This window comes from Cyrtonyx montezumae, unplaced genomic scaffold (assembly GCF_038088225.1).
Source record: "Cyrtonyx montezumae isolate F1298 unplaced genomic scaffold, pur_monq_1.0 scaffold_10, whole genome shotgun sequence".
Taxonomy (NCBI): Eukaryota; Metazoa; Chordata; class Aves; order Galliformes; family Odontophoridae; genus Cyrtonyx; species Cyrtonyx montezumae.
In genome coordinates, this window is record NW_027071826.1 from 49,356,240 (window position 1) to 49,427,973 (window position 71,734).

At 38.2% G+C, this 71,734-nt stretch overlaps 2 protein-coding genes and 1 non-coding gene across 4 annotated transcripts; 1 reads left to right on the top strand and 2 right to left on the bottom strand.

The window, feature by feature from the left end:
* Positions 1-14,376: 14,376 nt before the first annotated feature.
* CTR9 (CTR9 homolog, Paf1/RNA polymerase II complex component) lies at positions 14,377-32,558 on the top strand. Of its 2 annotated transcripts, XM_065755313.1 has the most exons (25): positions 14,377-14,457; positions 15,592-15,690; positions 16,219-16,458; positions 16,933-17,050; positions 17,491-17,580; positions 18,241-18,389; positions 20,875-20,982; positions 21,440-21,547; positions 21,667-21,903; positions 22,545-22,634; positions 22,733-22,861; positions 22,966-23,149; positions 24,156-24,244; positions 24,511-24,696; positions 24,874-24,961; positions 25,211-25,359; positions 27,545-27,661; positions 27,852-27,997; positions 28,610-28,681; positions 29,387-29,522; positions 29,982-30,128; positions 30,556-30,713; positions 31,012-31,108; positions 31,439-31,551; positions 31,798-32,558. In XM_065755313.1, exons 1-25 carry the CDS (start codon positions 14,413-14,415, stop codon positions 32,204-32,206), a joined length of 3,504 nt encoding a protein of 1,167 aa, XP_065611385.1. In that variant the 5' UTR covers positions 14,377-14,412; the 3' UTR covers positions 32,207-32,558. The 2 variants fall into 2 exon arrangements, with proteins under 2 accessions (XP_065611385.1, XP_065611386.1); XM_065755314.1 differs by lacking the exons at positions 14,377-14,457; positions 15,592-15,690; positions 18,241-18,389 and having other exon boundaries at positions 16,370-16,458.
* A 7,605-nt stretch (positions 32,559-40,163) lies between these two features.
* Positions 40,164-51,503, bottom strand: EIF4G2 (eukaryotic translation initiation factor 4 gamma 2). Its single transcript, XM_065747245.1, has 24 exons — positions 51,416-51,503; positions 50,745-51,058; positions 50,592-50,630; positions 49,290-49,354; positions 49,061-49,126; positions 48,540-48,665; positions 48,041-48,143; positions 47,257-47,388; positions 47,099-47,165; positions 46,863-47,014; positions 46,339-46,449; positions 45,955-46,038; positions 45,773-45,871; positions 45,379-45,520; positions 45,127-45,287; positions 44,581-44,694; positions 43,643-43,768; positions 43,286-43,390; positions 42,992-43,207; positions 42,465-42,723; positions 42,074-42,278; positions 41,468-41,679; positions 41,217-41,338; positions 40,164-40,988 (listed from the first exon to the last, which is right to left on the bottom strand). The coding sequence occupies exons 1-24, from the start codon at positions 51,501-51,503 to the stop codon at positions 40,923-40,925; spliced, it is 3,174 nt and encodes a 1,057-aa protein (XP_065603317.1). The 3' UTR covers positions 40,164-40,922.
* LOC136044036 (small nucleolar RNA SNORD97) lies at positions 44,379-44,539 on the bottom strand. The gene has a single exon (XR_010621785.1). It is a non-coding gene; the product is annotated as a small nucleolar RNA SNORD97 (small nucleolar RNA).
* Positions 51,504-71,734: the final 20,231 nt, after the last annotated feature.

Genomic DNA, 71,734 nt, shown 5'->3' on the forward strand with positions numbered 1-71,734 from the left:
TAGCAATACCAAAGTCATCTGCAACCTTCTCCTCCTAAATACGGGTTATTTTTAAACTTCCCAGATTAAGAACTATGCATTTACAGTGTCTTAATAATAAGCAAGTATCTGGCCAAATAGAAGCTTAATGAAATTCTGTGCTTGTATGGAGCCCTTGTTATCTGCCTGACTGCAGGACTTAGAGACAAGCACCCACAGATAAACTAGCAGTTAAAAAAAAAAAAGCAGAGGAAGCAATCTACATTCATAGGCAAATAAAATTGCACACACACCCTCAAGTGAGATATGTAAATTTTCACTTATACTGTAATATTTGGTGAAGAATTAAGTGTTAATAATATTTGCTCTTTAAAATTTACTGGTCAGACGATATTCTTAGTATATATACATATCAACAGTTTTTTTTTTTTTCCTGGAAGAAACAGGAGAGGTAAAGGCCATGCCATCCCACTCATGTTTTCACCAATATGTGATATACGGAACAAAAGTTAAGCGTAAGATTCAGTTCAGGAGAAGAAAAAAAATCAACAGAACTAAGTGCTCAACAAATAGCTCCCCACACTATACATCTTAAAAAAAAAAAAAAGATTAGAAGTGACATGAAACAAGGTGTATTCTATGAAAAGAAGAAACGCAACAAGAAAACTGACTGCAAATGCAAGTTACTCCACATTGAACACTTACTAAAACAAAATGTGTATCACAGATCCCATGCTAAACCTGACCTAAATTTCTAGGCCTGAAATTCTAAACTTCAGGCCCTTAGCTTCTCCAAAATATGAAAAGCTACTATAAAGCAACACCAGAGAATCAGTTTTCCAAAAACGAAACAAAAAAATCAGATTTACCAAGCCACTGTGCTATACAATGCAAACCTCCAGAGGACTTTTCTCATCACTCTCATGATGTAGGATTTCCCCTTTTTCTGCCCATAGGAAATCAGACTAACCCCCCTTAACCATTTTTGGAAAAGAAATATTGTGCCACTCGTCCTTTGCCCATTTCTTTCTAACTTTCTGCATTTGGAAAACAAAGCCATTTTAATGAGTACTATTTCTTAAATAACTGTGTCTCATTCTTCAGAGCTGATCTGATCTAATATGAGGGAATAAACATGGCCCAGACAAATACAACAGATGCCTCTGATCTGTATACTCCTCAGCACAGGCAGCAGCTGCCCACCCATAGAAGCAGCTGCCAGTCTCTTTCCACCTTACAAACATTGTCTTAATGTCACATTCATGCTAGAGGTTTTGCACTTAAAAAACAGGTTTATTAAGCTTGTTACGATTTAGTAAGCATTTCATAGAGTTACAGTTTTAAAAATATATATATATTCAGAGTTTTCAAAAAAATATATATATTCAGAAAGGAATCTCAGGAATAAGAATACAAACCTCAAAAAATCTATTAGTTAAATAAGAGCATCTTGTTAATTATTCCTCAGTACTCTACCATCTGCTCAGTACCAAGCTACAATTTGTACTGGCAGTACTGCAAAAAAGAAATACCACACAGTGTCTGTGAAATGAGTAAATGGTTAAAAACTTTATCCATACAAATTTTTTACTACTAGCAAAGCCATTCCAAAATAAATGGAAAATTCCTGTTGATTTTGTCCCGATAGATCTGAGATAAAGCACCCACATAAAACTTTTCTTTTTGAATACACTAATGTACTATGCTTGCTTACAGAAAAATTTTTTGGATCAGTCACAGAACTATGGGGTTGGAAGGGACCTCAAGATATCAAGTACAACTCCCTGCTAAAGCAGGTACCCTACAGTAGGTCGTGCAGGTAGGTATCCAGTTGGACCCTGAATTTGTCTGTAGAAGGAGACTCCACAGCCTCTCTGAGAAACCTGTTGCAGTGCTTCATTTATCTTTACAGTACAGAAAACCTTTCACATGTTAGTGTGGAACTTTGTGTTCAAGTTTCAGGCCATTACTCCTCATCCTATTGTTACACACCACCAAGAAAAGCCTGGCCTCATCCATTAGCCTCTCATCTCCCTTAAGATGCTTATAAACATTTATCAAATAGCTCTCAAACTTCTTTTCCCTGGGTTGAACAAACCCAGGTAACTCAGGCTTTCCTCATTCAGGAGATGCCTCAGGTCCTTTATCAGCTTTGTGGCCCTTGACTGGGCTCCCTCTAGGAGTTCCCCATCTTTTTAGGGCTGAGGAGCCCAGAACTTGGCACAGTATTCAAAACATAGCCTTACCAGGACAGAGTAGAGGGGTAGGACCATCTCACTTGTCTTTTTAATATAGACGTAGATAATTAGCTACAGAGATCGGGGAAGACATACGACATAACAGTTGCACGCAGTCCCAGAAACTTGAGACATGTTTGAGTGCCTGTGCAAGCATTTGTAAGAGAACTCCTCTCATAACTTAAGATTCAGAATAAATTTGGGAAAAGAAAGGATTATAAATTCTCTACACCTTGCTCCACAATATAAAAACATGTTTCAACATCCTTGTCAGTTAATCTAATTGATTATATTCAAAGGTTCTTGGAATAAAATATAAGTTGCCAGAACAAGACCAGCACCTTGGAAATCAGCTTTTTCTGTATAACAAAGAGCTTAACTCTTCCTTGAAAAATGCTAAATGAAACACATGGATAACTTTACAGAGAAGTGACACAAGCTAGAGCCCAACAGAGGGAAGAAAAAATAAACAATAACCTTTTCCCTTCACTCACTTCATTAGAATAGTAACAGAACATAAACAGAGTGCAAGTATAATTGGTCATCCTCAGGGAACATAGGTACACTAGAAGAGTCACAACTGTGCTTTACAGTAAGATAGCAGAAAAAAATCACAAAGCAGTTCATATTACTTGGTACTAAGGTAATTATAAGCAACAAGATGTACTTTAACACTCAATTCTTTTTTGAAAGAACACACAATATATTCTTAATACGCAGGTATAAAACTGCTTAGCAGCCCTGATAGGGCTTGGACAGAAGAGGGGGTACATCAAAACACAGGATCTTATGCAGAGAAACTTTGTTGCTACACATTTGAATATAGTGAGCAGAAATGGCTTGCATCTCAGAAGGTCATTACTACAATCACTATTTTTCTCATAGATTTAACATCTACAAGCACTCGAGGTATGCCTTCTTCTGCAGTCTAACAAGTATACGTGGGAAAACAGGCAGGAGTGCTTAATATGCTAACACTCACTGTGGTGTTCACCACAGTAACATAGGGCTTAAGGACAGCAACATAAACCTGGCTGTTCTTACCTTTTATGTTAAGGTTAGTTCAGTCCATCTGTCTGATCTTCCATTTGAGCTACACTTCTACAAGAGAGAAAGACCCTGACAGTAGGGACCTTTCGAACACTAACACTGCTGACACTGCGAAGCTCTAAGTTTTGCGATGCTTAAAGCCCAGATAGTATAGACTCAGTCAGTACTTGGAATAGACATCTTCAGTAATTAACAGCTGTCCTAAAGTAACTTTTCCTTTTCTGTGCTTTGGATGGCCCCACATCTTTGTACACCACTCAAACTCACTACATAATAACTTTGTTTCTTGATTTCACATCATCTTCCAATAAAGCTCAAATGTCATGCTATCATCACATACATTGATGGCTACCTGTGTTCTACAGCTAGCGTTCCCCATCTGCATGTTTAAGATAGAACCTTTATTATTAGAACAGGAAAAGATCTTAAGATGTTGTCTAGATAAAAAAAAAGACTCGCAACATTTAATATCAAGGATATTTACAGGTTCTTTTTCTTCATATCAATGTTAATTTTATTATGGTGAACTAAGTTCAGTACCTTCTCTAATTTTATGTTAAACTTACATAAACTTCCGCATCCACTAAATGAAAATACTCTATCAGCAACAGATATGTTGACTACCCATTTGGACATAAAAACCTTTACACTAATTAGTAATTTTAACAGCGATACAAGGAGCAGACCATGCTGCTCCAGGAACCAGAGATACTGAGAAACAATTTTTAATTGGGCCCACCCAAGCTGTGCAGGCCTGACAATTGTATAGCTACACATCTAAACTAACACAGAATCCCTGCCAACATTCTAATCACAACCAAAAGACATAACATACCCAAGCCCTGCTGGGCAGCGATAATGGAGCAACACTGTTCTAGCCTGCATTCAAGATCCCAGCAGCACTCTCTAGCCTGCAACAAATTCCATATCCCCAAATACTTTCTGTTGCAAGATATATACACACAACACTCAAAATGCTTGCAGCTTGATTGAGTGCATTTGCTTGAGCTAGTTTAAACTAATTTATTGGGACAGTGGCCAGGAGTGTAAAGCATAGATTTAGCTGAACCCTACTGCTTATTTTAAAAGGCCAGTTAACTATCTGAGAATAGCTGTTTCCCACCCCCCAAAGTTCCATAACACAAATAGCAATCATGACTAACACAAACCACATGTTTATTTCTCAGCACCCTATAAATGAATGATATTTAGCTGTGCAACTTCACCAAATGTAGCAAGGAAATTGGAAACAGCTAGATGAAACTGTGCTGAGTAACTAAGCTACATGCAATTATATATTGCTGGCTTTCTTAACTTTACAAGGAAAAACTTAAAAAAGGACACTAACACAGTTTGACTGCTACTGCACAAGAATATTGACTTCTTGACTGCTGCTTAAGTTATTTCCTCATAATAAAGATACTAATTCATACAGTTTGGGAACTTTGATTCCACCTAAACTGAACTCACAATTACAGTCCAGCAGTCTTCCCTTACTTATATAAGAGCACTGAGAAGGTTCCTTCTTATTTATTAAAAGTAATTTAAGTCAATCTTCTGAAACACTCAGAAAATTATAACACTGCAAACAGCATTACAGAGTTAAAACTGGGCATCTCATACCCTTAAATAACTATCACCTGTTTCTCCCAAATGAGAACAAACTGCAGTACAGCAGATAATAGTGGAGAAAAATCTTTCTAAGTCACAGGAACAGAAAGAAGATCTTTCATAACTAAAGGAAACACCACACAAAGATACTGCTAAAACAAAACAAAACCTGCTTTTTGGGTAGTTTACAGGACTTCTGCTGCAGTTGGGAACTCAAAAATAGGAAAACTGTCTTGACATGGGCAATCTTAACTCCAGATTTTCTTAAACATCCCCAACACAATACTTCCAATTAACGAAGAAAATTAAACACCATTATTTGCCTGTGATTCATCCATTCACTCCAAGATCCAGCATTCCATGAAGAACATTCATTAGTAGTTCTAATCTAATAATAACTTCACTTTTGTAGGTAGAAATTGTGAAATAATGTTTTCAGAAAGTTTATTTAGCATTTTTTATTGATATTGAGAACTTGTTTTGTTAGTATCCTGCTTCCCCAAACAGTACACATTTCGTTGATTTCGACCCACACCTCACGATTTTACAATTTTAGCAGAACAGCTTTAAATTTTTGTTGATATAATGAAAAGGACAAAGTGCCTTAACAATGACAATCACCTCCTTATGAGTTGCTCCAGTACACCATCAGTAGATGTAGGCAAGGAAACATTGGTATTAATTACAACTTAAAAATTAGTAATTGCTCTTCTAAAAGAAAAAAAACAAAAACGAAGCATTGTCCCCTTTTAGCAATTCATTTAAAATGTAGAATGAAAACTATTTCGTCTACATAAACACTAATAGTTCATCAAGGCTGAAAGCTAGACACTGAAATAGGATGCTACAACAATTCTCAGACTGAAGACAGTAGCAGACTTAAAGCCAGTTATACAGATTATTAGCCTATCAAAATTGTTTAAAAAATGTCAGAAGGGCTTTTATGCGAGTTGAATGTCAGTAAACTGCAATGTTGCTGTGTGCTTGGTATTTTGTAATAGGCATTTGTTCCACAGCTTGGAAGCTTCCAATTTTATCTCAGTACACTCTTGAAAAGCACCACAGAACTGAGTAAGGGAAAAAGCTGCATCCTACAAAATCCAACACTTCACCATTGTAGCCAGTAAAATTTTAGTTAATATAATAAAGCAGAAGAAGGAATTGAAATTAATATAAGTAATTGTGACATGATAGCATTAATGTTTGCTATGTTTTATATTTTAAAAATAAAAAGAAAGGATTTCCCTTAAAACTTACTCATTTGGAGAAGACATTTCTATGAAAGTGTCCACAGATTCACCAGAGCATATCTTGATTTTTTTCTTTTAAACACAAATGCTAATTCTGCTAATTCTTACTGACACAATCTATTAGTGCTCTCTAATTAAAAGAGATAGACAATCATGCTATGAGTAGCAAATACTCTAGGAAAGATATTAAAAAGCTAAAACCAATAAACAGAAGGACAAAATGTTACTTCAACAAAATCACAGACGTAACTATGCTGGCCCATCTTGCCTTGTAGAAAAAAAGCATGACAGCCAACATAAGCACACAAAGAGTATCTAAATTTGAGTATAGATCCCTGAAATAGAGATCAACCAGATGACCTCCAGATATACTTTTCGTCATCAATCGTTCTGTAACTCTATGGAAGAAAACAAAAGGCAGGGCACCTTTTTCAAACTGAGTACTGCCATTCATGCCTCAATACTGCCCTCTGCCGGTCAACTGTAAGATATTGAAAAAGGGGATGGAGAAATTTCCCAAACCTGGAAGATCAGAGTGATGATAAAAATTAGCAGAATTTTAGCTGCATGAGCTGTGGTTCTACATGAAAAAAAGTGATATACGCGATAGGGAAGAGAAATTGGAAAACTGAAAGACCTTACATTACTGGGGAAAAAAAAGTATTAAAAATCAACTGCAAAGGGAGTTCCTCCAGACACACAACATTTTTACTAGCTATTTTTACAGATTTATCTCTATGATAATTTAATTACTATATTTGATATAAAGCTGTGAAAAGAAACTAAAGTGTCTCTTCACACTTTTTTCTGGTCTACTTAAATTTCTGGATGGATCACATCAGTGTCCTAACTTTGCCATGCCCTGTTTTACTTTAGACACACCACTGCCAAAATTGTGTTAAGTTCCTTTTTTCTTCTGTACTCCTATACTATCTCAGTGGTCAATAAAAGATCCAGCTGAAGTGTCTGTACTCCCTAGTAAATGAGTAAGAACAGCTAATACTGACCTTTTCCAATAGAAAGCAACACAGGTATTTCCAAATCAGGGCTAAAATCTATTAGGAGAAATATTTTTAAAGAGGCATTTACTTATCCTTCAAAGGAATACAAAGGACTCAGGTTTCCTGTGATGGCATATAAAAACTGTGTGTTAAGGAGCAACTTCTTATAAAGGACCAGATGGATCACTCCATCTACTTGCCCATGGGAAAAGTAGATATTAACTGAAAGGAATGTAAAAAAGTATTTATTACAAAATACTTCTGAACAGGACACTACAGCATTAAATGCTAAGATGTGAAACTCAGGCTAAAATTCCAGGACAGTTTCAGCAGCAAAGCTAGGTGATAAAAGTGATTATCATTAGAGACAAGAAAAAATTTAGACCCTATTAATATCAAAATGATAGTCCCTGTGTATAGCTAAATGTCTACTACTAATATTTAAGAAATATGTTATTTAACTTAGTTAACAGTAACCCTTGCCACAGACCTAAAAGACTTTCGAATAACAAAAATACCAGACTAAAAGTCAATCTAGGAGGTACACAATTGATTTTTTTTCAGTCACACTACCAATTGCACCTACACCAATTACTCAGCTGACTGAGTACTGTGTCACAATGGATTGCTATTTAGGATTGACACCTGAAAAATATTTAATTAAGCAGTCAAAAGTGTTTCCCTTGCAATTCATGCATTTCCTGTACTTTGTGAGATACCATCTAGAAACTGAAATCACAAAACAATCGGTCTACTGAATTGTCCCAACCCCCTTTACCAGGAAGAAAATGAATAGAAATAATAACTCGTCAAACTGGAATCTTCATTTCAAATGATCTGATCTGTATACATACACAGCCACTTGACTGATGTAAATAAATGTTTACTCATCCCTGTAGAGGCAACATAGATCTGTGAGTTTCATTACTGGCTCCTGAATCAACAGAATTCTTGACAGGTTCCACCACACAGCTTTATTAGTGGCAATGATGTGCAAGCTGGAAAGAACACAACTTTGCACCTCAGGCTGAGCTCACAGATGGAAACAGTTATTTATAAACATGCTGCATCACAGCAATTTCAGCAGAGGGCTATGATACACTAGCAGTTACCACCCCTGCCCTTTGGCAAATAAAATCAGCTGTCAACTCCAGGCAGACATCCATACACAGCTTTCTGAGAGGCCCATTTCACATCTCACACTAGTCAGCCTCATTCACTTTGAGGATGATAGATACTGTACTATTAACATGCAAAAAAACAGTTTCCAGGCAGGTTGCTGTACAGTACTTCTAGACTGGTAGCTTGCTACTCCTGTGAACTGTAGCCTAGACTCCATTAACATAGACTAAAAATATTAAGACAAATATTTTCCTGATGTATCAGTAAACACCAGCATAAATAGATACCTTGAAAAGGGGGAAAGGAATTCCTGAAAAACAAACAGCACACAGATTTTTGTTCCAGATGCTGTGACCTGATTCTGGGAAGTCACAGATCACAGGCACTTTAAAAAAAATAATTAAAATACTTTCTATATGGCTATTCATTGCTGCCCACACATTATCCACTTCCTATACATCTTTAGAATCTGCCAAAGTAAAGCAAAACTTGCTTCTGGCAGGTAACAGTTAATGGCTCCCTTCTGAAGTGAGGCCTCAAAGCAAGAATGTAGTTAAACATATGCTAAGTTAAAAGTCTATGGCTCTACTTGCTTGCACCACGTTAATTGTGATCTCCAATTACATGTTGATGCAAGGTATGAAAACAGTCTTCCACAAGGGTGGCAACTGTCCGCATTACTTCTCAAATAACTGAACAAAACATCCCCGGCCTCCCAAGAAAAATGTGGAAATAAACACAACCAGTGCAAGACAAACAAAACAGATTTCATACGCAAATTAACAGCTAGTAACATGCATGGTATACTACAATGGAGGTTTGAAGTTATATGATTAATCTTCTTTCATCCACAACATAAGATAACTAAAAAAGAGGATTTTTTTTTCTCATTATTAATACGAAGATGGACATTTAGTTACTAAATAATTATTGGCATAGAAGTCTTTCAATACTTCTCATCTTAGGATAGACAAAGAGTACGCCCACTTCATAGCTAGAAATTAGTTACAGCAGAAGAACAGTTTCTATTTTTGAGGTAAGAGGAAGGGAATAAAGATGTATATTTCGCTTTTAAGATGTTTTTTGCCTGTGGCCTAAAGTAGTTATTGTGCCCAACAAGAATTATCAGATTTATTTAAGAAGTGAGAAAAACATTGAGGGGATAGTACAGAAATGCATGCATGGGTCAAGGCAAGCATATCTATATGAAAATACATTGGTAAGAACAGAAAGTAAAACTCACATGCCAACATGTTCGACAAAACTGTTTTAATTAAGATTAATTGCTGCTCAGCCTCTAGCTATATCATTCTGCAGTGCTTCGGTCACAGAGGATAATCCATGAAATTTGACATTTAATATTTTAAATATGTCTGCTATGTACTGTGGACAAAAACACTGTATTAGGTACCTAATTTATGTCAAGGAAGGGAAGAATCTATACTTCTTGAATGTACATATACTTCAAAATCCAAAGATTTCTATTTTAGTTTTCTTCATTAATAACCTTAAAATGTTATGGGATAAGCTTTCAGTGACTTTAAATGTTTACTCAACAATACTAAAAAGACAGGTTTTAAAAAACAATACAGTACCAAAACTGCCAACATTGGCTCTCTTAATTTCATCTACAACTTCAGATATTCAGAACGTATGTACAACAGTACCTTAAGTGCAGCACCTCCAAAATACAGGACAGACCGACAATGATCACAATAATTTATTTTTTCTTGCAAATAAGCAAGTTAAAAATATAAATCATACCAAATTTCTGCAATAGCTCTCTCCTCATGCAGACTAGGGATTTTGCTCTTGTTGTTTTCAGTATTATTAGAAACATGCTTTCAATCATCCCAAGAATTCAGTGGGCTGCAACAGATTGATATCAAACTTAATTTCTAAGTTTCTATGTTTTTCTTTTTAGATGGGGTATATACAGATTCACAGGACACTGAACAGATTTTCAGATATCAAATGGGAGAATGAAGCTCTCTCTACAAAAACTAAGGGAAATAATCAGTTTAAGGATTGTCACTGAATGCTTAAAAATCAAAGCTCAAAAAGGTTCCCCAGAAAAGAAAGCAGGAGACAAAAGTAAATGATCAGAAAAGACACTACGGAGACAAAACAAGCTACTTCTCCCATTTAATTTCTTGGTTTAGAAGTCAATAGGCAACTTACATGATAAATCTGATTAATGAAAAGTACATTAAAAACAACCAGCCAGCTCCAGGAAATACAGTACGATTTGTTGACATATTCCCTGAAGCTTTCTTGAACTTCAGGCTGATTCTCAGGATTCATCCTTCCTGAACATTTCAGCACAAGTGTTCATTGTTATTTTTAGAACTGACTTCTACATTCAAGTACTTGCTTGTGTAATGTGTTTCCCTTCCTTTAAACTATGTGTTTAAAATATTGGGTTGTATTGAGAGAGCATGCACAGACTGCAGAAAGAAAATTGTGACAAAAAACAAAGAAAATATTTTAAATAATATGCATTACCTTCACTGCTACCACAGCATTAAGCGAGAGTAATAGAACACATCACTTTCTGTATCTACAGCACTGCTTTTTTCTTTTCAACCTTTGACTTTTGGTACACAAATGGAATTTCCTCAAAAAGGAGAGGTTTATTTAGAGAAAAAAGTTATGAAAGTATACTTGCAATTCCAGTGGTTTATTTTTCTCCATGAGCTTCCTCCGTCACTCAAGAAGTATCTTATAAAATTAATGTGTATGTTAAAAAAGTAAGAGCTGTCAGAGTCACTAGATTTCAGCATCACATATTGGGTTAGCAATTAACTGCTCTGTTCAACTGTTAGGTAATTTTGATCTGTGTGTTTAGCAACTTCATTTCTAAGAACTTTACAACATTACATCAGACCCCAGGAGTCCCCCAAGGAGGAAGATTAGCAAATTATAAAGTCTGTCTTTTAAAAAAAAATGCTCAAATTTGCTGGTTCACATGGAATTTTCTGTAAAACTAAGTACTCTAAAAGATATATAACATCTGCAGAACCAAAACTCCTAAAGATCATCATAAGTGAAGTCAGGAAAAAACCCAATTCTTTCTAAATACTGACCTGACTAAGTTGTTACAAGCTACTAACTCAAGCAAGCAAACTGTAGTAGAAAAAGGTGGCACCTAGTTTAAATTTCAGTTCAGCAAATTCATCTCGTGCTCTACAGTCTTTCAAATAATCCACAAGCATCCAATTAATTGATAATGTACTTTAAAAAAGTGTAATGCTACTTAATTCTTGAAAGCCTCAGTCAAAGTTGAAAGTCTTATGTAGATCCCTCTTTTTTAGTCAAGTGTTTATCATTCGATTTAAATTTATCATTAAACGTTTGGGCATTGTTCAATCGCAGCTTCCTGAAAGAAGCTGAGAACTCTCAGGGAAAGGCCTGAAAACAGGTGATTATTCCTCTTGCCTGAAGGTGGCAGTGATGATACCACACTTAAAAGACAATCAGTAGCAGTTCTATATTTAGAAGATTTTATGTGCCTTACAGTAAGAAAAACAGCTTTGTAAAACTATTTTTCCTTTTTTTTTTTCAGACACTGTGCACTTCCTATAAAGAAAATGTCATCCCATACAACCTACAGCTGCCTTTCTAGAGTTTATGAAAAAGATTACACGTAGCAAAACACAGAACAACACTTTACTACTCCTATTAACCATTTCTTCAACATAGTTATACAACAGCAGGATCTAGAGTGCATTAACGAGGCTTGGCAGCACTACTAAAGCTTATATCCTGTCACACTCCTCAGCTACAGGCCCTATTTAAGCACAGACCACACACCTTATCTGAGTTATTCTGCTGCAGTGCTGATCCACAGCCCCTCAGAGCTAGATCCCTGGCCAGCTGATCTGGATCTTAATTTAAGAACTGATTTCTGCCTCAGCCAAAATTTTGCTTCATCAATAAGAGTCTACTAACAGGAAATGGTGCACCTTAGTTGCTGTTTATGACCACCTCACTGGTGGTGGTAATCTCAGACCTGCCTCATCAAGAACCCTAACATATGCCATGCTCAGATGCTCTAGGGTTGGCATCAGCTAGCAAAACCCGAACCCTTACTAAGCACTACTCCTGGCTTCGCTCCTTTAGGGAGAATCTGGCCTCTGTTGCTCCCTGAAACAACATTAGACTTCACAAAAATACAACGCAGTACCACTTGTATTGTTTCTCCCATGGTTTAGAATAGAAAGGTCACTAAGTAACTATTGCATCTACTGTTTACATGACTGCAATTAATGTGCACTCTGAAAATTTCTGAAAACCATTCCATCTTTAATTAAACAAACCTAAAAAAAACCCAGCAGATTTAACATTACAGACAAAAGTAAAGAGACTTCTCTAATAAAATGAACTGCCCTAACCACCCAACTGTTCAGAACAGAAACTCACTCATTTGTGCACATACCTCAAACACAAACACTAACTTGGCTTCAAAGAGCAGTGCTTACATAGGCAGAGGCTTTTTTATTTTATTATTGAGATAGCTTAGTTAACACTGCAACAGAATGAATAACATAGCAAGAACAACAAAGTAGCAAAACTCTAGACTGCAACAAGGGAGGACGTGCTCAAACGCAATAACTACAAACATAGGAAAAATGGAAAGAAGCTGCTTTACCTTCAGAAGACCTCAGACACACAAGGATCTCCAGCAAAAGGGGCTTGCCCCCACTGCCAACTCTTAAATGAGGACTGGAAGGTTTGCATCCTGGCTCCATCACTTCCAGACACTCAGTGCATTGCATACACCTGAGTTCCCCTGGGCTGGCCTTGTCCTCCCACCAGGTGCTCCACCACTGGTCCAAGCCATGACTCAACATTTCCACTACACTTAGTTAAGTTCCTTTTCTATTCCTGAAGAACGTTTAAAATTACACGTGGTAACAAAGTTCTTAAATATTTTCTACTGTCTACTTAAGGTATCACAAGCAGAAGTTTGATTTGCTGTAGGTTACTTAGCATTATTTTTGATATAACAAAGCATGTTTCAAAATACTAACTGAAGTCTTCTCAACAACTAGCTTTAGTGCAGTAAAAGCCGAAGACAGCAAGAGAAGCAGTCACTTTAAGCACTCCTAAGAACTCAGAGGGAAAAAAAAAAAAGCAACAAGAATTTTCAGCAGCTTTTTTTCACTGATGCACGGTTTTATACATTAAAGAGGTTTCCATACGCTTAGCAGTGATTTACTGTGATTTACTTCAGTGTTTCTGTAGAGAGGGAGCGTGCCTGTGTCAGACTGCAAATGGGAATGTCAGCAGTGGTCAGTATATACACAGTGCATCATTAACAAGGTTTCAAGCAAAACTTTTCTATCAGCTTGGTACTCAGGGAGCAAGAATGATCTTCTCCCTGTAATTCTGGTTTAATATTTGTAAAGCATTATCCTCTACAAGTTTCCAGTTAAACTATTTTTTTTTCCTTGTGAATGGAACCATGGAATGTACTATTTTTTCAGTATAATTTGCTTCAGTACTCAGTATGTCTAGTGAGCAGGATTTTTTTGTGCATGTGGAAGATGCAGCCTATAAAGCAGAAAAGCTCTGTTAATCACCACTGTGCTTACATAACATTATTTCAGGCACGTTTTTAATGAGAAAAAATCACCTTGTTTTAAGAGCACGCTTTCACTGATTCTGTTAGTTTCCACGCTCTTCCACTTTGTTGCCACATGCAAAAGCTTCCCTATTTGAAATGAACAAAGTGCTGGTGTTAAGTAGGAGAAAAAAAGCTGCTTTTCACTGAAGCGGGCAACTCAATTCAAAACGAGTACATGAAGAAACGTTCTGATGCAAGGTGTCGATTAAAATACTGCTGTTGCTGCCAAGAGCGACCAGTTCTGGTAATAACGAGTGCCCCAGGGCTGGCGGCCCGCTGAGGAGCGCCCGCGAGACCGCCGCTGCACCTACACCAGCCCCGCGCGCGCAGCAGGCCTCAGCCCTTTCCCGCCTTCTCACGCGCAGGCGCGAGGCGGCCGCTAGGGCTCGCGCTTCCGGGCCGGGCCACCCGAGCACTTCCGGGTCGCTCGCTGCGTGAGAGGAAGTGCGTGCGTTGTTGCCGTAGCGCGGCGGAGCTCGGCGGTTCGGTAGAGCGCGGCGAGTGGCGGCGTCTGCGGCTCTGTCATCGCTATCATGTCGCGGGGGTCTATCGAGATCCCCCTGCGGGACACCGATGAGGCGAGTCGGGGCTGGGAGGCGGGGGCGCGGCCTGCGTTTGGGGCGGGAGTGCTCGCGGTGCCGGGGCCCCTCAGTGGGGTAGCTGCTGGCGGAGAGCGGCTGGGCACGGCCGGGTGCTCTATCTGGCGTCCTTCGCACGGCTGAGAGGGAGAGCTGTAGGAGCCGTTCGCTCTTCCACATTGTGCGTTTTCATATGCGTAAACTGCCTGTACCGACTTTAACTAAAGTTTCCCTACATCTGCTGTAGCGCGTGTAACGTCTTACAAAGCACTGCTGCGTTCTCCGTACATTACACGTGAGGGGAGTTATTGTTCTTTGACAGAAACTTTAGCTGTGGGTGTCAGCAAGAGTACGTGACCTTAGTGTTCTTACGTTGTGGTTAGAATGATTTTGATTCCCGAGGTTTTGGATTAATCAGTGAGCACTGCAGTGACATACAGTTTTATAATGGAAACCTTGTAAAGATGGAGTCCTTAAGAACTGAGTGGCTCTACCTCAGTGGGAGTGCCTGCGTAGGTAATAGCAGGACAAACCTGGTTATAACTGCTGCGCTGCATTCTCACTGTGAAGTTGGGTAGTACGTGGATGATGAGCATCACGCAGATATGAGAATCACACATTCTATGATTCTATCATTTGCTCATTTTGACTGTAGTGATAACTAATCTCTAAATTACATAGTGGAAAATCACCTTGTTCTTAGTTATGCCTTAGAAATGGATTCTATAATACCCTATTCTTCGGAATATTCTAACTGTGTCATACACTGCGTTTTGCCTGTAGGAAATGGTTTAAAAATGGAGCAATTCTTGAAAGTATGGATGTGAAGGCAAGTTGGTTAGCTGATCATTAGCTGAGCTGTGAACTTCCGGACCCTGTCATATATAGTGAAAAAAAGTTAAATTAATAATATATCCCTGCTTGGTATCCCAAACACTGCTCTTTTCTCAGATATTTGTGAGAGGCCAGCACTTATACACTTTCTAGAGTAAAAAAACATCATTGCTTTTTTCTCCACAACTTTGAACAGAATTGTTTGTTTTGCATGCTGATGTATACAGTTGCTTTGAGCTCAGCAATGAATAACACTGTTCATACTTCAGTGGTAAGATGATCTGCATTGTTTGGTTGTAGGTTATTGAGCTTGACTTCGATCAGTTACCTGAGGGTGATGAAGTTATAAGTATACTGAAACAGGAACACACACAGCTGCACATATGGATTGCTTTAGCGGTGAGTATATGCTCAGTTTTGCATTCAAATAATCAGAGTTCCTCTTTCTTTTATGACCAGATAGCTGAATTCAGAACTGAAACTTAATTTGTCTATTCAATAACAGGTTCCGAGCAGATATTTCTGAATTGACATATGCATATTAACACTCTTATTTTTGTCTTTTCTCGTGAAACAAGGTTGCTTGATCCCTGCTCTCCTAAGATTTTTTTCTTCCTTAGTCTGTTATTTTTTTTTTGCCATATTGAATTTGATTATTGAGTCTTCAATTGCCGTATTGAGTCTTTGATTATGTACTTCATAAAAAATGGAGAACGTTATTTATACTGATGAAAGTATGGGGAGGTATGCAAAAATACAAAAGTTCAGAAGAAAAACAATCGATTGTTCATAATAAATAGTTGTAGGACTTCTGAAAAACAAAGTTGGGATGACGATAGAAAGAAATATTGCTATTATCAGAATGTCTTTGACTTTATTGCTTTATTTATGTGGCTTATGTCCATTAAAGTCATATGTGTTCTACAGCTGGAATACTACAAACAAGGAAAAACAGAAGACTTTGTGAAGCTGTTGGAAGCTGCACGCATAGATGGGAACTTGGACTACAGAGACCATGAAAAAGATCAGATGACATGTCTGGATACTCTGGCAGCATATTATGTACAGCAGGCTCGAAAGGAGAAGAACAAAGATAACAAGAAGGAGCTCATAACGCAAGCTACTTTATTATATACTATGGCTGATAAAATCATCATGTACGATCAGGTAAAAAGAATCTGTATAAAAATGATGTTTATAAATTTTTTTTTTTTTTTAGCTTAATTTCAACATATTTTGTGTGTGAATTCAAATAGTTCTAAAGAAAGCAAATACTGATTCACTATAGAAGAAGTTAGAAATGCTTAGGATTTCAACTCTGGAATAAAACTTGAAAATATCTGAAATGAGTGTGTGGTGCTACCAGGGATAATTAATTATCTCTAACTGGAGACACCTGATAAAACTGTATACGTCAACTTTTGTGAGTTTGGGAAGGAAAGGCTGGTTGTTATTGGCATGTGAACTTCTAGATGTTAATTATCTCTTTTAACACCCTCTTAGATTTTTCTTATCCCAGTACAAGAGAAATAAGTTAATCATTGAAAAAATCCTATTGCATGGCCAAATAACACTTCATATGGTCTAATTTTCAAAGTTTATGAAGGTAAGTATAGCAGATGTTTTGTTTTCTTTATCTAGAATCACTTGTTGGGAAGAGCCTGTTTTTGTCTGCTTGAAGGTGATAAGATGGACCAAGCTGATGCACAGTTCCATTTTGTGCTTAACCAGTCTCCAAATAATATTCCAGCCCTTCTCGGTATGAGTTTATGGATATGTGTATAAGGAAAACAAAACAACAACAATCTCTCTACTTGAGTTTTGGAATGAGTGACTTGCTTAAGAAAGGGATGTGTATGTAAGTAGAGGGAGAAAGAAGGGGATGAAGAAGTGCATTCTTTTGACCAGAAACGAGATGGTTTGGTATGGAGATTTTTATTTATTCACTAATGAATCTGGTCTTAGTAAATGTGTTTATTTTTCAAGGAAGTGTAGATTGAATGTATTCCTTTGTTATTTTGTTTCGTATATTTGATGTCATCAAAGATACCAAAACAGCTGCAGTTGTCTGAATTTTCTGTTAGTTTTTTAATTATAGCTTTTGAAAACTGGTACAATGCAAATTCAGTAAATGATACTTGTGTAATGATTTACAATGGCTTTGTTGATCTTTCTAATTAGTATGGTATGTTTTTACAGGTAAAGCATGCATTTCTTTCAACAAGAAAGATTATAGAGGAGCCCTTGCGTACTACAAGAAAGCATTGCGTACCAATCCAGGTTGTCCAGGTAAGACAGGAACAGTTTGCTAGTGGAAGCATCTAATTCAGGTCTCCCAAATTCAAATGTCTACAGGCTTATTTATGTTCTATAGATGTCAAAAAAATCCACCAAAAGCATCCCCGAAGCTACCACCAAAAAAACCTTCATTCTAGTTAGAGTTGTTTGTTGACTTGGAGTGCTACTGAATTGTTAGAGAGAGAAGTCGCTTCAAGGAAGAAAATGCTTTTGGTTTTTTTTTCCCCACTTACTTTCTAACAGTTGTAGAAGGTAATAAGAGGATGTGTATTAAAATTGTACGGAGTGGGAAAGGAAAGTATTGTTCAAGACTATGGATTGTTGGAATTAGGGTGAAGGAAATTATGTCAGTGCATTAGCACTAATAATGAAACAACATCAAATGTAAAATTCTATCTGTACATTATGATAGGAGTTTTTATTGTGTTGTATGATTTTCTTAATGCAGAAGTCTGGAAAAGTTGTAAGTAACAGCTGTAAAAACGATGCACTTGGTTTAGCGATAGTAGTAGTTGTACAAGGTGTTGACAGTAGGATCATAATTACTCTTGAATTCTTCTGCAGGGTGTGATGTGCTTTTTCAATATTTATCTGAAAAAAAAAAAGTTGTTGAAATGTTGGGATTCTGAATGGTGTCATCTTGTTCTCTAGCTGAGGTTCGATTAGGAATGGGCCATTGCTTTGTGAAACTGAACAAGCTGGAAAAAGCTCGCTTGGCATTCAGCAGAGCTCTGGAGCTAAATTCAAAATGCGTAGGAGCTTTGGTTGGACTGGCTGTCCTGGAACTCAATAATAAAGAGGTGGGTCTGACTTAACTGTAAGCCATACTCACTTGAAACAGCAAACTTTGTCGTTTGAGGGGCACTCCAGTTTTTATGAGGGGTACTGAAATGTATGGTTAAGTCATGTCAGCGGTGTTACTGTTGAATGATGTTATAGGTTTATACTTAAGGCACATGCTGAGTGACTTCTGTTAAAAATGTTCAGCTCTGTTTCTTATAGAGATGCTTTTCTAGGTACAGAAAGTCCCTGATGAGATGTGTGAAAACATGTCCAGTAAGGAAGTGATGATTTTAAAATCTTTAATGAGCAGCCCTTACAGATCTAATAGCCAGCCTTACTTAACCTTCATGTACATAGATATTTGAAACTTGAGGAATTTTTTACTCAAGATGATATGAAAGTTCCCAGATGCGTGAAGACCTCATTTGTGATGACAGCTGTATTCCAGAGCATCAGCATTTTTTTCTGAGAGCATCATGGTAAAAGGTGTGTTCCTAGGAGATTCGTCCCAAGCTTCCAGGGCTTCATGGAATGTAACCTTTCATACAACTGTGCAAGTTATGCTCCAGCTAATTTGGCACATACGCTGCATAGTAAACCAAGGAATCAAGGACTGACTGTAACTAGGGCAGTGGAATCAAAGCAGCAGCCATACCTCTCTAGATGTATCCCTAGAAAACTGTACTGTCATAAAACTTAACTTGAGATCATAAGATGTGAGGTGGTCAATCTATGCCAAGCAAGTTATTGGTGGAGGATGGTTTTAAAGAAATAAACAAGCAAATAAATTACCAACCTTTCTTGCATAACTGCATGTTGCTAAAATGCAGTATTGTTCTGATATTGCTTTCTGTCGAACACATAGCTCTCTAGGAAAGACCTTCTTTTAGTACAGACTATCTGAAAATGACTTAGATTACCAATTCATGGGAAGAAATTACTTTAGACTTCCATAAATAATTTGAGTAAATGTGACTGAGAGTTTATTTTTTTTTTTTTTCCCATAAAGCTCTGGGGACAACCAAAAATATTCTAAGATCAGATCATAACAAATAATTCTCTAGGCAAGGAACTAATGAAACCTGCTGTTTTATATGTTTTATTCCCTGAAAATTTGTTAAATCTTTTTTACTTAAGTCCCCTTAAACTTTGAAAAGCTGTGATTAAAAACTGACCCACTCAGGTACTTTTGTGTCTAAGGAATGTATTGTCTGTGCTTTACCTCTGTTTCCACAACTTGCACTGCAATGTTAGCATAACATTACAGTTGACAGTTGTTTCTCTGAGGTACAAAGTTTTAATTGATTTCTCCCATGATTAGATATTGGCAATTTTTCTCCATCCTTAAAGATTTTCTGAGGGCAAATGTGGGTTGAGATTACACTATATTCTCACTGAAGTTTGTCTTCTCTCTGGTTTTATTTCAGTGCCTAGGAGCTTTGAGACCTCTGACCATCTGCTGGCTTTATTTGAAACTAGACATGAGATCCAGATTACTGGAAAAATCACATTTAATATGTTTATAAAACCATTTTTGCTGTTGAAAGTTAAGCAAGAACAATGCATTCTCTCCTAGCCAGTCTGTATTTTTATGATAATACCATACAGATACTGCCTTTATTACAATTAAATTTGTTTGTCTGCCTGCTGTACTTCAGATTTTTTGAGACTGAGACATAAGTTTTTCTGTTCAATACAATTATTTTTTTTGCTGATAATAGAAGCAAAATTTTTATAAGATCTTGTGCTTGTATTATATATCTCAGCAACATCCCCCTAGAAAAGGCAATTTAGTATATCAGTTTTGGAACTGTTTAAACAAAGCACAAGATCTTAAATCTGTAGGTATTTAAGAGTAGGATAAAAAAAAGTCATCTAGTAGTCACATAACATCCAAATTTTGCACTCATGGAAAGCTTTGTTTAAACAGTTAGGTCTCTGTATAAAAGAGTACGTTGTTAGGGTACTATCACTACGTAAATGGATCAAACTTCTGCCAGTTTTTAATTAGAACTTAATTTCAGTAGTTTCATTGTCTGAAGTTCTTTTTTAGAATTTGAACATAAGAAGTTTTTCACTTCTCTGCTTAATGAATCATTCAGAAGTTTGAGACCAAAACCAAACAAGGTCTAGGGGTGTCGAGCTGTAGAAGGAAGGCTATCAGAGGTGTGCAACTGAAATGTCAAAGGACGCTAAGGCTACCCTCTGTTTGTTTGTTGGTTTCTCCTCGGAAAGCAATACTTTGTTTTTTATTTATTATTTATGTTTGCTTGTTTCTTTTTTTTTCTTCTTCCACACCCTATCTGATATCTTCACTTTGTTTCCCATTTTTATGCTGCAGGTAGAAAATCTGGTGGCTGAATTTTCTTTTTTTTCCTGAGAGCCTAGCACACAGTCTCTGTTAGAGTTCCTGCAGCAGTATGAACTGAAGAGTAGCTTTTAAAAATCATAGTAAGATAAAGCTACTGAGATGTTGCTGATACCTCTGAATGTTTCATTTAGGCTGATTCCATCAAGAATGGTGTCCAGCTCCTCTCTAGAGCTTACACAATTGATCCCAGTAATCCAATGGTGCTGAATCACTTGGCTAATCACTTCTTTTTCAAGAAGGTAAGTGGTCTGTGGAATTTTACAATCAAATTCTTAATAGCCTCTGAGTGGTAAGGATTCCAGTGTTAAATATGATCTCATTGTGTCCGGTTAAGTGGCACAGAATATGGAACTGCTGATATAGATGAATATGAATTAAGTTTTTAACTTAGTTTTTTTATAAGCATTTCTTAAGGAGGCCAAAAATAGTACATTTATTTCTTAATTCAAGCACACTTTTATCTCATGACAGGGTTTCCGTTTTTTATATGTTTGTTTGTTTTTCCTTCTCCCTTCTGGGTTTTAAAATATGCAAAAGATATGGATTAATGAGAGAACAGAAACCTCTGAAACTCAATCTGTTATTATTTAGTGAATGATATGAATAATGCTTTTCTGTATTTGCTGTGTATTCTTGTGTAAATAATGTGTGACTTGACTGTAAATAAAATTAAGGCTTTCAAATGTCTTTATTTAGGATTATGGTAAAGTACAACACTTGGCTCTTCATGCTTTTCATAATACCGAAGTTGAAGCAATGCAGGCAGAGAGTTGTTACCAGCTGGCCAGGTCTTTTCATGTACAGGTAGGATAACTTTTTTAAAGCCTCCTTTGAGGTTCTACACCTGAAATACTTGTTATAAACATTCATAAAAAGCTTACGTGTTAAAGTACTACCGGATCTTCCTTTAATTTTTTGTTTAGGAAGATTATGATCAAGCTTTCCAATATTACTATCAAGCCACTCAGTTTGCCTCATCTTCTTTTGTACTTCCATTTTTTGGATTGGGTCAAATGTACATTTATAGAGGAGACAAGGAAAATGCATCGCAGTGCTTTGAAAAAGTTTTGAAAGCCTATCCTAACAATTATGAGACTATGAAAATCCTTGGATCTCTTTATGCAGCTTCAGAAGACCAGGAGAAAAGGGATATTGCAAAGGTGAGTTGTGCTTCTGCCAGGATCGTGATTTTATGTACAAAAGTATAACTTCAGATACAGATTCATATTTCAAGTCTGATTTTCAAATGTATGAAACTCAGGGTTACTTGACTCTAAATATGCAATATTTACTATTTGCTGTCATATGAGATCCTGTTACCTGTGAGGAGCCACAACTTCTGAACAGAACTGGGGTTTCTACTGGTCTCTGGATAAGGCAACTTCAGAAATATAGAGAAACCCTAGCTTCACATTTGCTTACTTACTATTAGAAGGCAGAATGCTTCCCAAGTTCAGTAGTGATTTGCTGAAGATGTTAAGTTAGTTGGTATTTCTAGAAAACGCTTTTCATAGCTTATCAGAAAAAGCAGTGTCAGTGTGGTTTTCTGTTTTCACGAATAAATGTTTTTTAACCTAATAGTGGTTAAATGCATGTGCGCATTAGCCATCATTTTCTAGCTTCTTATATTGGTGTGACACTTAGCACTTCTGCTTCTCTAAAACTTAAAAAGGTGTATTACATTCTGCAAAGAACAGGGAAATAGTGAAGAAGGAAACTAAGAAATACTTCTACTCCTTACGTGAGGTTTAACAGTTTCTGCGTCCACAAAAAAGTATGATTGTTTTCTGCTGTTTCTCAGGGACATCTAAAGAAGGTCACAGAACAATATCCTGATGATGTAGAGGCATGGATTGAGCTGGCCCAAATTCTAGAGCAGACTGACATACAGGTAATTGATAACGAACACTGAGTGTATTACATATGTTTTTTATAAGAGCATGCAAAGCTCATTCCTCTATTTCTTGCACCTGCCTTTTATTTGTAAAGGGTGCACTGTCAGCTTATGGTACAGCCACACGCATTCTGCAGGAGAAAGTACAGGCTGATGTCCCACCAGAGATTTTGAATAATGTGGGTGCTCTGCACTTCAGGCTGGGAAACCTTGGAGAAGCAAAGGTATGTCATTATTCAAAGTTGGAACTGAACGTTATGATCACCCGGAAGTTTTCCTCTAAGAACATTCTGGAATGTTTTATTCTTTTTCTCTTTTTATACTTCAGAAATATTTTTTGGCATCACTGGATCGTGCAAAAGCAGAAGCTGAACATGATGAGCATTATTACAATGCTATCTCTGTAACAACGTCCTATAACCTTGCCAGACTATATGAGGCGATGTGTGAATTTCACGAAGCGGAAAAGCTGTATAAAAACATTTTAAGAGAACATCCCAATTACGTTGATTGTAAGAAACATTTGGTATTTTAGTTCCACAGTCTTTCTTAAAATACCAAAAATCTTTAAATTCAGTGTGTTCTGGTCTCCTTATGTCTCTCCTCACTTCTTTTCACAGTAGCTGTAGAGCCTTCTTACCTGCAATTTTCTCTCTATTTTTTTTAAGGCCTGAATCATCTTTACAGTCCAATCTCCAGACATAAGATTTCTGATTATTGGTAGATTGTTACTGTACTCCAAAAATCTAGCAAGACTAGCCTGTGTAGGCTTGCATGCCTTTGCTCCCTTGCTGCTCCCCTTGCTCCTCTCCCCAAAACCCTATGCACCTCAGCACTTAGGTGCAGTCAAGGCTGTCCACTTGATATGCCCAGCCTTTGCAACCTTACCTGTTTACATCGATGGAAATAAATGACTATACCAGATACTCTCTACCATAGACCCTGGGCCTTCCTCCAGGGAAGAAGAGCTGTTGAGGGCATCAGTGCAGCTGACGTAACGTGTTGTCTTGTTTCTTTTTCTCTTTGCTTTACTCTTTCTCTTGTTTCCAGGTGACCAATGTGTTATGTTCTCTGTAAAAGAGAAGTGATAGCACTTTCTCAGCAAGCTGCAGCATGCTGTAGCTTAATCTATAGCCTTATGTCTTCTTCTCTATTATTACTTCTTGATAGTTGCCACTCTTTCCAAAGCCTGCAGAGATGGGAGAGCTGTTTAATGTGGAGGGAGGAAAAATAGTCTAACCTATTGGCCTTCATTATTGGAGGTTTCTCAACTGTCATTACCTTGTGAAAACACTTTAAGTAAGTTAAATGTTACTGTCAGAAATTTGCAACTTCTGCATCATCGTTGTGAATGGAAGAGCACCTCATCTTCAATAGAACATGAGAGGTGTCGTAATGCTCGTTTTCCGTAATTGATCAAGAAAAAGATTGTTTTTGCAATACAAGTGTGGCTAGTGTTTTTCATGTTTGAGGTTACTTGAACCTGTTTCTTAATAGTTCGTTATTGTTTATTTTTAGGCTACTTGCGCTTGGGTGCTATGGCTAGGGATAAAGGAAACTTTTATGAGGCTTCTGATTGGTTTAAGGAAGCACTTCAGATAAATCAGGTTTGTAACCCTTTAACTGTTCTAGGTGACAAGATGTAACACGAACTTATTCTTTCAATTTTGTTTTCATTGTGTTGTGGTTTTATTTTGTTTTGTTCATATAAACCAGGGCAAAGAGTGAGAACTGCTATAACCTACTCATTGTAAAATAACTTTTTTACTTTTAATGTGAAATTTTATTTCAAAAAATAGTATTTTATACCTGGGAAAGTAACCACGTAAGCTAAGACAGTACCTTTGCAGTTGACAGTAAATTTTTTACTCAGGACCATCCGGATGCTTGGTCTCTGATTGGTAATCTTCATTTGGCTAAACAAGAGTGGGGTCCAGGACAGAAGAAATTTGAAAGAATATTGAAACAGCCTTCCACACAGAATGATACTTACTCCATGCTGGCTCTTGGCAATGTCTGGCTGCAGACTCTACATCAACCTACGAGAGACAGAGAAAAGGTAATAGGCATCTGTCTGTCCTGTGTGTGTGATTTTTACTTACTTAATTTTTGTTAGCTACTCGTGGTGCTTTTGTTTCTGCCTCTTTGGCATATTACAGTCCATAAAAATACTATGCAGGCTTTTTAATTCTTCGTTATACCAATGAGTGATCAACTGGGATACTTCTCTCCACAGGAAAAACGTCATCAGGATCGTGCACTAGCAATCTACAAGCAAGTACTCAGAAATGATCCCAAGAACTTGTATGCTGCTAATGGCATAGGTGAATGTTAGAATAGTTTTCCTTTAATTGTGGCTGTTATTCTTATGATCTATGCTTTAATACATATTCTATATGTTTTTGCAGAGCCTGCATATTATTTAGTGGAGCTCATGAAAGAATAGCTTTCATATGACAGCTATGTCAGTTTTTAATGGGGAACTTGATTCAGGCAGTATTTTATTTTCTTTGGCAGGAGTGCACAGTACATGAACTTGGAAGCTTACGCTGTACATATTACTTTCCCCTTAGGAGCTGTCTTGGCGCATAAAGGATATTTCCGTGAAGCTCGTGATGTTTTTGCCCAAGTGAGAGAGGCAACAGCAGATATCAGTGATGTGTGGCTGAATTTGGCACATATCTATGTAGAACAGAAACAGTACATCAGTGCTGTGCAGATGGTAACATCTCTAAATTGAACTACATAATGTGTTGGGTTAGATGACTTCTGGATGGTTTTTAGCTGTCACTGGCAGCTGCTCAGTTTCTGCATATTATTTTAACAATTTATAGGTTTATTGCAAGCAGTGCTATTTGCTGTCAAGTCTAGACTTAAACTGCCAAATACTTTTTATGGTAGCAGAGTTAAAATACCGTTGGGTCAGAATTTTGATCTTGCATCTCTTTTGTTGTCACAGGGTTTTTAAGTTGGTGTAATTAGTGTATGTGATTTTACTTTCAGATTTTACTTTCAGAAATAAGTAAATACAATTTGCTGCTGGGATTTTTTAATACAAGCATTTCCTAATTTTGTTGTTTACTCAGTTGATTGCAAGAATAGTTGGAGCTGTTTGGAAAACTAACTGCCCTGATTTTTCTCTTTGCACTTAAAATCACAGTGTAATTTATGTTGAGGGATCTCTTGAGGTCATGTAGTTCAACCTGCTCAAGGAAACTGACTTCCAAGTATCAACCTGTTGTATGCTTTTTGATCAAATAACTTAAATACAAACGAGCTTGAAAATGTGTATATTGAGAAGGACAGAAGGTCAGAAATACCTGTTCCATTAAGCTTTATTCAACATTGAGTCTCAAAAGTACTTAATTCAGAGCTATTGTGAAGCTTTTTTTGTGATAGACGTTTTCAGCAGTGTCTGTGGTGCTTTAGCAGGGGGAAAATATCTTCAAGCTCAAAGAGGATAGATTTGGTTTAGGTGTAAGGAGACAAACTTTTACAGCAAGGGTGGTAAGGCAGTGGAACAGATTGCTGAGAGATATGGTTTGATTCCCCATCCCCAGATACTTTCACGGCCAGACTGGATAAGGCCCTGGGTGGTCTGATCTATCTGTTCATTGCAGGGAAGTTGAACTTGATGTTCTTTGGAGGTCCCTTCCTACTCCTAAGGATTCTATAAAAGTTTGAAGAAAGAGTTATTGGGCCTTTCATAATTGATCAAGACCTCAGTAATTACACTTTTTCAGTAAACTACTGTTAAAGAGGTTTAGTAATGTGGTCTGATGGGTTTTGTTGTGTCAGAGTGGAGACTGCCTTCAAGACCATCTCTACTTTTACATGCAAAAAGCCTCATGAAACATCTAATTTTAGCAGTGCAGTGCGGAAACTTACCTTTAGATTTGTCAAGAAATACTGTACTTATTTGCTAATATATGCAGATGAAGCTGCTTAGTAGAAATGTGCACATTTACTGTGATCTTTTATTGTTCCCTGGATTCTGCTATGCAGTTGGTGCAAGCTGTAGTCTGCAGTACATGATACTGGACTGAAAGGGAGATGAGTTACTATTGTAGCATAGCTTACTGCTGTGACAAGTGAATTATTTACTGTAAAGCATTTAAAGGGCAGACTTTGCTGAACACAAAATCTTTGACTCTTGAAGTGGGTGAAATTGGATGCTCACAGCACCATACAACCCATGAGTTGTTATTTATGGTATTACAAGGCAGGGTATTATCTGTAGTTGAGCTGGAAGTCAAGGTTGCTTTGTATTTCTTGCTATTTTGGAGGTTTAGAAATTAGGAAAGATTGCTTTTTGTTTGCCATGCTATTAAGAACTTTTTAATGGAAAGGATTTGTTTCTTAACTGCTTTAAGCTTTACTTTGAAGCCACAAAATGTGAAGTAACAAGTAGTCTTTTAAGCCAGTAAACAGCTGTAGTGTTAAAGAAGGTAGAATGTAACAAGAAATAGGCAGCTAGATGCACAGGCTATCTTAAAGGTATGGATTATTTTGTAACCAGTTGCATCATCTGTTCGAAGTTACTAAGTAAGTTGTATCTCAATTTGTGAATAAATGAGAGAGAGAACCAAGAGTGCTCTTAAAATTCGTTTGTTGACCTTTGTTTGAATAGATGGTACTGGGAAAGTATTCAATGTGTAAAGATCTACAGAGCCTCCCAGACTGCTGCTGGCTTTTAGAAAAATCCAGTCATTGCTATAGAATAACAGAAAGGCTTCTCTATGCAGTGGACAAACCATCCCTGTATACGGCATGATATGCTTAAAAAAAACAAATAAAAACCAGCAAAAGGCACACTAGCAGTAGTGTCTCCTAGCAATACAAATATTTGCTGCAGTTAACTAACAAAAGTTGCTAACCGTTGTCACCTCTTGATTTTTCTATTTCAGTATGAAAACTGTCTCAGGAAGTTCTATAAGCATCAGAACACTGAAGTATTGTTATATCTGGCCCGGGCACTCTTCAAATGTGGGAAATTACAGGAATGTAAGCAAACTTTGTTAAAGGTATGCAGATAAAATATCACTGATCACAGATTTAACAAAATTACTGTAAAGTGGTACATGTTTCAGTCTGTTTCAATTCAGTAGTTCCTGAACTGAAGCAGTGGTGCTTATTCTCTGTATACCTCTATTTACTGTATTTTTATACCTCTGGCATCGTAGAGCGTCTTAAAAACAGGCTTTTTATTTACAGGCCAGACATGTTGCACCAAGTGATACAGTCCTTATGTTTAATGTGGCTTTAGTGCTACAAAGACTAGCTACCTCTGTCCTGAAAGATGAGAAAAGCAATCTAAAGGAAGTGCTTAATGCTGTGAAAGAGCTGGAGCTAGCCCACAGGTAAAGCTGATTTATTTCTCATCTTTGTAATATATTTCAGTTCCCTTGCAGTTCATGTGCAGTGTAGATGACAAGTTCTGATGAGCTGAGCAGTCATATGCAATGAAACGTTGTATTGTGTTCTAGAGTTTGTAGCAGAATAACAGTTGGGTGGGTTCAAGCTTTGTTCCAGAACTTGTTTTATTCGGCCAGGTGGCAAATACATATTTCTCTGTGATTTTTATATTGTGATTGTGAGGGAAGAACATAGCTGAAGAAGCATGTAGAATAATTCACAAAATTTAGTAATTTTTTATTGAAGACTTCTTTCTAAACATCTTGTGAATCTTTAAAAGTAGATCTCAAATTCCAGTCTGATAGTTAATGACTAGTAGTTGTTTCTGGATTGTTGCTCCCCTCTGGAGTACTTCTAGATGTGTTACATTTGAGAACTCTGAATGTACTTGCATACTGTTGTCTTATAAGTGGATGTGTACAAAAAGGCAGAAGATTGGCTAGTGTCCTCTTCTGTTGAGTTTCATAGGGTTTTAACTTGGGAGCTATTGTTTACTTGCAAGGCAGAGTTGCAGTAAATGTGCAACTAATACTACTTTTGCTCTTTTTTTTTCCTAGGTACTTCAGTTACTTGAGCAAAGTTGGTGATAAAATGAGATTTGATTTGGCGCTTGCTGCTACAGAAGCCAGGTAAAAAACAAATGCTAACTAAGGGAAATGCTTTTTTTTTTTTTTTTGCATGTTTGTTTTGCAGAGTAAAACTGGTTTACAACTGGATTTCAGCTGTGTATTTCACACAGCAGTAAAAATCCAAATACAGGGTTAATCCCTGTTACTGTTCTGCTTTTTTCCTTTTTTCAATTTCTGGTGTTTTTGTGTGTTCCACAACTCTAAACGTGTCTTCTGCAGTCGGATGAAACTTGTAAAACTTCAGTTGTTTTAATAGCAAGTTTTCTGTCAAGGAGAATGTGTCAGTTTAGTTAAAGATCTTCTGCCTATTTTGACTTCTAAGATAAATCTTAGTAGGTTTTCTTTCATGGTGATTTAAGGTAGCTTATGGTGAGTAGAGTGGGTCAGTTATTGAAACATGAAATAGTTAAATTTTGCACGTGTAGTCTGCTTTAAATTTTGCTCAGGATCATCTTTGTACTCAGGCCTGTTACATTTGAAGCATTAAGTTCTGAATTTGTATATTGCATATTGCAATTTACAGATCCATTTGCTTACTAGAAAGTGCTTTTGCAAACTCAGTACTGTCCTGGCCTTCTGTTGTACTAGTTCAGGTACCTTATTTTTGTCACAAATTCAGCAGTGTGATGCTTACCCTTTATAAATCCATTTCTCCTTGTAGTATGTCTGCCACTTTCCTTTACTTGCAACCATTGCATGTTCTAGGCAGTGCTCTGACTTACTGAGTCAAGCCCAGTATCACGTGGCTCGGGCACGCAAGCAGGATGAAGAAGAGAGGGAGCTGCGTGCAAAGCAAGAGCAAGAAAAAGAGCTGCTTCGTCAAAAACTACTTAAAGAACAGGTTTTCATCTGTTAGATTTTATTGAATTTAAGTATAAGATAGATGTTTCTATAGCGCTGTGATGGTACCAGGTGTTACTGATTAAAATATCAAGCAGATATTTTTCTTAGGTACAGTAAGAGGTAGAAAAAAGATGTGACAGTTAAGTGATATTCTTCACCATAGCCTTACAAATATGTTTTCATTTTTATAATGAAATTCAAGTATTTCCTTTTAAAATCTTTGCCATCAAAATGCTTTACTGGTGGGCTGGATGAGGGAGCCCCTGGTGGGTAAAAAAAATGATCTTGTGCCTGCTCTAGTGTAGGTGTTGCACAAAACCTTTTTGCCACATGGACCTTGTGCTGTGACAGATCTGTAAAAGTCAGTATTGCTGTTTCTTGTCCACAGATAGTTTACACGCTTGTGAATAGAATACTACAAATATAATTGTAATGGTTAGTTGTCTCTCTGTTTCAGGAAGAGAAGCGCCTCAGAGAAAAGGAAGAGCAGAAGAAACTTTTGGAACAAAGAGCTCAATATGTGGAGAAGACAAAGAATATTCTCATGTTCACTGGTGAAGTAGAAGGATCAAAGGAGAAAAAACGTGGTGGTGGTGGAGGCAGGGTAGAACAGATTTATTTATTTTTAACTTTCTCTTTCATTTTTCCTTTGATACACGTTATCTTGGGATAATATTAAACACGTAGAGTTTCCATTTTGAGCCATTGAACCTCTGTTGAATGAAGTGGTGCAGATTTAATACTGTGATGTCATTGAATGCTAATGCTTAAGTCGTGAACAAGATGGCATAACTAAAATCTATTCTGCTTGATGTTTAAAATAACTGAAGTTTATTAATGAAAATTTGGAATTAGTTTCTTAATTATATCAGTTTAGTGTGTACAGGGAAGTTGTCACAAGTAGGGCTTCATTTTCACATCTTGAAAAATACTTTGAGGAAGAGCTTCTCTTATGACTTGCTATGTGGTAGCTTTTCACTTGAAGACAAATAGTAGGCCATACTGTGGGGCTTTTACATTATTTGTTACAGCGTTCCAAAAAAGGAGCAGGGGAATTCGATGAATTTGTCAACGATGACAGCGATGAAGATTTGCCCATGTCTAGAAAGAAAAAGAAGAGGAAGGGCAGTGGTAGTGAACAAGATGGGGAAGAAGAAGAAGGGGAGAGAAAGAAGAAAAAGAGGAGGAGGTAACTGATGCTTTAATGTCAAGCTTCCCTGAGAAATATGGCTGTTAAATATATTTTCAGGCAGTTTTTCATGACAGCTTAGAAAATGAACAGTTGTTAAGAGGTTAGCATGATTAAGTCTTATAATGGGTATTGTTTTAAATAAAAATAGAGCTACTATGCAGAAGTAGTATGAATAATATTTATTAGCTGGATTTTGAAATGATGTTTTTGCACTTTAAATGTTTTTTTGTGTGTATGTTTTGTTTTGTTTTTCAATTATATACTTCACGTCGTATAAAATACCTTTCTGTTTAAGACCCCAGAAGGCAGATGAGGGGAGTGATGATGAAGAAAATGAAAACGGTCCGAGACCTAAAAAACGACGTCCACCCAAAGCAGAGAAAAAGAAGGCTGTAAGTTAACTGCTGAATAACTTCTTTTTTCTTTAAGAATGCATTTGAGCTTAAGCACTGCTGCAGTCAGCAGTTTTATTAATGCTGAAAATTACATTTGTTGTAACAAACTGCCTTTTGTCCTCCTTTCCTGCTGCTGTAGCAGCTTCAAGGTTGAGAAGAATATTTCTGAAGCAATGTACAATTGATATTAAATGGAAAGTTTTTATCAAATGACTTTAGAACATCTGTTAAAAAGAAGCATGCCTGTTGTGCTTTAGTTTTTTAAATGTTGGGTACTCTAACCAGCCATGTGACCAAGCAGCTTTTTTTTCTTTCCCTGCCCCTCAGCCCAAACCAGAACGTCTGCCTCCTTCAATGAAAGGAAAGATCAAATCAAAAGCCATAATTTCATCTAGCGATGATTCATCTGATGAGGATAAACTCAAGATTGCTGACGATGGGTAAGAACATTTATTTGGTTCTCAAACACTGAAGTTTGAATGCGTGCTTTTGAGGGAAATGACATTGCTGATAATAATGAGCTAAAGAGAAGCATTTTAATGTACTCAAAACATCACCTTCCATTACAAATTATTCACTGCCTTTTCAATCAGATAATAGTAATGTTTCTCAAATCGCAGCATCCTATTTTAAGTTTAAGATCATTCCATCTTTTAATATTGGAATTTTTTCCTTTCCCCATACAGACATGCCAGGAATAGCAACAGCGATTCAGATGATGGGGAGCAGCAGCACAGCAAACGCATTGTTTCTGACAGTGATTCTGATAACAGAAACAAGTCAGGTAGTGAGGCAGGCAGTCCGAGGAGGTCCAGTGTCCACGCATCAGAAGAAGATTCTGACAGTGACAGATCAGCCAGAAAAAGGAAGCGGTCAGATTCAGACCAATCTGACAATGAGTCTGTGCAGTCAGAGAGAAGTCGTTCTGGTGGTTCAGATAATGAATCTCGCCCTGCTTCTCGCAGTGCTGACTCAGACAGAGATTCTGAGAGAGGATCTGATAACGAGGGTTCTGGCAGAGGATCTGCTAATGAGTCTGAACCAGATGGATCCAATAATGAGGGATCCGAAGGGGGTTCGGATGACAGTGATTAGATCTAAATTACATCTTTTTAAAATGTTTGTGTAAATATAATGGAGTTGTAGAGAAAATTCAGTTTTTGTATTTGAAAACTTTTGGGGAAAAACACCCCGTGTTTAGTAAACTCTCGTGAGACCTTCCTGTGGTTCTTTCCATTAGCAACTTATGGATGTTTCTCTAAGTTTGCTTACGGTGTACTCTTGAATCGAAACTGCTGTAGGTGAAGAACAGAAACCCTGTACTATAGTCAGCATACCCAGGATGGAATGCATGTAAAAACTATGGAGCATTAAATCTCAGTTTAGGTGGTTCCAGTGTGGCTAAAATAGTGTTTACTGTATTTATACATGCATAGATTTCTTGAGACAGCGTTGCAATAAAGTATTCCTGCTCATTTGCGTGGAGTGATTTATTTTATGCCTTAAAAGGCATGAGCAGAAAATGTTCTCTTTAATGGAGGTGTTTTTTTGAGGAGCTTGTCTCCAAGTTCATTTCAGCTTAAGTGCATAGCTGCTGGAGTTGAACTCTTGTTGTTACGCATGAATGCAGGATACGAAAGCAGTGTATTGTAACTATAGTGAGACAGATTTCTCTTTATAGCTGTCCTTGTCTTGAAAAATCAATCTTTTGCACTTCTCTGGGAAGAAAAACATTCTTTCTACCTTCGGTTGGTCATGCAGCCGTGTGTTAGATCTTCACAAAGAGAAGAGCATATAGATCTGGATAGTGCATTACTGTTGTTTTTTAATGGATGGCGTAGCATTATGTTTCCATTTCATTTATTCTTTCTTTTTCTTTTGGAAGGTCCAGATTGTCACTACTGATAGTTAAGATTAAGCCCTACTGGAAGTTAAGTTTCCCATGCTGCTATTTCTGGTCTGTTGTGAGCAGTAACTGTTCTCATTGTGTATGTTTTGCCATGTGTTTATGGGCCGTTGGTAACCATAGCAGAGAAAGTAGAATATAAAACAGTTGTATTTGTTTTACTGGCTCAGTTTGTATTTCTAGAAGTGATATTAATTAAAATTTAAACGAGTAGTAATATGCAGAATAGAAGAGTAGCTACCACGTTTGTTGGATTAGAGGCAAAACTGAATCTTAACTCAGTCTTCTTATTGGTGTAGGATCACTTAGGTAGAAGATATGGCAAGCTCACAAGACTGGCAGCTAGATAGCTTTGAAAGCATGAGCTTGAGGAAAACTTGTTGCCCTTAGAGGAAATGTTCTCCTATCAAGAGGATCACAACGCAGGTCTTTACCCCTCTCAGAATCAGAAGGAAGCAGTGGACAGATGAGGTATGTTCCTGTGATACCAAACCAGTGTTTCACTTAATGAAGCATGAAATATGAGAAACTAAAGTTAACTGAAGAAAATGAGTATCTGACAGGTAAGCAAACTGGAGCGCTGGCAGCAATGGCAAGTGTCTGATATAGTAGGAAGGAAAAAAACGTATAGCACCTAAGTTTCTAAGATGTCATTGTTATTGCTGCTTCAGATGCATCTCTGTTATCGTGGCCTGCCCTCCTGTGCTATTAATTGGATCTTCCATTTCACAGATCTGAAGGCCTTGCAGTGGTAATTTATTCCAGAACAAAATACATGGTATTACAAGTACACTACTGCGTTATTGTAAAAGCAACTTTGGCTCTTTTCTGTTGTGTTTTCACTAACAAACTGCGTGACTGTGAAAAGTTCTCTTTTGACTTCTGCTGCAGTTTAGGATTTTGCACTCATCACATGTGAGCCCAATGTGGCTTGGATTATCATAGATCAGTGGATGTTTTTTCCAAGTTGAACTTGATTCAGTAGTTGGATGGACTAGGCCCTTCAAAAGAACAGAAACAGCTTGAGAAGTAACTTCATTTAATTGGGCAAGCTGTTGGGTGGCTGTCTTTTTTTCTTCTTTCATTTTTATTTTTTTCTTATTTTTTCTTTTTTTCTATTTATTCTATGTATTTTTTATTTTTCTTTTGTTTATCATTTTTTTCATTTCTTTCCATATTTTTTTCCTTTTCTTTTTTTCACTTTTTTTCCCTTTTTTCTTTCTTTCTTTCATTTATATTTATTTCATCTTTATTTTTTCATTTTGTTCAGTCCTTTTTTCTTCATTTACCTTTTTCTTTTTACTTTTATCTTTCTTTTTTTACTATTTTCTTTAATTCTTTTACTTCATCTCTTCTTCATCTTTTTCTTTTTACTTTATTTTTTCTTTCTACTTTTCCTTTATCTTTTTTTTCTTTTTACTTTGTTCCTTTTACTTTTTCTATCCTTTTCTATTTTTTTTCATTTTATTTTTCTTTTTCTTCTTTTCATTTTTTTTAATTTACTTTTTAACTTTTTCTATTTCTTTCCCTTTCCCTCTTTTCTTTTTTTTTCTTTCTTTTTTTACTATTTTACTTTTTTACTTTTTCCTTTTTTTCTATTTTTTTGGTTCTTTCTTTTCATTCTATTTTTTCATCTCTTTTTTTTTTTTTTGTATTCTTCTTGGTTTCCTTTTCCTTTCTTCTTCTGGGTTTCTTTTTCCTTCTCTTTTCTATCCTTTTTTATCGTTTTTCATTTCTTTTTCTCCATTCCTTTTCCTTTTTACTTTCATTACATTTTTTTCCTTTTTTCTTAATTTTTTCTTCATTTATTTTTTCTATTTTTCATCTTACTATTTTCTATTTATTTTCACTTTCATTTTTTTTCATTTCACTTTTTTCATTTTACTTTTATACTTAATTTTTCCTTTTCTTCTTTCCTTTTCTTTCCTCTTTTCTTTTTGTTCTTTTTTATCCTTCCTTATTTTTTCTTTATTTCTTTCATTTTTTTCTATTTTTCTTTAATCTTTTCATTTTACTTTTTTTTTCCATTCTAATTTTTCTGTTTATTCATGTCTTTGTTCATGTTTTCTTTCTTTTTATTTTTTATTTTTTTTCATTTTCATTTTTTTCTTCATTTCTTTTTCTCATTTTTTTCAATTTTTTTTCCTTCTTTTTTCTTTTCCTTTTTACTTTTTATACTCTATTTTTTAATTTTCTATTTTTTAACTTTTTTCATTCTATTTTTTTTTTTACTTTTATTCATTTTTTTTTTCTTTACTTTTTCTATTTTATTTTCATTGGTTGTTTGGACTTTGTTTTTATTTTCTTGTTTTTCTTTTAATCCACCTACTCAAGTTTTGTCTTCTAGAAACCTTTCTGGCACAGTGCTTGGTGAAGAGGAGCAGCTGCCACTGCTGCATAACAAAGTGTCTTTGTGTAAATTAATAGATCCTCTTCTAAATTTAACTGTGAAAACAAGAGCATAGCAAGGTGCAGGCATGTATTTGGAAATGAGCTACTAAGGGGTGCTTTGGGCAAGGCAGAGCTGTGCTAGGAGCACAACAGCTAAGATGATAGTGGTCCTTTCTGAAAGACTCTCTTTGGGAGTAAGTTACTTTCTGTACCACAACTTATAAATAGTTATACTGTAACAGTGGTCATAGAATCAAGGCCTTTCTCCCTGCGCATCTGAATTGTTGCATTAGGGATTGTTGTGTACTGCAGCGTTTCCTTTTCTTTTGCATATGGGTAACAAAGATGTCTGACAACATAGATGCAAAAATGGCATATATAGTAAATAAGTATTCTTCTGAAAGCTACTGCTTCTCTCCTAGCAACGCTATTATCTAAACACTCTACAGAATGTGATTTGAAGACAGTATCTATGGGAATACCACACAGGGGTGAGCTTAGGGAAGAAATTCCAAGTACACTGTAAACGTGTAGTATTTCAACTGAACTTTGTATACACGTCCACTCAAATTGACACATGTGCAATTACTTTTCAAGGCTGACATCTTTACACACATTTACCAGGTCTGTAATGGTGTCATTCCTTATTCTAAACTCTCAACATAACCTGACCTTCATTTCTTAAATTTCACGTTCCCCTAGCAAATAAAAACTGTCTATGAACTCCTTATACTCCATATACTTTATATACTCAAAGATCACTTCTCCCTTTACAATCTTACATTGCATAGCTCCTTAGATAACACAATTCTGAGAATACTTCACACGTGTTATTTTAGGCTTTTTGCTGCTAACCTAAACAAAAGCTAAACAGATTTATGTCTGAAGTATTTAAAGATTAAAAACCACTGTCAGATACTTTCCTCACTCTGGCCATTTATGCCAAATAAAACTGTTGTCATGGCTGCTTAATCAACTTATTAAAAATAGCACTTCGCTAGTCTCCAGCTATCACGTGTATGGGCTCTGTTAAAGCCAGTAACGGGCACAGGCTCTGTAAAATGAATCCAGATGAGTTTGTGTCACTTTTAAGAGTTCCACATTAGAAGCCACACCATCCATCTCTATAATCAATCCTTTCGAGCTGATCAGACAGACCTTCCCATTTAAAAGGGAAAACTCTACCTCTGAAACTGAAGAAGAGTTACAGGCCTGATTTACTCTTAAAACTCATTCTCTAACACACAGATCCAGAAGATGGTGCAGCTTATTTGCATCTTTCTTATTACACAGTCAAATTTCTCAGTGCAGCTCTTTTTCATTCAGTGACAAGCTTGTGTTTTATGTCCTTTCCTGATTGCTCTGGAAGCACATGACAAACTTTGCTGAGATGTCAAAGCCATATTGATTTATTCTCCTTGAAGTTACTACTACTACTTCTATTAAACTTTAATACCTGCAACTCTCCAAGTCTCAGCTGCACGTGGGTATCCCTGTTTTGCTTTGGAGCATACAGCATGTCAAGATTTGCCTACAAGCAGATTTTGCCCCGCTGAACTGAGGTTGTGTCTGTAGAAGATGACTTTTAGGTTTTGGCCAATACCATTTGAAGTACGAGGCAGCAACAATCAAATTGTAAGAAATGTGGTAAGCTATGTGAAGGAAGGGGAACAGTATCACAGTACTGCTATTCATCAACTTCCATAACAACAACCTCAACACTATTCAGTCCTTCACTTACTGCCTCTGCCACAGATTTGAACCTTCCATGAAGAACACAGGTACTTCTGTTTGCCACACTGAAGGCACTACAAACAGTATCTTTAAAAAGAAAGAAAACAAAACTCAACTTGTGGCAAACAACAGTTAAAAGTTTGTCCAGGTACACTTAAGAGTAGGCTGCATCAGCTGTGTGGTATCTGCTGTGAAAGTTTAGAGGAAATATGAATTAATTTGAACCAGCCATAAGTGTAGTTTTTATGTCACCACAGCTGCTAGCGTAGATTATAGCAGTGGCTAAAACTCATGTTATGGATGCAGCCTAAGAACTTACAGAAACTATTAAAACTCTGCTGAAACCACCTAATCGTTGTTTGGATTTACCCACTCCTCTGCAGGAGCCTTCAAAACCCAAGCAGCAGTCACTCAAAAAACTGTCTGCTGAAAAAGCTGCTGAGTCACGTGGCAGCCTTCAGTTCTGCACTCAGCTTCACCCCCCCAGCCCCAGGCTACTCCTTGCTGTTTTCCTCGTTAAAATAAACAAACGAAAAAAGAAACAACGACCAGCACGGCCTGTTCAGCCATAAAGATGTTTTCTCTTCAAAGCTTCTATTAAACACCTTCCTTGAATATCCAACTTCAGTATAAATGGCTAGACCAGGGCAGAGTGCAACTTACCAAGGACGCTTCCTACTCTTTAACATCACAGTGACTCATTTAGACAGCCATGCTTTCCATGACTTTGCTGAAAAGTAAACCATGCAGCTGATAAACAGAACCAAAGCTTCCTGAATGGTAACAGCAACCGAGCTCAACATTTTAGAAAGCAAACTTTGTGACCAAACTGTGTCTCATGTGCACTTTACCTACGTCAAATTACCAAACATAATAAAAGCCATTATACTGATGTTATAGGTTTAATCTGTTACTTTACTAGTTTAAAATGGAGTATGTTCTATTTACATTTAAAACACAACTGAATACTTAAGTCACTCAAACCTCAGACCACTGAACACCCACCCCTTTTTCCAGACTGACTGCACCGCGCAGTCAAGTAACAGAAATAAGCAGAGTAAGAACAAGATGCTTTTTCCTGTTTTGTAGAAAGAACAGTTTGAATGAGCCACTGCAATGTCAAGAGCCTTTTTTATACCAGTTTCAAGAGGCCAGATCCGTGCACACTGACCGCATGTGCGAGTCTCATGATTGGAATAAAATCAGAATTTAATGGCATTTTCCGGTGCATACTCTTACTCCATTTTCAAATGCTTATAGTTGGTAGGCATAGCTCTTAACAGTTTACTCCTCACTAACAGATCTTAGGGTATCAGAAGTGACTATACCTGATCTATACGATTACAGAAAGAAAAAAAAGCCAAGCAGCAAAGCCTTCATGCACAAGTACGTATGATTGTTTTGATGAGATTGAAGACTGGGCAAGAATACAAGGCTTACTCATGCTACACAACCTAGAGCTGCCAGTTTTACCAGAAACCTGGTAAGTTAGTTGGCAGCCTGATTCTTTTTTAACTCAGAATTGTTTTACTTGCACCTCTTTTTGTAATTCATTTTTGTCTCACCTCTGCATCACATTTCGTTGGAAACTACCAGTTAGACTTTTGTGACTGGCAGCTCCCCTGTTCAGCTTTGCAGCACTTCAGAATGAACTGCATGGGGTGTTGAAGTGGTACTACGTCCCAACAAGAAACAGTGTTGTAGGGGAACGCATCACCAAACTGATCAGCTGAAATGACTGTTTGAATGTGACATAAAAGATCCTATTTTGAAGGTTTATTACTCCAGTTTAAGTGCTGAACCTCATTATGTAGGATGGGAACATTTGTGGAGCACTCACTGAGGACAAGAAGCAAAGCTAGCACTGCAGCTCCTTAAACACTAACTGTATTCCTGTACAAAGGAACGCCTTTGTGGAACCTGACATGCCTGGAAGGAGGCCCTGACAGAAGTACCACCACTCAGACATCGCAACTACAACAGAAGCAGCCACTTTGCCACCTCAAGTTGCATTAACACGTCTTGTTCTTAACATCATGCTCTTACTTGAGCTGGAAATCCATAACCTGCTGTGACTGCTAGCTGTGACACTGTTGCTGAAATACAGACAGGAAGCAAGAAGGGTAGTCAATTCAGGTGAATTGCTAGCAAAACCAACACCTTTGTTACGGATCTGAATTACCACATACATGCGCTGGGCTACACGCTGCAGTTACACCACATCCTCAGTGAATTACTGACCCAACTCCAGAAACTCAACGAAGAAATCCAATTCCAAAGTATAGGTAAGGATGCTGCTTTCATCTGCAGGTGAGGAGTCCTATCCTTCCCAACAAAGTGCCAGCAAAATGCAAGAATCACACCCAGCAGTTAAGTAGTCACAGCCCTTTAACACGCTTAAACGCAAGCTACTCTTCCCTCCAAGAAAACTTAGGTTTGTTTTTTTTTTAATGCAACATTTTCATCTTTTACCATGTGAAAGGCAGGCAGCCTAAGCACTTCCAGCACCAGCAAAAAGCAAAGTCGCCATCGAGAAGAAACCTGTTCTACTATGAAGACACCTTTGATAGTTAGCAAAACCAGCCATGAAAAAATATCACTAGGGACAAAGTTCTAGGGAGTAAGGTACTTTGAGCATTTATTAGATGACACTTGAAGCTGACACTTCGTTATTCTTTCCAATTTCATAACTTGAGAAACAGACAGTGAATTAGTCAGTGCCACTTCATTAAAAATATGAAGGTTTCAAGCATTAGAAAGTGAAAGGGAAATTACTCACTGAATCACAAGGCAAGGTCACCCTTATTCCTCCAGCAGGTACCTGCAATTATCCTCCTGACATAGCAAATCAGTGCCTGCTCTGCTCTGGGATCTTACTGAGATTTCACGAGCAAATCGAGACAGACGTTTTATAAAAAGAATCATAGGATGTTCCCAGTCTGAGGCAACTCCTACTGATGCTCTATTCAGCCAGTACACTAGTCGTCAGAGCTTCTCTGCCGGGAGACATTCAGAAACAAGTCAAGTATCACAATGTTTATTGATAGATACAAGTATATAAAATCAGGGCATGAACATGTCTTGATAAGTTAAGTAGACTTAATTTCAATACTATAATAGAGGGACCAATTCCAATTTCTCACCATGTCATATTTCACACCCACAAAAACCTCTTCCAAAGGGCACTAAATCATCTGTCCAGCTGATCAGTTTTTGTGCAAGTAAACTGTTTCTTTAAAAAAGACTTGTGCACTTGCCCAGGCTCAAGGATATTAAAACCTAGCACATAAAGCCCATTACTAGAGGTAGAAATACAGGCAATATACTATTACGGCAACAACCATCGATTACAGTTAAGGATTCTCCGTAACAACCAAATGGATAATCAAATATTGCAACAACTCAAGTATTACACTGAGCAAAGTGCGTTTCTACAGTATTCAGTGTTGCTATTCAGTTTTCTAACTTAAAAACAGCCTATGATAACTGGCAGCAAAGAAGACCCTTGCAACAGACTGCTTCTGCTCGAGAACTTATGATGTAATTATTGCATGCTGCTAATACACTGTTACCTAAACATTAAAGATACTCTAAAATATTTTTATTGTAGACTATTAAGACATACTACAAAAACCTTTTGCAGAGGATCTCCTATTGACATACATCTGCTTTAAATATTGTGAAACATTACAGCGGAATGAATTTTCGCAGTGGTTAGGTCAAATGCAGTTACATCATAGCAACAGTATGTTTGCACAATTTAAGGCTTTGGCTGGTTCTTTAGTCAGCTTCTTCTTCAGATTCTTCTTCTTCAGCAGTTTCCAGCCAGGTGAGCCACTGGTTTACCTGCAGTTACATAAAACTGGTTTAAGGCAACGGGAATTCTATACCCACAATACACTTCCGCACAATACTTCCTCCCCTCCCCCCCAGACTCATTTTAACTGTCTCAGCTTTAATCTACACTCACTTCGTCTCCCCTCATTCCTTCCTAGTGGAAAACTCCATCGCATTTCTCCAAGTAACACTCCAGGAAAGCAGAGATTACAAGAGAAGAGCCATTCTCAAGTTTACCTGGAATAAAGCTTTGCCTTTTCCTGGAAACTCTTGAGTAATATCTTCTTTCCATGCCAAAAAGGCTTCTTCTTCAATGATCTCCATATCATAGAAATGAACAAAGAAGCGCAGTAACATGCCTACGGAAGCCAACAATTAGGATGCTGTTAGTGTTATAACCTACCAAACAGGTTACTTCTAAGAGATGCAGTGAGCCTGAAATTCAGACAAACAAACCAGCTGAGTTCTGGCTAACATTACACACGTACCTTTTGGAAAGTTACTGTTGTAGCAGTGCACCTGGAGCGCGTATAAAGCACTCACTTGCAGATCAACATGGTCATGGAGGAACTTCTGCATTACTGGCTTGAAGGAAAGAAGCAGTTGTTTTTCCTGCTCTAGTTGCTCTTTTGATGGAGCAGATGAAGAATCTGATTCGTCGCTAGGTGGGTTTACTTCACTAGAAATATACTGCAAGAAACTGCACCAAGACAAAAAGGTTAGCTTTGTCAACTCCGAGACACAGCAACTATATTTTTTGTTTGGCAAGTATTAAGTTCGGTCTGCTTGCTAATTAGGCACTTAGGTGCACGTGATATACTTTACTGCTCACTGTAAAATCCTAGTTAGGCTTGTTAAGGCTCCAAAATGTTTTGTAGGTAATGAATTATGCATTTCTCATCCCCAAACAAAACACCTCCAACTGATGTGAACACAGATACTCGGTGTTAAAAGGAAGCATGTCCAGCTGTAACAACCTGCGTCCCTATCTCAGCCTTTACCACCTTATGCAGAGGTACACACCAGTCCCCATGCAGTTAAACTTGGTAGCTTGACAATGCACATGCCTTAATTACATCAAGAAACCATCTCACCTGGTCATCAATATATTCACAAATCCCTTATCTACATGAAGTTTGGGTGAAATGTTATCTTTAATCCACTTATAGATGGCTTGTGGGGATGGATCCGATTTTATTTGCTTTAGCAGTTCCTTCTCCAGTTTCAGAAGTGGGAATAAGAAGCTAAGCCCCTTCCCTTCTAAGATCTCCAGCATGCGGTCCTTGTTCTGGTCAATTTCTGGAAGTTAAGGCAGACACACTTAAGAGCTGGTACTCAATACCTATTAGAAACACCACGCTCACTAAGAACCCTGACAGCTGGCTGCATCACAAATGCTGCATTATTATAACTGGTGCCAAACACACAAAAAGCCACCTCATGTACTATCACTGAATACCTTAACAGTGAGGCAACGAGTCTTACCTGGTAGCATTTTCTGCATATTCACTTTGCTTTGTTGGAACAATTCTGTTAGCCATTCACGATCTTGCAGCTTAGCTAACTGCTGAAGGCAGAGCAGGAAGAGAGGGAAATGAGTGCCACTTTCCAGCGGTTGAGCCAGTTCGGAAATGCTCACCAGTTCTGAAATAATGGCACGGGCTGCAAACTGTGCTAAGTAGGATTTCACCAACGGGATGTCCACCTCCAATTTGGGGCACTGGTCCAATACATTCAGGAATGCCTACAGAACAGTAACAACATGAGACACTGGGATTTTGTTCTTACGTACAGTAATACTCTCGCTAAATAGAAGACAATTTCTTCTCTCCTACTCAATTTTATTTGCCTGAAGGTCTTCTGCTTCCAAAATCCCAAACCTGCATTTCTTCCCTCATCTCTTACAAGTACATCTACCTCCTTAGATCAAGACTAAGTAACATTTGCTAACTACCTTCACCTAAGCTAGACATCACCAACAGCCAAGCACAAGGATGTTCAGACTGCAGTACCTGCATGAAGTTGTCACTTGTGGCGATTCCCTCTTGCTTGAGTAAGCTGATCAAAGTACTTGCTTTCTCTTTGTCTTCATCAGATCGATCGAGGGACTGACTGATTACTTTGCTCAACATCTCAGGAATGAAGTGTTTTGGAGCTCTCATTTCTCTCACAGCGTTGACAGCATCATTAGCATTGCCATTATTCAGGTACTCGGTCACAACAGCCTCCTAGAGGAAGAGACCAGATACTTACACCTACATTTTTACAAGCATTTTTAAAGAAGCACTGTAATACAATGAACGTACAGTTTGTTTCAGTAGCTCTTCTTTAGAAGGAGGTGGTTTCTTGGTGGTCTTTGCAGGCTTCTCTTGTATAAGCGGTGGATTTGTTTTAAGACCAAGTTGAGGAGGCTAAAAGACAGTACCGAAAGTTATTTCTTTCAAGTACATCTACCCACAGCGCTGCGTCACAAAGAACCTTTTACCAACTTCCAGTACTTACCAAAACACATTAAAAATAAAATTAACTCTTCATATATTCTGCTATGTGCTACAAAAACTTTCTCCTCATACCAGAAATGAGCCCAAGTTTCACATGCATGCAAGAATTAAGTACAGGCAAAGAAAACTCAGTCAACAGTACACAGTAACTTTGATATTTACCTGTCCCAGCGGTGGCGTCTGAGTGCGTGGTGGTTGAGCACTGGGAGGAATCATAGTTATCTGGGGCTGAAGCTTTGGCACTTGGTTTTTATTCATTAGAAAAGCCTGAGCAGGTCTCAGGCTTATCTGTAAACAATCAGAAAAACCTCAAACTGTTTCAAGTACTTTGACCAAGAATTATACAGAAATGGACTTGCGTAAACTCATCCCACATAAACTTTAATTTTCAGTTTCTAGTGTTAACAGTCAGATTAAACCACACCGGTGTTGCAACGGCCCCAAAAGCATGACTCAGTAAGTCACACCTCGCTGAAAATTACTGGGTTTTAGTTCTGACTGCAACAATATCAGGAATTGCTCCTTTCAGATGCAGTATGTTAAGAGACCCAAGAAGATACATAGCATGTTTGCAGACAGGTCTTAGAGCTACAACGAAATTCCACTAATGGATCAGAAGTAAGAATAATAATAGAAGAAATAATAATAATAAATAAAGAGGTCTTTAACTCTAAATGATAGTACAGTTTACTTTGTGCTCGACATTTTGCCTATCATCTAGATCAGAAAAAAAAAACCTGCCTGGTCCAGCACTTCAGGGCTTCTAGATTTTCTGAGTGTTAGGATCTTCTAAAGTTTCCATTAAAATGTACTGTTATCAATATGATGCATGGGAAGTGATGTCAGAGTAGTGCTCGTGGGGAGGTGTGAGAAGGGAAGGAAGGAACATAACAAGAAATTGCCCTCATATCTCAGTCTTGCTCACAGGACGCTGGATACCCTAGGGAAAGTGAGGAATAAGGTGAAAGAGGAAGGGGCAAAGTAGGAGGAGGAAGAGAAGGAGGAAGAGCTCCAGCATAAGTCCTCGTAATAACGCGTCTTGCTATAATCACTGGGCAATATTGAGTATAGGCTTTAAGTAATGTAGGCATGTAATATACCTCATCTGCATTAAGCTGTCCTTTCTTAGAAAACCGAGGTGGCATATCCTTCGACTGTCCTTGTTGCTGGGATAAGAGTCCCTGATTCTGGTTATGGTAGAGCTGGCTTTGCCCCTATTTCAGAAAGGGAAATATAGAGAAAGAAGTGCAGATGATGGAGTGGCGTACATCATATGGTAGTAGTACCAGAGGGACCAGAGGAACAAAGATTCTACTTGTCAGGAAGGGAAAAAGGAGGAGCAGGGGTTGTGGGAGAGCAGCACCTATCCCTAAAAAAAACAGGGCTATCTTTTAAATAAAAAAAAATAAAATGCACCATTCTGACCCACCAAAGCCACATGCACCTTTCCTTGCAGTAAAAAAAAAAAAAAGTACTCCTTATCTCTACCACCATTTTAAGAAACTGCTCATACAGCTTCTGTACCGAGCATCAGCTCTGATCAGAACCAAACCTGAGAAAGCCTTCCAGTACAAATATGCTATAATCCGTAACATATGCACCTGCAGAAAAGTCTCTTTAACATGATCAAGCCATTTTTACCTTACCTGATTTTTCAGAAAAGATTTGCCTAGTTCTCCAAACTGGGGTTGAGCAGAAGGCATGAGGTGACCCCCATGGCCATTGAAAAGTTGGTTTGAACGATGGCGTCCCATAGTGGGTGAAAATCTATCCTGAATAACTCCTGGACCAGTACCAATTCCACTACCTATTATTAAAAAACAGAAGACAATTTTTAGCTTGTTGTATTCAGCACAGTACAGCTGCAATCATCGCTCAGCCTTGCAGTTTCAGCACACCTGGCATTTGTCCAAACATATCAGCAAGCCCTCCGAGTGGGTCCCTGTCAAGTTTCATCCTGGGTGGCATAAAGGGTCCCTCCAGAAAGAAGTCGCTTCTCATCACTTGAGACATAGGAGCAGGAATAAAAACTCCCAGATCCTTTACAAGAGAAAACACCATTCTGGTTATTCTAAAATAACAGTCCTTGAGCTAAGTTTTTCGTATGAACTACAAGTCCACATGCTTTCAACCCTTAGCAACACCTTGCAGTCATGCTACTCAATGAAGTTCTACATACACAGTAGAGTTTTGACATGTGACATGTGTCATGAGTGACATGAAATAAACTGTAGTGATTCCCTTCAGCATTTACTCAGAAGCTAAGCACAAGTCTTGACATCAAATACTTACTTTTACCGCATCTTGACGGATTTGATTGATAGTCTTTGGTCCATTGTCAAGAAAAGCTTTGCGAGGAACCCAGTTGTGTTCTCTCAACTCCACAGTATCCTTGAAACAAAAAGAATTATTAAGGAAGGACTTGGGTCAACTTTGTGGGGAAAAGTCAGCAGTAGGCTACTTTAATACCGTACCTGCAGCAGGAAACGAATCCTTGCTGGCAATTCCTTACTTGACATCAAGGAGCGCATACGGGCAAAGTACTGATCCATTAAGGACTGAGAGAACAAACGAGACGTTACAAAATGAATGCAACACGAAGTTTAAGAAACATTTAGAAAAATAACATTCTCACTTATACAACTACCTAACAATAACTGTGTTTTCTGGGAAGAGCTTTAAAAACACCTGAAAGATTGCCTCGTCCTGCTATCAAGAGCTTTTATGTACGACCAATAGTTTGCACTCCTGCTCCAGGAGGCATCAGATTTTTCTGAACAGAAGCATAGAACACTGAAGGTTTGGAGTTTGAGCTGTGGATCTGAAGCTATTTTTAAGATTGCAGCACATATACGTACCTTGGCTTTTGCATGGTCTAATCTAGGTCCCACTGTCCTCATTATCTGACAGAGGCACTCCAAATCCTCCCCCATATCTTTGAGTTGGACTCTCTTCTTCTTTTCCAAAAGCTGAAGTATTAGAAACAAAATAGTTACCTCAACGTAACACAGATAATTTCTAACAACAGTGTACAGCACGACATGCAGAAACATATCACCACTATTCATCTTCACAACTGGTAATTGAAACACTTATTACTCATTTAATCTCCCGCTACATACTTTGAAGTATCTGTGGGTACTTCTGTCCAGGCCAAACTACATCTACACTTTGAGATAATTCCCACAGCTTCAAACAAAACCCATTCTTCCTTTCTCATCAGACCAGACAACTACTTATTTCAAGTAGTGGTATTTCAACTTGTCAGGAAACATTTCATGACTTTTACAGTCGAAGATTCCTAAAGCAGCGTAAGCATTTACATTTTTTAGTTTAGAAATACTTAAACTGTTCTTAGCCCACAACTAAACCATATACTCACTGTTTTGATGCACTTATGAAGGATAGATTCATGAATAAGATCAAGCTTGCCAAGTTCTCCAATGAATTTGATGTTCCCCAGCATCTTGATCTTGGCAATGGCTCTCTGTTCCTCCTCCTCAGGGAGGAGGGGACGATCATGCTTATCATAGACTGAAAAGCAAAGAATCTTATTAAACATGGCTGCTGGAATATAAGAGAAAAAAGATCCTACACGAAATCGGTTCCAAAACTTACTATCAACATTTCTGGTTCTGTTTTCAAATTCATCTTGAAGTTTAGATATTAGGAGGCGTCTGAATGTCTACAACAAGAAAAATCAAGTAGTTAAAACTTCAACACACAACGGTGTGTGTTACCAAAATTTACCATTCCACAGTGACAGAAACACTCACTGTGCTTTGCTTCTGTCCTGGATGACTCTCTGCAGATGGGCCATCAAAGTTGGGTGCATCTTCTGCCAGTCGCAGACATAGTTGAGCATACAGTGAGCTATACTTGGGCTCTTCAAGGGCTTTGTCTACGATCTAAATGAAGTTACTTTCAGTAAGATACCATGTAGTAGCATGTGTATGAATTAAGAAAAAGAGATGCAAGAAACTCAATGCAATACTACTCTACGTGATCTACAACATTATTCTCTGCCACAATGTTAAATAGAATACATTACTACTGTTTAACACACGATGACTAATACTGACGCAAAACTCAACTGTTACGCTACTGAAAATGCTTCCATAATCTCCAACTAATGAAGGGGACAGATCTCAATTTCCTCATCAGAACACTAAAGCCCATCTCACATTTAAGAAGTACTCAACGGTTGCTAGTCTACTTGTGGGAGCTCTCCCAAGACAGTAAGGCTCGCTGAGCAGTGAGATGTGAAAACTTTTGCATGGGGAAGTGGGATCAGAATGAATGCTGGTAACAAGAATTTCAAGATTAATGTTTGAGCATTAAATCTATTCTCTCCAGCACAGCCCTCTCATACAAAAAGGGATGATATTCCTTTAAAGCTGGATTGCTGATCTGCAGATAAACTGTGTTGTTTCTCTTGTCAGTAACAACCAACCTTTTTATTCTTACGATGCAATGAAACAGTAGCTTAAAAATAAACAGAAGAAAAACCTACCTCCCCCCCTTCCCACAAAAAGAACCCACACACCACAGCCAGCTTACCAGCAGTATGACCCCTTTAAGGATGAGCTTAGACTCTACACCCACATTGAGGAGCTCAAGGCATAGCTTGTCGAACTTTTCAGGAGTAAGCTTATTTAGTATGCTAAGGAGGAAAAAACAAAACAAAAAATTCAGATTACAGATCTTGTAAGCTTGCTACAAGTTAATTTTTATTTAAATTTACCTTTCCTAGTAAAAGTCTTTTAAGCAAAAAAAGTGGAAATCCAATTTCCAATTCAAGTCAGATTTTTATTTATTCCATAACTTTCAAAATGAAAAATATGATTATCAGCATTAACTCTCTCTGAAAACTTGCTTCTTAGGCCTGCAGCAGCAAATGCCTGCTGTGTCCCTCATTTGTTTCTGCCACGTCCCTTCTAACAAATCCTCCTCACCCCCTAAGGAACTTGAGTAATATGCATGTCTTCTTCTCAAGGCTAATTTAATAAAGATATTACTAAACATAATAGCATGGAAAAAAATCTTTCAGAAGACTCACCCTCTTACTTTCCTGAAGATTGCATCATGTCGTTCTTTGTCGTTTGCGGAGTCGTCATCTCGTCTAGTGCTTCGGGAAGGAATCCATTTCTGAGCGTTTTGCCCTGGGGTTTTCCCCAGGAACTCGCTGTAGGATTTTAAAAATCTATTTCAAGAACTGTATTTCCAGCGTTATCTCAAACAAACAATTACTACATTTAGTTTTGCCTGAGGCATACGTTTATCTTACCAGCACGGTAGTGCTTGCTGCACAGAAAAACACTCACTGAACAAATTTTAAATCAAATAAGACCACTAAAACCCTTCCTCTAAACTTCTTTCGTGGAATGCATCAAGTGCTCTGTCCACCTCACGTCATGTGAGTCACAGTTCTAACACATTATCTACTACCCTGCAACAGATGAAGGACATAAACACAAACTCTTGTACAAATCTGAAGGCTGACTGCTTTTAACTCTATTCACCATCTCATATCCCACGCCTTCGAAATAAGACCTTAATCCAAAAAATACAATGACGTACCTGTTGCTGGCAGTCTTGGGATAGTGCTGAGGTGCACCCCTACCACCTCCTCCGCCTGAAGAAGCACTGTTAAAACACAATCATGCAGTTCGCATAAATTCAAAATGCCACCGTTTTCAATGACATGTCAGTATTACTGTAATTACTATTAACTTGGGAAAACACTAAATCAGATCTGAAAAGACTGCTACACTGCCAAATGTTTAGCCAATCAAACAAGCACCAGTACCTGAAACGAGAAGCACCCCCTTCTGCAATCGCACTCTCCACTTTGGCGGCTTGACAACGAAGAATCTTCAAAAGAATAAAATTAAATTGACGGGGTGGGGAAAAACAAAACCTAGAAAGACAAATCGAGTGTTCATATTATAGGTGTTTTTACTGGAGACCACTGTATCTCACAACATCTCCCACCCCGGGAAGCCTAAGCTCCATCACTGCAGCCGCACTTCCAGCAGTGCTATCACCAACGGGAAAGGCAGACTGAAGGCACACGGCACCCTGCCAACCTCCCAGAAGCAGCGTGCATGAGCAGAGAGAATAACTAGAAGGATTCGCTCTACTTTAGTGCCTCACTAGCCGCTTGATTCGTGGTCAGATAAAGCGGTCAAGCCTGAAAATAAGGACCACAAGAACGCGCACTCGGTATAGCACAAGGGCCGCCTCCTGCGTCTAAATCCTAACAGCCAATAAAGGCAGCTAACAAGAAAAAAGACAAAGACAACCCGTAGCTCTATACCTCAAGTTCTGCCCCAAAGAGGTCAGCCGGGGATCAGAATCAAGACAGCGTGAAAAACAACGCAGTGCACCGCAGATCGGCCTTGGCAGCGCACTACGAGAGCGCGCCCGCGCCCCCGCCCGGCCCGGCCCGCAGCGCCAACATGGCCGCCGCCGAACAAAAGGCTGCGGGGGCGGCGCGAGTGCGCCCCCTGGCGGATGCAGACGCCGCCCCTCCCCCAACCGCGCTGGGCGCCGCCCGCTTGCAGGCTGCGGCGCAGCCAGGGCCCGGCCGGCTCTTTGTTCTCCGGCACGGACGGGAAAACGGAGAGCAGCCGGATCCTCCCGCACGGCCGCCCCTCAGCTCGGCCACAGCGCCTCACAAACGCGTTCGCGAGCCCGTGAGAAGCAGGGAAAAAAATTTAACGGAAAAATAACAGCAAAGAAACCCACCCGCGAGCCACCAATCTGCTTCTGTACCCCCTCTTCCAGCCCCAGCAGCTCTCCGCCCCACCCCAGCACCGCACACCCGCAGCAGCGGCCCGAGCCCGCGCGGCACCGCCCGCCCCGGCTTCCAGCGCTGCCGAACAGCCGTTCCGATGTCGAAACGGTTCCGCTCGGCTTCGGTACCCCGCCCGGCCAGGGCTGCTCAGCGCCCGCCGGCCCCGGCCGCCATTTTGTGCGCAAGAAAGCGAGAAGAAGCCACTGAGAAAATGGCGGCCGCTCGCTCAGCCGCCATTTTAAGCGGCGGCCGCCGCGGTAACCGTTCCCTCCCAGGCCCCAACCGCTGTCCCGCCACGCCCGAATTGCTCACCTTCCCTAAGGCCTTGTCCGCTTCCCCGGGTCCCGGCGGCTACCAAGGGCAGGGGAAGAGGCGAGAGAAGGGGAGGGAGGGGAAGGGAGCCGGGGACCGGGGCTGGGGAGGGGAAGGGGGGAACGCGCGGAGCAGGGCGAGTCTCCGAGTCACCACAGCAGAAGCAGCAACCGCCCGACACTGCCCACCGCCTCCTCCATAGAGAGCCGACTCGCCGCCGCGTCTAGCGCGCACCGAGGCAGCTCCACTAACTTTATTACCTTCACGCAACCTACCCCACCTCCCGCCAGCCGCCGCCAATCGCCGCGAAGGGCTCCGCCTGTCTGACCAATCACAGCGCACGAAGGGGGTGGGCTTAACGTCCAAGTGGGAGGAGGAGGGAGGGAAGTTTGGTTGAACTGTGCCATCGCCGCAGTGCAGCACCGGTATTCGCGAAAGTAGTTGCGCCGCGAGAGTAGCGATAGTGCCTGAGGGAGAAGGGAAACGTGCGCAAGTGGCGTACCCGCTTAATGGCGGCGGCTTGGCGCTGTTTGTTCCTGTGCTGCACCCATCAGTGAAATCCCAGTTCTAGAGCATGAGTCCTGTCACAGCCCTATAAGGGATAGTTTTATACATGTGCGCGTAAGCTTTTTGCTTTTTCTTAACCACAAGTTTCCCTTCACTCAAACCACGTTTCAGATTCACGTGAGGCTGAGGTAAAACATCAGCAGACGGCTGTGGCCTCAGCTTGCAGTCGGATGCGAGGAGGAGAGCTGTTCTTTGAGCTCCAGAAGCATGTCCGTGCAGATCTAATTTCAATTTAGCTTACTGGGCTTGGAAGCTACCTGCATCCCCGCGTGTGCATTTAGCTTTTAACTGAGGTACTTGCGGCGAGGCGCCCTGCAGGCAGCCCCTGAACGACCTAGGAGTCATTTTTAGATATTTACTGCGCTAAGCACATAGTTGGTGGGGCTTTCTTGCTCCTTGCAGGTTAAACAAAACAAAGATGGCTCGGCTTTTAGCTGTAGGTGAAAGCTGGACTCGTGGGAGGCTTGCAAAGCAGAATGAGGTTAGGCTGTAAGCATCATAGCTACACTGTTGCTGAGGGAATAGCTACCTGCCCTTGCCAAGAATGGAGGTTCTTCAGTGGGAAACAGCAGAAAGTGGGGGCTGCCTAAACCACACAACAAATCTCTGCACACATCCACACGCACACCTTCCGCTTTCAGTTGGGGTGACTCATGTTTTAGATGACTGAGTGAAAGGGATACATATAATAACCCGTGAGCCACGTAGCCTGCGTGTCTAAACAAATGGTATTTCAGAACTTCAGTTTCCCAGAGCCGACCTCGTTCCTGCTGCTTTCCAACACGACATGCCAATATAAGGCACTTATATAAGGTCCAAAGGGTGCTGTCATGCAAAACTTCCCATCGTACCTAGAATTAAATTTGTTCACGATAGAGAAACCCATTTCATGCATACAAACATTAAGAACAGTTTACTTACATGATTACCTTATGCAGAATATTGACTAAGCTATCTGAAACTTAAGTTTTCCCTACATAGAAGCTGTGTAAGGGTGAACATAATGGTGAGCGGTGCCTTTCGTACTAGCACTTTATATACTCACACTTTTCCACATTTAGTAATAGTCAGATGTCTGTAGAAACTTGGACCATGCATGTGAGTCTTCAAGAAGAGAACTATGCAGAACCCCATTGAAATCAAAAGAATTCTATTTGAACTGTGTAAACACAGCAAGGCCTGATGTTATTCAAATAAATAGTTGTCAAAAGAAAAGCTTTAATAAAAATTATTGAAAATATTAAACACCAAAGTGAAAAAACTTTGTTTTACATTGTTTGACAGAATACCCTCACTCAGTGTTTGTTGTATTCCAATGCTGCACTAGGGGAGAACCCCACAACTAAGACTCTCTTTAATGTCTCTCTTTAGAAAAATAAATAAATAAATAGAACAGAAAACCAGCGAAGCAACAAAACAAAGTTTGTCAGGTGCATACTGACCAACTAAAGCAACACCTTCTTGTTTAATTTAAAACACTGCAGCCTGTTTGTTAGGATAGTAACTGAAAAAAACCAGCCATTTGCTCAGTAAGTATAGCAGCAAATGATCTTGGTTTTCATAAAACTGATTTCCCCCCCCCAGGCCTCATTCCCACATTATATTTAGACCAGCAGGACATATACCATTCCGTAGGTCATGCTGGTTTCAGTAGGTTGGAACACAAGACATTTCTGTGCTTGGCTGCCCACAGTTTTCCCTCACATCTGTGTGCCAGCCTCATCGACCAGCTGCACTAGCACAACTCATGAAAGCAACAAACTGCAGTACAGGGGAGAAAAGTGCTTAAGAAATCCCTTCTATTTTATACATCTATCCTACTTCTTTCATTCCACAAACAGATGTGGTAGATGCATCATTATTCTTGTCTGAGAATACAACAGCCTAATTGCTCATATGGGAATTCAGTTAGAAATTAAATTTCTTTATCCTTCAGTTTAACAGCTTGACTCTAAAAAAAAAAAATCTGTACATGGAACTTTGAAGTTGTCATGCAAACTTTGAGGCAATGGTATAAAATATTAGTCTCTTACAGTCATCTATCAGTCACTTATGCACATCACCAAATATATATATATTTGCTCTCTTCCCCCCCCCCCCCTTTCTTTCTACCTTTCTTCTTATCCTGAAGATCAGCACTGCTTTAACTCAAAGGAACTGTTTTACAGTGGGTACAGCGGTGTTTCTGGGTTGGTCCCTGCCAGTCTGAACTTGAAGAATCACTGCCACTAGTTTTGTGGGGGAGAGGGCCAATCTTTCAAGAAGAACTGTGAGGAACCTCCTGTGTTGCAGACCTTGTGGTGCAGGAATTATTTTCTGCCACAGATACATCTGGCTGAAAGGAAAAGGAATGTCCCTTGGCATGCATATGGCATAGCTCAGGACAGGGAATGCCTGCTTCTTGCCTTCCAAAACACCCAAGGAAGGAAAGGAGCTTGGCAGTTCTGGGAGTTGTTCCTTATACTGTAGAACAGGAATTGCCATGACTTACCCTATGCAGTAGATTGCACTACAAAGATTACAGAGCTGAGCACTGCTGGGTGGAGATTCCAGACAGAGTCCTGATGACAGGGTGCACCTCATCACCTTATTAATGCTGCTGTACTGGTTGTGAATCTGGCTCAGTGGGGTTTTATGCAGACTGCCTCATTATGAAGTGCAGACATGCACATAATATTAACCAAATAGATAATTACTTAAGGATAATTCACCAAAACAACATACTAGTTTACTCCATGCTAATGTCCCCAGCATAATCAGCTCCTGTCCACTTAGTTTCTAAACAGGTTTTCTATCTACCCTTTCCTGTGACTCTCACTGTTCCCAAAGCTAGGTATAGCTCCTGACCCACAACTGAAGCCACTGACAACATTTAAATACACTTTACAAGGATGGGAGTTTGCCTCAAACATGGCTGAACTGTAGAAAACAAACAACAAATCTGGAAAACACACTTGTAATTTTCTCGTATACAACTTCATTTTTTCCATTTCTGCTGAAGATGAATGCTCTCAGTAGCAGACAAATTTATACTGTATAGTTGCAGTATAAAAAAATACATGCTTTATGTTTTGGACAAAGGCATAAATATTTTGGTTATATGCATACTCCATGTAGCATGGATGGTATGAAAGCATTTCAGAAAGTTCAGTAGTAGTTCTCTTTTATTTACAGTGTACTTACAGATGACAATAAGTGTGATACCAATAGAGATGGCCTTTAGAAAGGCTCATGCTTTCTAACCCTTCTAAACGGTTCAGGACTTTAACTCCCTGGAACATCTCTTCTGTTTTCCCTTTAGAAAAGCTTCTGTAGTTATTTTCTGAAATACTAGTTTCTCATACCGCAATTGAACAACAAGATTTCCCACTGCTCAGAACCAGTCCTTCAGATATTTAACTAGATATTTTTTTTAAACATTTCCACTTAATCCCTTCTCCAGGCTCTGAAGAGTCACAACATTTATAACAGTTTAACTGATAGTTACAGTGTGATGAATAACCATTGTAAGTATACTGTCAGAAACTTGACAGTGTTTAGAATGTCACTTTTCTAGTCAGTGAAACTGCCTAGAAAGCTCATATATCTGAGATAGTGGTATTTCATTGCTGAACATTTACAGAAGTGCTTCCCTTTCCTTCGTCAATGCCCCTAATAGTCTAGCTTGCTTGGCTTTCACAGTTCTGTAAGTAATCTCAGTTTCTGTAAGTAATCTGAGTAAGTAGTCTCAGCCAGTGTAACTGTATTAACATGTAGTCACTGTAACGTTCATACGTATTTCCAGAATGGTTTGGGAAACATCCCACAAACAATAACCATCTTTTCTGTGAGTCTAGTTCAATGACTCATGTAAACTGCAGATGTTTCACATTCTCTAGCCTTTTAAAATGACAGATTTGTTCATTTTCTTTAGGATCAGCTGACTAAGTGTGCCAAACAGCATCATGCCACGTTATGCTTCTGAAATAGGCTAGCACCACATTTACAGTAAGGTAAGGTAGCTTTAAAATGTACTGCTTTCATTATATGCAAATTAAAAAAAATTCTCTTTCCAGCTCTGCCAATTAATGTTTAAATTACCTAGAAGCATGTTTAACTGCTGTAAATTTTAGTTATTAGTATCCTTCATCTAGTTAAAGTTAACGTCCAACTTTGACAACTTTTAGATGCCTCTAATACGATCTCAATGAACTATGTGATTTAATCATGCAGTGTTTAAGAAGCAATAATCCTTGTATCAGTTTTAAAATGTATTGCCTTGATTGCGTTCTCATATGCCTGCTTAAGTGGTTTTGTGGCAGTCTTTTATACTAAATACTATAAACGCCTAATGGAGCTGAATACTAATTACTCTTCCAACACTAATTGAGTTGGAAGAGCATCAGAGTGCTCATAGCATTACTCTTATTTATGAACATATTGCTGATCAACAGAAACATGGGTAGGAAAACACTAGTTATTCTTAAAATGTGGCGTTTGGTATTATCCAAACAATTTTACTATTTTCTACAATGAATAAGGAAGTAGATGTCACATTTTGTGTGGGGGTGCGTGGGTAGAAACCCCATCATGTACATATTTGTAGTTGCTTGTAGAGTAGGGCTTTTTTGATTAAGGTTAGCTAATCCTTGCTGTTTGCCTTGCTGTTCCACTGTCAGAAATTTGGCAGGTCCTGCTGCAGCTTAAAGTACTACTCACATAAGGGTGATTATTAGATTGTTGCTGTTAATTTATAACAGTTGATAGTATTAACAATCTGGTAGGTTTTGTAAAGGTACAAATCTTGTATTATTTGAGGATCAAAGATCCACCCTGAGTTGAGAAGAAGAGAAAGAAAAGCTACTGTGCATTTTTTCATCAAGAGAAGAAAAACACAATAAAACCAGTCAAATATTTTCAAATCCAGTTTAACCATATTGAGGCAAACAAAATCTTATTTCCACTCTCCCATTTGTTCAAAAGGTTCAATACCTTTACAAGCATTTTGTTTCAAATCTATATTCCTAAATAGGCACAGAAAAATTAAACCATTAGATTGTAATGCCATTTTCACTGTTTGATCTGTTTCTCTTTGTCATATTCAGTGTACTTGTTGTTATGCATTCCTATGGAATGCTTTTATATTGGCATCCTTCATTTCTTAGCCCACTTAAAGAAAATACTCATAGGAATTATTATTTTGCCCTATATAGGTGAATTGCATACAAGATGTTCTCCCCCTTTGTATCCAAATTGTTGCTTATACCTAGATTGGAAAGAGAGGGCAGAAGAGAGCTGGAGCTACGCCTTTTGAGAATGGGGTCTGAACCAGGCCAAAAAACATGAAGACCCTCAGATACCAGGAGAGAGACAGAACTGACTCCAAAGAAAGCTTTTATTAACTGGTAGGCATTTCTGTCCTCACGTGACACAATTTTATGCCATACAGCAATAATTAAGAAAACGTTCAGTGTGTTCTGTAGGTTGAAAATACTTAATTTCCTGGGGCAATCCAAGTCATTTAAACACCACAGGATAATTTTAGACTAGCCAGTTTCATAAATATAATGAGTTCAGGAAATAAATGATAACGAACAAAAGATATAAAGAGCTCAAATGTATATAAATAACATGAGCTCATTTGTTCAGATTCTCTTGTGCAGTTTTGAGAGAAATTGGTAGGTCTGAAAACAGATGATTATGAACACTTGGTTTTGAGCCAACATGGCATTGCCACCTGGCAACAGTCTCACATGCAGCTGTAGAAATAGCAGGAATTGCTATCTTATTGTGATTGGGGAGCAATCTCACAAGGGGTTGCAAGGTGAACATAAGGGAAAGGATCTGCATGTATGCTTACTGTAGCATGCTTAAAATCACAAGCATCTCCAACTAGGAGATGGTTTCTGGACTTAGATTTTTTTTTTTTTAATTAAGAGCAAAAAAACCCCAAGAAATAATCGTGATTTCCTACCTATGTAGTTACTCTGGTTATCACACACGCACAAAAAAGAAGGCTTACTGAAAGAATTTAAATCTTGAAATGTTTTCTGGCTTGAGGTTTACATGTGTATCCAGAACACTAATCACATTAACAATGAATCCAAGTTAACATACCCGCCCACACACATTTGCTCCTTTCAGATGTACATAGCTGGATGCCTAAAGGGAGGTAATGGGTTGTATTACACCATTTTCTAGACATTAAGTTCCTAGGTAATTTCTAGGGTTTTTTTTGTAGTGTTCAGAAATTGAGAGTTGAACCCGATAGGAGTGAAATATCTAAGAGGGTCAGGTCTTAAAAAGAACCATAGAATCATCAAGGTTGGAAAAGACTCTAAGATCATCCAGTCCAACTGTACAACTAACACCAATATTTCCTACCAAGCCACATCCCTCAGCACAATGGGCAGAGAAACATGATAGCACTATGATAAATAGAAAAAAGTACTTTATTAGGGATGAGTCAGCAAGAGAACACTCCAAAAGCTGAGTCCCAATACAGTGAGTGCACTTACAGAGTAATTGAAATTAGACCAGGGATACTTTAAACCACATGTACTAAAATCCAAGTAATATAAAGCATTTATTTTAATAAAACAAAGAAAAACTGTTCAATCTTTTGACCAATAATATTGGATTATAATACAGTTTAATTTTAAGATAACCCTGATTATTTTGCCTGCATATACCTACATAGAAAGCCAAAAACATCAACAATTCATTTTTCCTCTTAGATTTAAATGGTTCCAGCTGTCCACTTTTAAGGTGAAAAAACAGCCACATTCCTAGTCCCTGTAAAACTTTCCCTTTCTTAGTACTCTTAAGTTATACTTCCCAGCAATGAAAGCTCACAATTTTACTGAGGTACAAAAAGAGACCCAAAAAAACACAAAATACCCAACTTGTTCTGATAATTCTGTCTACCAACATTTGTGAAAGAGAAAACAAATGGTACATTGCTCCCACATAAATAGCAGTGTCTTCATCTATCTATGGTGTTAAGAGGTGGAGGGAAGAATTCGTTTTTTTCTTATTTGCCTTTTCCTGACTTGATTTTTTTTTTAATAAACATAAGATAAATGGTTACTAGCAGAAATATTTCCTTCAGGAAGATTACAGTTAAATGCACCAATAGCCACTTGCACTCCATTGTAGAACTAGCAATTATACAAAACAAAAAGGAGAGGCAAGGGAAGATACTCAGTGCTGTTATACTCCATTTGAATTGACTGGAAGAAAACCTGGGGTGCATGCTCCCCTCTCCTTCTATTTACTATCTAGCAGGAATTGCAGAGGGTAGAATCCAAGTAATGTAAAGCAGGTTTTATCAGTAATAGAATTAGTCCTGCCTAAAATAGAGCAAAACCGCTACAGAAGTGGTCAGGAAAATGAAAAATAAGTAAATAAACAAAACCAAATCCTACCTGTGCACAAGCTCAACTATGAAATAAGCATGCCTTCCAAAGGCCTTTCTTTCAGAGTTGCATAGATGTTCTGCAACTTCATATCTTACTTCAAATGCTGCCTCATTAACCTATTTTGAGCACCAGAGTGAATGCTGACAGGGAATTTGACTCTCTACTTGCTGGAGATCACATTCTCTTTTCAATGAAAATTAAGGCAAACATGTACAAGGAACTGTTATTCATGTTGATGCCTGCTGACTGAACCACCTAGACCTGCAGAAATTCTGAAGGAGATAAATGTGTTAGTACTTGTGCCACTGAAATATTGAACTTAATAGTGATTCCCTCCATTCCAACAGTGGATCTCTTTCTAGAAATCCCTGCAGTACAGGCATGCTTAGTAAGGTAAGCCCTTACTAAGATACTTCAACAGCAGATGTATCCTAGTTAGTATGGTAAAGTTTGATCAGTGAGTTATAAAACTACTAACTGTATTCAAACTTATTTAACTGATCTATATGTCATAGGCAGAAATAATCTAGAAGTTCTCAGGCTTATTAAGAAAAAGCAGAGAAACACTGCTGTATTAGTTTTTCCCAGATGTGAACTCACACTGATAATAAATTTCATTAAACAATAGAGAATATATGTATATACTTTGTAAGTCCTGCAAATATTACTAAGAAGCACGTTCGCATTGGGGTTCCGTCAGCTAACAAAGAAAAAAAGCACCCAGAAAGGTCTCAGAATCAGGATTCAAATCAAGCATTTGCAGTTAGAAGTTTTACTTGAAAGAAAAAAACTCATGTCAGAAATCTTACTCTTGGGTCTTGCTAGAGGTGGTCTTAAAGGTTTGGTGCTGATATTTCAAGCTGTTCTTCCTTTCAGTGAAAGGAAATTATCACATTTGCTGTCACCTCACAGAACTGCTGTTACTCAGCTCTTTAAGGGAAATCGCTACTAATGTAACTGGAGTTGCCGGACAAAACAGGTCATGAGAGCAGGGCTGGCTTCCTTGATGCCCATTGATGGTCCGGTCTCACATTGTATCATTTGCCTTGTACGGTCTTGTGGCTATTTAATAACAAGCGTGAGTCATTGAAATAGGTAACTATACTTAACTGTTTCTAAAATATTAGTTGGATTGCTACAATGTTGGTTCCTCCTCTCCCCCATTAAAAAAAAGAGTTCATAGAAAGTCCAGAGTGCACAACCTTCTGCAACAGCCCCTTGCCCCACAGGCAGGGTAATCCTGAGGCTTACCTGACTAGTAGGACAGCAAACACAGGAAAAGGAACAGACATTTTACTTACAGTGAGAGAACGCAACACGCTTACTCAGCCTCAGGTTTAAGCATGATCACACAGTGAGTGGAGATCTCCAAAGCACTGCGTGTAAACACACAAAATGCACCTGCACCAAGATGCCTCTTTCTCTTACTTGCAGGAATTATACATACCTTATCATTACAAACGGTAACAATTGCTTATGACACTGTAAATCAGACTTACCGTGCATTTACTTTGATTCTAGACCAGACTGAATGATGGCTTGGGTTACCTACACCACATGTATAGTTTAATTCCATAGTAAAATAAAGTGAAGACAATTAGGTATTTGCTGGTGTATAAATTCAATAAGATATGAATTGTATTCACACTTCCTATGGATAATATAAAATATGCCAACAGAGCATTTGCCTTTGACATTCTTCAAGGTGCAGAAATCATAAGCTACAAGGATCACTAGATCTTGGTTGGGAATATGAAATAGTCTAGTTTCCTGTTCAGTGTATATCATTTCAAAAATATCAAATGCAGGATGAGGCTTTATTGTTGGAATATAGTGGGTAAGATGTGAATTTGTTCATAAGCAGTGAGTATTAAGTAACTATACTCATAAATATACTTCTTCCTTTCATGCATCTTACAGGTTAAACAGCGTTAGGCAGTTGAGAGTACAACTTCTATTAAAGTTTCAGCCAATGGTGACATGGAGTCATTAAAGTTGTTTTTAACAGTGTGTTACTTCACAATAAAATGAGAGCACAAACTTCATGTGTTGCATTTCTTGAGATTTCTCAGATAAAACTAAAAAAAAGGAGAGCAGAGCTCTAATTAAAGTTGCACGTGTCAGTGAAATTAATAGCTCAAGCTGTTATTTCTTTTGTCAGAAGAGAAAAAGTCAGATTTTGTGTTTACAGTGTAAGAATAGATGCAAAGATGAGCACGTTGACCCAAATAAGAAGCTATTGCTTACACCTTGGAAGTTTCTATTCAATTTGTCCCTTTTCAGAAAACCTTCAAAATAACTGCTTACACCCTAGAATATGTATGAAACTAGTAAGAAACAACCAGAGAACACAGGCACCTCTGTGTCCCTCATCCTTCTACAGTCTTTTTCTTCCCTAATGAGGTTAGAAAATAGGTAATTTTTATGGATTTCTTTAATGTCAAGTTGCTTGGAGGATTTCAGGATGGGGTGAGCAGAGAATGCCCTTTTTTAGGGGTTTCAGCATTGCAGGTGTTTGTAGGAGCAATGCTTTTCATCCCAGTCTTCTATTTGTTGGCAGATCCCTACAAACAACTAGCATCTTCCAAGATGTGTGCGAATAAAAATCATGTACTTTTAACTTTTTTTTTTAGCATTGAAGAAAAAGGTGTTTGGGTAGGTATAACTTCATTTTGATCTGCTTTTGCTTTTTATGTAATTGCATACTTCTCAATCATTGCAGTGATACAGCCGAACAATATAAACACCAGTCATGTGAATTCCTGTTGCTTTAAGACCTTCCATATAAAAAATATATATGGGTATATGAAAGGGTAACACAAAGGAACTACAGTACAAGACCAAATTAATATGTAGCCAGGTAGTCTACATAGTCTTTCTACACTATACACAACACTAAGAAAATCAGGAATTGTACTGGTAAAAAAAAAAGCCTGAGGAAATACTGTACAAATGTTGTAGACACTTTAAGGATATCTTCATGTCAAAATGCAAAGCTGGGTACAGTATCTAAAATTACCCCTACATGAAATTTGGAAAAGAACCATGAAGCATGTGATGAGATGGAAGACATACACTGCTTCTGACACTGAAATTTGCTTCGCTTCTTTCTATGCCTAAAACTGCATTGAGGAGGATGAATAAACTGGATTTTACTAGGTATAATTCCTTCAGCTTAATCCCTATTCCAAGAGGGAAAAGCTGCATTTGCTTTCTCTATAGCAAGAATGCTTATACCAGGAGTTACAGCAGAGTCCATACTGTGCTCTAAACTGAGACTTTTTTCCCTTTATTTTTACTTCCTTGCGTAGATAAGCACTAAGTACATCACACAGGAAGTTCTGGGAGATCCATGCATGTGTGACATTACAAATGAAAATCATGCAACTATTTTGGTCCCAAGCAGAATATATTTTGTTCAGTTGGAACTCCAACAGCAGCAATACTGGGAAGTACCAAGGTTTTGCTGACAAATTATCTAAGGTAATGTTGGAAATAACAGAAAGAGAAGTCCCTTCTCTCAATCCAGGTTTGAATAATGCAGAGATAGTGTGCTTTAAGTCAACATTGCTTGTACTGGAAGGATTTCCAGTGGCCTCTGTTTTCCCCATTTTACTATAGACTAACCTATTTCAGTTCAGACAGTAAGTGCAAAAATTCCGTGTGAATACTACTCTGGAAGGAAGTACCTACAGCCTATGCTAGATTTGGAGTATACTTCCTATCTTCGGCTTGTGACATTCCTGTTCTACCTCTTAAGCATTAAGAGGAAAACAATACTGCAATAAATGAGAGAAAATACCTTATAAATGTTTTAAAAGGTATCAGTGCAATCTTAAAGCACTTCATACCAAATAAAGTACAAGTCTAGACTTCTGCCAGTGTAGTAAATGTCACTAGACTTCCTGGTGCTATAATATGGTGTTTCCTATGAAAAGAAGTGCTGCAACGTTCCACCAGCTAATTTTTTTAAAATATTATTCTCGTTTCCAAATACTGTTGAGGGGATTTGACAAAATTAGACACAGTAATCCAAAAGCCAAACATATTAGCCGAGATGGAAATAAACTCTGCTGAAAGAAGGGGAACAATGAAAAAATACCAAACCAATGCTTTCTTCATAGTTTAGATAATAGCTTCTTTATATCACACTTTCAGAATAGATTTCACTAGATAGGTGAGGAAAATCAATTCCACCGTTTTCCTTAAAAAGCCTTATTTCTTTTTGCATGATAGATTAGATACCTTAAGCAGTTCTATTCCAGAATCAATATTTGTTAGCTTCCTAGAGTTGGATTTTTATTGCTAGGCAACCAAACGAAATCACATTAAGAATTTTGCTGTATACATGGCTATCTTTATTGCTTATTTATACATATATCTATAACTTTAACATATGTGGAGCTTAAACTTGTAATAAGCCTTCTGCCTATATTATGTGTATTGAGTTGGTCTGGGTTGTTAGTAGTTATAGGAGCTTGGAAAAAAAAGACACCAATTGTTCCCTCCCTGCTTTGTAGAAGTGGTTTCCTTACATGCAACTAGCTTTAAGGACAGCCTCAATGCGTAAAACTACGTTAGTCTTAAGAGCTCTTCAAAAATATTTGTATAATGTCCACCTCAACCTATATCTTTCTACATCTGGCTACTTCAGTATTTTCCATGAGATATTATCACTGTAGTTATCTACTCACAAATCTTCCAAATTAATCACAAGACAGATAAGTAATTTGAACAACCAGCAGGAGGGCTTCAGCAGACAACAGAGAAGACATTTCAACCATTTTAATACACTCCAACAAAATATTTTTTAATCAATTCACACCTGTCTTAGTGTTTTGCTACATTTCCAGAATATTTTGGCTATCTTCTAATAATGAGACATCCTTGATAACATCAGTGTTGTTACTAAGCATTTATTCTTATATCATATGTATCATTTTTGCAGCTAAAGCATCTCCATCCTCATGCTGCAAAATGGCTTCTGATATCACCCCTTGACATGACCATTAAAAATTTATATTGTTTTTTAATCATCTCACATCATGCTATTTAATGTTCTCATAGGCATAGTATTTGAGTCTCAGTTTTAGAACTGTAGAAAAATTTAAGTTGGAGGGGATATTTGGAGATGACCTCTTTCACAGTCCAGCTCAAGGCCTTTATAAGCTCAGATGTTCAGAGCCTTGTCCTGTTAACTCATGGAGACTCTCAGAGTTTCCACAGCCCTCCAAAACCTTGCTGCAGTGCTTTGCCTCTCCCATGGTGAAGAACGTTTGTCCCTGTGCACAGTCAGAACTGCCTTTCACTGTGCAACAATGGGAAGTGCCTACTTCTGTGGTCTCTGCAGATAAAAAAATCTGTGTTTGAGATCCTCATAGCTAAACAAACCCTATTTCACTTAGTCTCAGCTCATTTAATGTATTCCAGTCCCCAGCTATCCTAGTGGCCTGGCTCTGAACTCCTTCCAATTTCTCCGTATCTCCCTCATACAAAGTGCCAAAACTGTCTGCAGAGGCCTCACAAGTGCTGAGCAGAGGGGAATAACAGCTTTCTTGAGCATGCTGGCTTTGCTTGTGCTGATGCTGGGCTTTCAGTCCCTCCAGGAGTTCACTGCTGACTCATTCAGCCCACCATCCTTCTGTTCATAAGAACATCTCTGAACAAGGGCTTCAGTGTGCTTTGGTCTGCATAAACACAATGTAATGGAGGGCTGAATCTTACCTGCCTTGAGGAGGCATGTTACCATAATAAACCATTAGACACTCACTTAAGTAAATTATTTAGCTAGTTTTCTAGATAAGCACTTTGGACAAAACAAGCACCTTCCAACATCCACTTTAAGCTGTGTTTTGAATAACACTTCCAACTTAATTCTGACCCTCAATAGCTACAGAGGGAGCTTAATGGATACACTTTTTCATTCTGATGTGCTCATATAGGTACACCTAATGGTGGTTAGTATAAATAGAGGAACTTAACTGATCCATTTTCAGTTCTAATTTTGGTTCAGCTGTGATTAAAGTTGTTCTGCTGTCCTTCCTGTTCAGATCAGAAATAGATCGGTAACTGACTCATGTTAGAAAAAAATAACATTTAAAAATAGAAACGATCACATGTGGATGGTGATCCCATGGAGTGGTGCTTCAGGTGAAGGTAAGGTTTAAACACATTGCTGATTTCTTGTCACAGCAGCATTATTATTTGTGTTTCCCACACAAAGCCACTACCTCCTTCAGCTCTGTGTCACTTGCCATATTTAGGAACTGAGGCAAGCTAGCAAGTAAAGTCAAGGAGATAAAGAAAAGCCACAGGACTGTACTCTAACTGCACAGATATATTACATAAAAGCCAGTAATTAGCTTCTCATTTAAAGAGATTTGCATCTTTCCCTCAGGAATCCACTAAGCTCTTCAATACCCACAAAATGAAGTTATTATACCTCTATGTATGGTAAAGAATTTATTTTAAAACACAAGCTGCTGCATCTGAATAAACTATACATAATTTAGATATAATTTGTTATATCCTACTAGTTTTCTTTATAAGAACAGTTCATTTTTTTTAATATTCTAGCCAATCCTTTTTTCTTTTTCCTCCACTGAAGAATAACTACTGCAGAGAAGTTACTGGTGAAAGATACATTAGTTACTGATAACAAAAAATAGCAGCTTCACTATTAACTACATTTATATTTGTACAGCACAGAATCCATTAGCTTGAACTCACTCAAGAAAACCTACAGCTTTTTGTTTTATGCAAGACAGTTTTCTTAACACTACATTTCTAGACTTTAAATGCTTCTGTTCACTTTTTGCATGACCTAAGATCATATCAATGTAAATATTATCCTTAGTTCTTTATTTTTCAAATTATTGGACCTCTTTCCAATGAAAGTTATAGCTTCCTATTAGGAGGAGTCTATCCATCCTCCTTTCCATGATGGACATAAAAAAAACCCAGAAGAACCTAAAGAAATAAAAATAAAACTAAATTATGAATTTACATCTAGACTAAAAGTCATTTTACTGAAGTGATAGATTCCTTAATTCTTAAGATCTCTTTCATGGATTCAACAAGAATTGATTATTAAGGTTTTTTTTTGTTGTTGTTGATTTTTGTTTTTTTAAATATACTAAGCATTACTACTAAGTCATAAAGCTGCTTGACAGAAAATATACTGAAAGCATACAGCCTATAAAACTCCAGTTAAAACGTGCCAGAATTACAGGATAGATGCCATATCAAAACACTGTTGGTAAGGCATTACAGTAAAAACAACAACATTAGCTACATACTTAATACATTCATTTTTGTACATGAATATAGGGACACACATTTTTACACGCACACATATGTGCACACACTGTAGCATGATAAAAAGAACAACAGCAACCACAGAGCACCAAGACCTCAGACTACAACAAATGAAAATTTGCTCACACTCAACAATCATAGGCAAAGAAATACAAAAAAAACAAAAACAAAAAAACTACATACCTTCAGAAGATCACAAGTTACAGAGAAATCTCCAAAAAAATACCTTTACCTCCATTGCCAACCCTTAAATAAGGTATGGAAAGGAGTGTATCCTGGTTCCATCAGTTCCCATCACTCAGGTGCATCATATACACCTGAGCTCCCCTTGGTTGGCCTTGGCTTCCCACCAGGTGCTCAATCACTGGTTCAAGCTGTGACTTAGTATTTCCATTACACTTACCACTTTGGATCTTTGGAACTTGGAGTTTCTAATTTGAACTTTCTGACATATGTGAAACTAATTTGTATGCTTTCCTCCATGTATGGGAACTATTGAATCATGGCCTGAACCACTGATTGATCACCTGAGGTGAGCGCTGAGTGAGAAGCAGGAGCACAGGTAAAGGCAATTCACCTGTGTAACCAGAAGGGGTGGAATTTGGCTCCACCTCTTCCAGACCCCATTAAAGGGCTGACCAGCATTACAGAAAGCTTTTTTTTTTTTTTTGAGATCCTTCTTGTATGGAGTTCTAGGTGAGCCTTGACCATTAGAGATATGTAAGTCCTTCCTAATTTATCAGTTATCTTTATGTTATCTGAATAAATCATACAAAAGTATGTTGTCTAATTTCACTATTTTGTGTGAGTATTGTTGTTTCAGAGTATTCACCTTAAATTGCAGTGTGAAAGTAATTAAAAAGTAAAGGATTTTTTATTAAGTAGTAGACTGAGACTGAAGAAGGAGATGTTATCCTATAATGTAAGACTGTCTCCAACTTTTCCAGTTCTGAACTAATATTGTCCCTTTTTACACTAGTATGTAGTGCTGTGTGTTAAGAGCCAACATACAGTCAGTGGCAAGAAGTGGATAGTCACAGTGTATGTGAGTGAGGGGGAACACAAGGTGTCTGCTTTGAACTAGCTCCAGTTAATTTGTGTGAACTGAAAGTCCATTAGTAGTTGGAGCATATAAAGTGCTCACTACATTGCATCTTTCAGATTAGTTTCATTTGGAGGTTATCTGGCTACACTTAATCTGTACTCTGTGAAACAAGATGGGAGGAGATGAATAGGAGGTTCCCTTAAAATATCCTCCTGATAGATACTTAAGGACTTCTGGTATATCCGTTGATTGCATGGTTCCAAAAGCTAACGTATTCAGACAGATTATAGGGAATTAGTTCTTTTACCTCTCTGAAAATAAATTATCTCCATATTCACTGATGCTTAATGAAATTATGCCATTGTGTATTCACTGTGTTAGTAATACATGATCTCTGAGAACTGTTAATTTTAAAACTTTGCATGAAACCCTGTACACAACTTAATTCTATAGAATTAGTTGCAGACAATGTAGTGATGCTGTTGTTAACCATATTCTTCTGAGATGTTCTTAAATACTAAAGCAGTGAAAACAGAGAAATATGATAGCTCTGTAAAAATGACAGGAGTAAAGACAGTTGTGTAAAGCACATGTTTGTGAAATTAGTAAGAGTACAGATTTCTTGCCAGGGCTTGTCTTCTGAGACTGTGGTTGTTTACAAGAGCTCTAGCCCAGAAGCCCATCAGGGAAGATGATATAAGCAGGCTGATTCTGCAGTGTTGTTCAGTTGAAATAGGACTTGCCCTGAGCAATGAAGGCATTAATTTTCATGAGGCTGTCTAATAATGGAATAGAGAAGTGTTGGAACTGAACCTTACATTTTAGTGTTCAAACGGTTAAACAGGTGATGCTTTATTGCATTTGTATTTGGTATAGTTCTCAATGGACACTATATAACAGTATATATTCCATAGATAAAATAGGAAAAAAACAGAAGTCATTGGTAATTTCATTTTTACAGAGTTTGCTAAAAGCAGGTAATCTAGTAAGCAGAGTTATAAGTCATACAGAAGCTGGCAGCCAAAGCGTTTACAAACCTTAGCATGATAGATTCAGCATTTATATAGCTTTAAGCATGACTATTATTTGCTTTGCATGAAGAAAATCAATTTATAAGTAAAAAGTTGTATTTGCAAACAGTACTAATCAAGCATTTGTGGAGCTCAAGCTTTCTCTCCTCTTTTCTGAAGCACTAAACGTTTTGATGTGTCACCCACAGAACTGCCTTTAGTGCTATGACTGTTGGTCAGTGTGAGTTTTGCTGCTGTGCAGTCTAAAATAAGTTTGCGTAACCCATGGAATCCATGTCAAATATGGCACCTGGATTTGGAAATGGTAGCAAACAGAGCTAATATAGTTTTAGTAGCTTTCATGTCTGGAGAGATTTGGCTGAGAGAAGTAGTATCTTCTTGTTCAGAGCTCTGCAGAAGTCCCAGAGTCAGGAAGCCCATTTAGGGTGCTGCCAATCTCAAGAACAGTGGGTGAACAACATTTGATTTGCTTGAGGTGGAGGGTTTCCTGAATTCCACTGGGTTGTTGTCATCCTCACCTTCTCCTTTGGGAAAGAAGAGTATAGCCTAGCACCTTACATTTGGATGGCCTGCAACCCTCCAGCAATTGAGCTTTTATATTGTACTGTGGGCATCCACTTTTTAATACTATGAGTAATTCTAGCCATTGTTTGATTATGAAGTGCTAACCAATTCCTCAGGGTTGTTTTCTTGGATAAATAAATAGATGCTTCAACATATGAGTTAGTTAATTCCTATGGGTCTTTGTATTATCTTCAACTCTCATTCTGATTTTTTGAATCATATATATTCAGCAGCTAATCAACTATGCTAGAAAAAGTCTCTGTAAAATACTAAGATGGCAATGGCATTACCCTCCTCTCGCATTTTATAGGATATCTACAACAGGGAGGACTGGGAATTTTACTGCCTGCTGGTTTAAGTTCTACAAGAACAAATGACTGAACATTTACTTGATTTTTTGCTTATGCTATCTTTGTTTGTAATTATTAATCAAACAAGGCTTAAAACTGTGTTTCTGCTGAAGGCTTTTGGGAAATAGTGGCTTTCAATATATATTTAGAAACAACTGAAACATCTATCAGTAGCACTGTACAGTTGGTAAATTAGATCTACTCAACTATGTTACACCAGTGAGAGCTCCTCAGAACATCTGATGGCGAAACTGTAGGCAACTGTAACTAAAATTTTGGATACAGATTAAAAACAATAATTTATGTGTAATGTAACTACCTTTGAGCAATGAGTTAGTGTGATAGACAGTTTTAGCTTAGATTTTTTTTTTGAGGAAACAACAAAGAAGAAAGTATGACATTACATGGTAAGAACTGATTGCACAAATACCTTTATAAAGTGTATTTGCTGAGCAGTTCTACAGAATTTAGTGAGACTTTCCTGGGAGTAAGCTGCTTGTGACTGAGTAAAAACTTCATTAATTCCAGAGGGCTGTGATCAGATTATTTAGCTTTGTATAACATGATTATCTTGGAATGTTCATGAGAATTAAAAGTGGAAAGTAGCTCTGTACTTAAGAAGGATATGGAACTCTTGGAGCTGGTCTAGAGGAGGTCTACAAAGAAGGTTGGAGGGCTGGAGCACCTCCCCTGAAGAGCTGGGGCTCTTCAGACTGAAAAAGAGAAGGCTCTGGGGGGGACCTTAAAGAGTTTTTCCAGTACCTGAAGGGGGCCTACATGAAAACTGGGGAGGAACTTTTTATAAGGGCATGTAGTGACAGAACAGATGGAAACAGTTTTAAACTGGAAGAGGGTGTATTTAGACTAGTTATTAGGAATTCTTTACTGTCAGGGTGATGAGACACTGGAACAGGTTGCCCAGTGAGGTTGTGGATGCTCCTTCCCTGGAAGCATTCAAGGCCAGGCAGGATGGGCTTTGGGCAACCTGGTCTAGTGGGAGGTGTCCCTACCTATAGCAGGGGGTAGGAACTAGATGACCTTAAAGGTCCCTTCAAACCCAAAGCATTCTATGAAAATTAAGTCTGAAGAATACGGACAGTTATGTTCTGGTAATATGTACAAACTATTTACTGATGGTGTTAATGTAGTTTATAGAGATAATCTGTAAACAACAAAGATGATTAGAGTCCTGGAGCGTCTCCCTTATGAGGAAAGGCTCAAAGACCTGTTGCTGTTCAGCAGGAGAAGACTGAGAAGGGATCTTATCAATGCTTATAAATATCTAAAGGGCAGGGGTCAAGAGCCAGGCTCTTTTCAGCAGTGCACAAGGAGCATTGGGCACAACCTGGAACAGACGAAGTTCCATCTGAACATCAGAAAGAAGTATTGTGAGGGTGACAGAGCACTGGAGCAGGCTGCCCAGAAGAGAGGCTGTGGACTCTCCTTTTCTGGAGCCTGGATGCCTACCTGTATGACTTGCTGCAGGGAACCTGCTTGAGCAGGGAAGTGGTCTTGATGATCTCCAGAGATCCCTGCGAACCCCTGTAATTCTGTGGAATTGCCTTGAAGTGTAACATAATCTTTAAATATGCCCTTTACAATCTAATTTATAGTATTAATAAATTTTATCAGTGATAAAGTAAAACTAAACTTTGTTGAACTTTGTGAATAATACTGGTAACAGGTATTTCAGAATAAAGTATCACATCTTTATTTTCCAGTGGTGAGTTTTAGAAGCAAAATGTTAGGCTGAACAATATTTTTTTTCTTAGGAAAGAGTCTAAATTAAGTCTACATGCACAGAATTTTTCTAATTCTCTTAAGTAAATCTGAGGCCTCAGTGTGTGATTGAAGTTAAGGAAATTGAGGTAATATTTGCACCTCCTAGTGTAAATAGAGCTGTACCACTTTTTACTAGTTAGAAAAAATTCTGTCTGCGAAGTTCAGATCTGGAACTGATTATCAATGATTACCCATGCTGAACTGCTTGGCTTGTTTGGGTGCGTTGTTTAGTTTGTTTCTTGTGATAGGTTATAGCTTTTCTCCACTGCAACTGGCTATTACCTCCTGCATAAAAACAACTTGAGCAGATAATTCGTTTGCCTTTCCACCTTAAAGCCAAAAGCCATTCTTTTCTGTCAAATACGGTTATGTTTTTAAGAAGTGCATTGCTCCATATAGGTAGAGAGTGTTGTATTTATATTTGATCATTCTTCTAGTCATCTTGGTGAGGATGGCAAAAAATTTTAAATGTGTTAAAGGCATTCCTGAAAACTTTTGCACAGAATGGATTCATTTATTTCACCATGTAAAGCAAATTTTGACTCATCCCCCGTATCAGTAAGTTCACTAAGTTGTTTGATTTTTCTTGGTTACTCAGATGACCCGTGTGTGTTTTTGGTTATAGTCATAATATTTCTTCTACGAAGAAGATAGGAAGACTGATGGTGACATTTTCTCAGTCATGTGCAATGACACTTTTGCAATCGTAGCAACCAATTGCTAACTACTGCTGTTGACTCAGGCATGAGATTTTCAAAAGGCATGCTTGCTTTAGAGACTAGTGTATCATGTTTCCATTTGTTGGATAAATATTTTTTGACAGTGTAAAACCTCAAATAATGTCAACCTAGGTGCTCAAGAAATTTTTCATCTAACTGCTGAAAGGCAACAAGGTGAGATAAAACATCCTTTTGCAACATTTGCCAAGAAGGACTGAAGAATCCTCTCAGGCAAGCAAAAGCTCCTTTGGATTGCTTTTTGAGCTGTGTAGTAGAGTAGTAGTCACCTGAGATTTTGGACTTCGAGAATCCCCAGATTACAAACAGCAATCCTTGAGAAAGCACAAACAAATCTTACTGATGGCATG

What these genes read in the sequence shown, in the direction of transcription:
- CTR9 (XM_065755313.1), top strand. Translation starts at nt 14,413, where the DNA reads ATGTCGCGGGGGTCTATCGAGATCCCCCTGCGGGACACCGATGAG. An exon ending in TACCAATCCAGGTTGTCCAG is followed by an intron (nt 17,581 to 18,240) that starts GTAAGACAGGAA and finishes CTTGTTCTCTAG; the next exon opens with CTGAGGTTCGATTAGGAATG. An exon ending in AGAAAAGGGATATTGCAAAG is followed by an intron (nt 21,904 to 22,544) that starts GTGAGTTGTGCT and finishes GCTGTTTCTCAG; the next exon opens with GGACATCTAAAGAAGGTCAC.
- EIF4G2 (XM_065747245.1), bottom strand. Translation starts at nt 51,503, where the DNA reads ATGACTCCTAGGTCGTTCAGGGGCTGCCTGCAGGGCGCCTCGCCGCAA. An exon ending in CAGGACAGAAGCAAAGCACA is followed by an intron (nt 47,166 to 47,256) that starts GTGAGTGTTTCT and finishes TTCTTGTTGTAG; the next exon opens with ACATTCAGACGCCTCCTAAT. An exon ending in TTCATAAGTGCATCAAAACA is followed by an intron (nt 46,450 to 46,862) that starts GTGAGTATATGG and finishes CTAATACTTCAG; the next exon opens with CTTTTGGAAAAGAAGAAGAG.